A 72,089-nucleotide genomic window follows, 5' to 3' on the forward strand; every position below is an offset into this window, starting at 1 on the left:
TATGATTTTATATGAATTGGCCCTTTCTAAATAAAATTTCCGTGTCTATCACTGCTTTTCATTCTATTGTGTTGCATCGTTTTTAAGTTGTTAATTTAGATTGGACTTGTTGAATTGGGTCATTCCGCCAAACAATTTAAAAAGGTTGAGTTAAACTTTAATTAATCCATTTAAAGATGGGGTCCAGAGGAATCACCCCGCCTAGCCTATGACCCGCATGGGGATCCGCAATGGATTTAGGTTGGCCCACAGATTATGGAAATGCTGAAGCAATCTATGATGCATCTTGAATAATCGTTGATGTCCCATAGTACTTCTCTCGTGGTTATCAAAACTTAGAGTTCACTTGCTGTTCTTTTGCAATATACAATTAGAATTTGAGGCTACTAGATTGGTTTATAACCATTTTAATGGTAAACTTTCTTAACTTTTTTTTGATATATTTTTCTCAATAATAAGTGTTAAATTCATTTACTTCATGAATTGAATATTTTTTCTTTCTTGGATGAGCAACTCATAGGTCAACCAAAATCCGTCGTGAGTTATTTTATTTTATTTTTTGGTAAGCGCGGGCTGACCCATCTAACACGCAACCCACTTTTAGTTGGATTAGGTTAAAAATTTCCGAACATATCATGATGGCAGATCAACCCGCCCTGTCCGTCAATTGGTCGGCCTACTACGAGTCAGCCTATCTCATCATGGATCAACCCATCTAACACCTATTGACCTCCTCTTCCCTCCTCCGAACAATATTCAATTTACTCACTTATCCTCTTCTGATCTCTCGGTATCCTCTCCGACAACATCCTCTCCGATAAACACTGACGACAAATGATAGGATATTGAACAATAGATTGACCTCTCGACTATCACCCAGAATTTAGACACTACCTCATGCTTACTATGTTAGTTTATCTTTGCATTTGAGAGAGTCGAGTTTTTTTCATAGGGGACTAACTGTTAATAATGTAATTTTAAAAAATTTGTGTGAGTTATTAATTTTTATAATTATTTAGTGGCTTTACCAAATGTATTATATTTTCATTAAAAAAATAAAAAAGTTTATTATTTTATAAAACAATTTATTATTTTTATAAAAAACAATTTTATAATTAATTATTTTTTAAAAAGTTATTTAGTATTTTAAAAAAATCTGTTAGATTTTTAGAAAAACTAAAAATAATAATGGTCACGGGATTAAGACACTGCGTATTAATAATAAATTTCCTAAAATATCGGTGACTTTCCTCGCGTAATATCCTCCAAATACGTTAATCTCACTCTCCGTCAGCATCGATAGCCCACGAAAGGATATTATGCAAGAAATTGACTTCTCTACTTTTACCCGTAATTTAGATATCTCTGGCTCACTGCGGATTTACTTTGTCCGTTTATCTTTTTATTCGATAGAGTTTTGTTTTTTCAGTTGTTGAAGAAATAATAATTTAATTTATTAAAAGTTGCCAGAGTTATTATTTTTTATAATTAATTGTTTTTTTTAAAAAAAAATTGTTTAATTTTTTATTAAAATTTATTAGATTTTTATTAAAAAATTAAGATTTTATTAATTTCCCATTTTTATAAAAATATTTTTAATAATTAATTAGAATTTTTAAAAAGTTATTTTGTTTTTTTAAAAGATCTGTTATTTTTTTTAGAAAAATTAGGAAACCGGGTATTTGTAATAAATTTCCTGATCATCGGCGACTTTACTTTTCTATAAATTTCCTGAATCGGCTATACTTTTCTGACACAATTCCCCATCGCCGCTGCCTCTCTCTTCCAAACACCGTTTTCGGCGCCGCCTCTCTCCCCCGAACAACGTTCCGCATCTCCTTCGGACAACTCGGCGCCGCCCTCTCTGCTCCGAACAACGTTCTCGGCGCCGGTATGTAACTTTTTTCACGAAATGTTTTGTTCTTCCAAATTCATGAACTAATTTCGTACCAAAATTATAGAACGAAGGTTAAAACTATCGATCTCCTATCATTCTTTTCCTTTTCTATCTCATTCTTTATCTCTTATCTTTCATAGGCTAATCAAAACCCTAAATCCCATCAGAACGTAAAAATCTCATATAAAAATCTCTCTATTACTATATAGTTTATTGATTTTGTATGGCTGCTTCATATACTGTGTTGTATTGCAGATTGACAGATTTTAGTAATTTGTGGAGCTTAATTCCTATTTGAACGAACCATTATGAAGGTACAATTCTATTTTTTTAACGGACTGTTTTTAATTAACCATTTCCCTTTTTTGGTAAAAGTTTCCAATCCTAACTGACCCTATTCCTACAATTTTAGAGTGATATGGATCTTGATACAATGACCACCATTTTAGAAGCAGAAATGGGCACTGCTGGAGGCTTGTACAATCCTCATAAGGAAAGACCAATTTATAGACCTCCTGAGAGAAAATCTTCTTTAGGTATGAGTTCCAGTTTGTATTGTTTATTTCATTGTCCTTTTCATGCTAGAAGTTAATGGTTGAGAAATTATGTATTCTTTTGCACTAGACGGTGCTTAATAATAACTTAGTGGTGGCACTGTCAACAGGATTGGATGTTCTTGCAAATGCAAAAAGAGAGAAACAGGACACATGCTTTAAAGTTCCTATTCAGCGAAAGGTAATGACCTTCGATTCTATTGACGAAGACGAGAAGATTGGTTCTTTTGGGATTGAGGATTCCGCAGATGATTCATCTCGTGGCACACATGGACATGCTGTCCGGCGGTATCGTGGATCTTTTATTGAGGACAATTCACTTTCTGGTAAAATATCTATCATTTCTCTACCTATCCATCAGAAGACATAGTCCTTTGGATAAAATGTTCTGAAAATGTCAATCACATATAATTTCATATATGGAGTCAATCACGCCCCCACGGGCGGGATCAACCGGTTATGACATGGTATTCTTGCAACATGGGTCGGGAGGTCGAAGGTCTGCGGCAGCAATTGCGATAACATCAATATCTGTCCGTGCTAAACACCTTCGACCGCCATGTCATCGCCGGGCCCGTATTCACCGTGATTTACTCCCTCTCATACTCGTGGGGCAGGGGTGAGGGGGCCGCTGGGCGGCGGGACCCGCCTTTTTGCAACATATATGGAGTCAATCACATATAATTTCATATATCGAAAGATATGGTGATAGAAAGGATCTATTGGTCGATTGGACAATAGTTTTAGATTCTTGTTTTATCTCCATCCCTCATTCCAATTCTGCATCCTTCCCAGATCTAAACTGAGGATGCAATTGGTGGTTGTTAGAGTGAATTGGGAGTAGATTTTGAATAGAAAGTGGATATCAGATTAATTATAAGAAAAAATATTGCTAGGGAAGTCAATATTAGGAGATGGTGATGGTTCTGGAAGCCAGAACTTGTAAGTTTTTTTTTCACATAGTTCACAGTAATGAGAAAATGATCCATTTATCAGCCACTAAATACTTATAAGTCGCTGTGTTTTACTTAAGATGAGAGAATCATATTCCTAGAATTCCTATGTTCACTTTCTTGAGAACTTTGATGGTGCCTTTTACATCCATAATCTATGTTAATACTCACTGTAATACAAACTACAACAGAGTAGGTTTGTGACATATTTATGACATCTTTTATGCCATTTACTATGATTATATATACATTTTCAAGAATTTGGGTGCAATTAAATGACTATCTTATTGAGCACAAGTAACTATTTATCTAGACATCTGTCTATGCTTATAATTTTTTTGAGATATGAAGAGGCTATTTTTTTAATGTTTCAGAGTCTACTATATGCGATGATGGAGGCAGCCAAAATTCTCATTCCCAACGAGAAAATGAGCCTCGAAATCTCAAGGTAAGTTATTTTGCATTAGGTGTTCAAGTATGAATTTATAAGTTGTTGCACATTCATTTGATTGTCTTTTACTAACAAAATGTATACAATATTTGATTGTCTTTTACTATTAAAATGCATGCAATATTGTTACAGTTACTTGAATAGGCATTATTTTCATATTTTGTGATCTAATTTTGTTCCTAATACTCATGGGAAGTTCATCCTTTGTAATGTGTCATGTCTATCACTAATGAACAAATCTAAAGGATGTTGATGACAACTAATCTGAATATTTTAACCAGTACAAATTGATGCTGTACTAGACTATCTAATTAATAGTTAATTTAGTAATTAGATTGGCTTGTTCATCCTTTGCAATTTCTCATGCCTATCACTGACGAGCAAATCAAGGAAAGAGTGGAGTCTCTATAGGATGTCAATGATAAATAATCTGAACATTTTAACTAGCATAAATTGATGCTGTACTAGTTGTAGTTAATTTAGTAATTAGATTGGCTTTTAGATTAACATTTTAATACAGTTCTTGTATCATAAAGTTCCAAAATGCATAATAAGATTTCATTTGATATTTTTGCTTCATGTGCATATAGAAAATTTTACATTGATTATGTAGCTGTGCCCTTTCTGCAAAATAGCCTTTTTGTTTCTTTGTTTTTCTTATCACCAAACATAATCTCTTTATTTTTAATCTCCTCACAGCTTGAAAGTTTGGTCCAATCAATCTGCTAAATATAAACAAACTCCCCAGTTTAAATTCTATGTTTATAGTCCCAAACTGCAATGTAATCTAAAAAATGTGGCATAATGTTATTAGGATGTAATTATGTAAATGCATGCTAGTGTTACAATACATGTATAGCAGAAATAAATCTTGTCAATTGATATTTTAACACAATTTGTGCAGCCTGCATTTCTCACTAGAATGTGTTCCGTGTATTTGTTTACCTTGTTACATTTTCTATTAACTTTTTATGTTTATCTTGCGTGATTTGTGAAGAGTACAACTTTCTCTTGACACTTGTCTATGCTTGTTAATTCCAAAGGTTTCTACATCAAGAAGCATCGATTCTCACAGTCCAGATAATCATGAGAGGCGTGAAAAACAAAAATATCGTAATAGTGAACATCGTATATCCTCGCACTATAACAATTCTAGCAGGAAGCGGAGTCGTTATGATCATACTTCTAGAACTCCTGGTACATTCTATATTGACTTCACTTATGGTTTGCCTGGCACAAATTCTAGTTTTCTTGAACTTTCTTTTGAAGCTATCTCCTGATACTTTCCAGCTAGGTCAGATTGGGATGATAGGAAGTCGGAATGGGATGATACCCCAAGACGAAGTTCTCAGGACACTTATTCATTGTCTAGTAGGCACCGACCTTCTCCATCTCCAATGTTAGCAGGTGCCTCACCTGATGCACGACTTGTGTCTCCATGGCTGGGTACTTCACCTCATTCCACAGGCAAGTGCTGGTGTAGTTTAATTATTTGAACAAAATCTATGTTTAATTTTTTTACTTGTTCCTTGCAAATATTTGCTAATAATTTATCATGTGATCCTATAGCTTCTCCGTGGGACAGCATAGCTCCCTCTCCGACACCGATACGTGCCTCTGGATCTTCCAGAAATTCTGGTTCATATCAAAGAGGGAAGCATCGTCTACATGCTAGTGGTGTAGCAGGTCATGAGGTAGCATTTGGTTCCTATGAATATGTTTGGGCTGAATATTTTTGTGCATCCATTACAATTTCATACTTCAATTATCTATTGTTCTAAACTGGAGATTGCAATCTAATATGACACGACAACATTGAATGAAAAAGAGATTTGCATGCTAGCTGACATGAATTTCTTTTGTATGAAACGAGGAAGGATGCCTACCTAACGAAATGTTGTATACTATAAAAGGCACTATTTTTCAATAGTGACAATTCAACTAGTGGAACAGTCAATTTTCTGAAAAAAAAAATCAAGTTAAGGAATGTTAATTGTATTTGATTGTTGAGAGCTTATTAGAATCTTAAGTGACATATTTTCTGTATAAATTATACTGAATTTTTTTTACTAACTGTATGTTTAATGGCATAATTGGCGTTTTGCCATTATAGTATTAGTAAACTGAATTTGTATATTTCTTATGTAGTCCATGCATGAATAATGCTACCACAAAATATCTGCCACTGAAGAGCACATTAATATACTTGTAATCTTTACTCTTATGACATTATCTTGTTGCATTTGTACCACCTCAATTTAGTGCCACATGATGAGTTGTGGGCTAATAGAGTAGATTTATATTAGATGCGTTAGCTACTATTATCTTGGGTTTAAGTATTTTAGACTAGTGATCAGGCCTGATAAGATATTGAGCTAGTTCAAGTAGGCCATGAGACTAAACCTATGCATGAGGTATTGGAAACCAATGCCTGTTTGATGGTGTAGCCGGCCCACCATTGAGCCTCATATGTTGCCGATTAGGGAGGATTGTGGGTTATGAGTCGAGAATTTGGATCTTGATAGAGACGTCAAGACTTACTGGGAGAGATTGTACCAATCAAATTTAATCCAATACGGTGAGTTATCGGCCAACAGGGAATATTTATTAGATTAGATCAGTTAACAACTATTAACTTTAGCTTAAGTATTTTGGGACAACGGTTGAGTTTGACGAGTTAAGAGGTCCATTTATGTAAGTTGTGTCAATTGTTATCAAAGCTATGTAATTCTAGGCATGGTGAGGTATTGGAATTGACTTTCGATATGATGGTGTAGTCATCATTAGTCCTCACATGTTGTTGATTAGGGAAGATTCTAGGCAATGAGTTGACGGTGATGTAAAAACTTAAGTGAGGAGATAGTGACACCCCAATTTAAGTTCTCACAAGTTATAGGCTAATAGAGGAGATTTATAAGTTTAGATGAGCTAGCTACTATTAACTTAGGGTTAAGTATTTTATGCCAGTTATCAGGCCTGCTAATGTTTCATACGCCTTTTGAAGTTTCATTGATATGTTGAGTTTCAACTATGCAAATTTTCATGTTATGGGCATATGATCTTATAGACTTGAGGCAATCTTCTATTCACCATGGTATCTTCTTGTTCTTCCAATTTGGTTGTTCAGTTTCCTTGCATTTAAGATGAAAATCCAATTGCAGTGCCAATTGCTGCTTATTTTATATGTGAATGTACAAAATTATAGATGCAAGTTGGACTAAGGCCTATATTTTTCCTGTTTTCCTAGTGAACTAAATCATAGTTAAAAATTATCCTATTGAAATAGTAAGATTTTCTGAAACAGTACCCTAGTTAAATATTTTTGACATTTTTGACAAAAGCCTCAGTCACCATTTGCAAAATATTTCAGTATTGCTACTTTTTTCTGAGAATATTGCCCTCCATAGTGAAATCTAGCAACGGTGTTTTCTTTGCTTCTCCCTGTTTCGATTATGCATTCATGCATCCATGCCCACATGCATGGCAGGGAAAAGTATCAATATTTTTCCTTACTATTTTGGCATCAATTCTTCTGGCTGGTTAACCTTTTACTAGTCTACAAATTTTCTCTTTGGAATATTCTGTGATTGCTAACTATTTGCTCAATGACTATCAAGAGTTACTGATGTTTTATTCTTTTTCTGTCAAACTAGGATAATGAAGCTGCAGAGAGCTCGTTGACAACTTTTAAGTCTTATGATATTACTGAGGAAATGCAGCAGGAGATGGATTATGATGCAGATCGTGCATGGTAGTTACTTGACTATGAATTTCGTTCTTTTGTTGAATTAAATTGAATTATTTATATTTGCTGGGTATGCTCGTCTACCTATCAACCAATTAAACCAATTTGTATGATCTCCTACAATAATGTACTGAGAATAAGTTAAGCTTTTAGCCTCTAGAGGTTTGCTATGCATGATAAAATCAGTTGAAATTGTTGTAATCACCTAGGATCAACGGTTGACTTGATTGCTTTTGAATTTATTTAGGTATGATAGAGAAGAGCATAGCACAATGTACGATGCTGATAGCTCATCTTTGTTTGGAGGGGATGATGCTTCTTATCAGAAGAAAGAAGCAACGCTCACAAAGAAATTGGTAAAATTTTCTTTTATTCTTCCTCATTTTTTATGTAGTTGCAGAACAATAAGCTATCAATATACCCAGGATTTTTTAAATTTATCATCTGGATGCGTGGTTGCAATTTGAATCATAGACGGTTTTGTAGTTGAATTACAATATGTTCAGAATTGGTTGTGTAGCAAGTTACTCAGCCACCCAACTAAATATTTACATTCTTCTGGCTATTTGCTTTTATGATTGCTAAACAAGAGGTGGAATTAGAATCCTCTCTCAGAAAATCCTATCAAAATTTGCCAATTTGTGGAAATCATGTGACAAAAAGTTCTGATATTTGCCCACCATACTGATATACTATAATTGCAAACTTGCGGAATTTATCTAGCTTTGAATCCCACTATAGGCATCAAATTTCAGCAAGCCAATTGAATTTGAAATGAGGTTTCATATGAAAATAAATTGAAGATTATTGTTGAAAAGAGGAACAGAAAAAGCATCTTATAGCTGGTTAAACTATAGTTAGGCACTCTGTATGGTTTGTGTCATGAAATTAAGGTGAACCTTGGAAGGTTTCTGCTACAAATTTGATAAAGACCTGGAAGTTGTTGCTAAAATTCTGGGCCGGAATCCATCTTCACCAAATGGAGGCTTTACCCCCATATACATATATACTATCCATGGGCAGGCCACTGGCATTTCCCTTTCTCAAAGGGGTGGGGTGGGGGAAGGGACTGACATGAAGCTTGAGTCACGATATGCCACCAGTATCCACTTTCCTACTTTAAGTGTTTTGCTGATTCGAGCCGTTTTCAAGAATAGGAAAAATTGTTGAATTATTTTTGTCAGTTTGGTATGATGCATAGATCTCTTATAGTCATTGTGTGACATGCTTATATTTTGCTTGATATTATTAGTAGTTGCCTTCTAGATCGAGGAAAAACAAAGTATTGATAAGGTGGATATTGTGTAATCCCTGTATAATTTTCTTGTGGCATCACCTATGTACTAGCCCCTTGGATAAATACCTTTCTGTGTTATCTGTTAGTTTTTACTGTAGAATGGATAAATCCTCAAGGGGAATGGAAAACAAGTACCAGCAGAATTGCTGTGGTTTTATTGGTCACTGTTAGGTTGATACTGTGTAAACTTTCCGTTGCATGACTCTGTTCTAGCCTCTTGGATAACCCCTTTCTGTCTGTGACCATTGCCTTAACCTTCTGTAAATTGGTATTCCTGAATTACACCCAGAGATGTTTACCAATCCTTATATCATGAAGAACCATAAAAATCCTCTCTCTTTTTTTTCCATTTTTTCTTTCAAATTATCCAATTTATTTGACTACCCAGTACATAATATTTGGATTCTTATGTTAATGTATCCTCCACTATGCTATGCTTGTTGTACATTGCTCATCTCTCCTGCACCTAATCTTGCAGACTCGCAAGGATGGAACTTTAATGACTCTTGCTCAAAGTAAGAAATTGTCACAACTAACTGCTGATAATGCTCAATGGGAGGATCGACAGCTATTGAGATCTGGAGCTGTTAGAGGGACAGAGGTTCAGATGGATTTTGACGATGAGGATGAGCGCAAAATCATACTTTTAGTTCATGGTATGCTAAGTTAGATTAATGATATGACTCCTCCTTGATTCTTCATCCATCAGCAAATTTAATGTCTGAATAAAATAATGCTAAGATTGTAGTGCTTTTATCACAAATATTAATTATGGAGTTAGAATTGTGCTTCGCTGAAACATGCTTGCTTATTTGGCGAAAGTGGATGCCAGCCCTCCAATTGACCCACGTTGCATATTAGTTATTGCATAGTGCACTGCACTGATTATAACAGATAAATATGGGTGATCTATCCTTATACTCTTTCATAGTCAGACAAAGTCACGTAGGTTACAATTCTATTATTTTGATATTTGACTGATGTAGTTATTAATATCCCCAAATTAGACATCTTTATGTTAATTTATATAATTATTATAGATAATAATTGATTTGGAATCATGAATATTAACATATTCAGCTCTCTACATTTTAAATTCTTGGTTCCATCATAATACATATTTGTTGATATGAATGGCTGATATTTACGTCTAGGAAATACTTTAGATTACTTATTCTTTATTTTAGAAGTTTTGAGAAATGTATACCGCCAAGTTACATAAATTTAATACAACAACAACCAAGCCGATGTATATATCGAAACCCTATCGGAGCCTTGGTGCAATGGTAAAGTTGCCGCCGTGTGACGTAGGTCATGGGTTCAAATCTTAGAAATAGCCTCCTACAAATCAGGGTAAGGTTGCGTAGAATAAACCCTTCCTTGGGACCCCACATTGGCGGGAGCTTCGTGCGCAGGGCTGCCCTAATTAATTATTTTTGCTCATGAGAAAACTATAATAAGTAAAAGCCACTGTTGATAAAAATCACCGTATCTTGGTCCAAAAAGATTCTTTGTATATCGTCATTATTTCTTGTTGATATTCTCACTTGATTATAATGGAAGGAAATATCACCTTTTTTTAAGAGATATAGGTGCTAAGAGTGGAGACAAGGAATGCTTAAATTAGACGAGGATTTTATATCCATGAGTTAGATTCGACAACCTAGATTGTTTATAGATTAAGCTATTCTCTTAATTGATTTAAGAGCAAGAATGTTGCACCAACAACTAAATCGTTGTCAAATCTACCCTCAACATATATCGTTGTCAAATCTACCCTCAACATATAGCTTGACCCAGAATCAAACCATCTTATGTTTAAGGAAGATCGTAATGTTGTTTCAATTAGATCTAAGTAAGATGACAAATACCTTCACCCTTAAGATGAACCATCTGAGAGGCCTAAGATAGAGGAATAAATTAGCAAAGCATAATATTTTGCTCTTGTATTATAGTTGCAGCCACACTAGATGACACATGAAAGCATGCTGATGTCTTCCATACACTGAAATGTGGGAATAAGCATTGTAAGGTTTTGTTAGAGATGCATAAATCTTTATTGAGGCAATTACGAAGTACAATCGGCATCTGAATCTTACCCTCATTCTCCTATATTTGCCAAAGTGGATCAAATTTCTCTATCAGGCATGGAGAGGTGTTTGGTGCTTATTCTAATGGGAGACTACAATGACAATACTTGATATTACATTTTTGTTATGAATGTTTCTTATAACATTCTTTTTTTATCATGATTGCATGAACTCTCTATCATACATAATGTAAGTGAGATACAGGCCTTTAAACACAGTAAAAGTTATTAAGCTCAAGCTTGTCAGACCTATGCAAACCCAAAAAAGAACTAAAGCCTCAATAAGCCAAAGATGGAAATAGAATCTCAACCTTATTTATCCAATTTTACTGTGAGATTAAAGAACTTTCAAACAATCTCAAAGATTCACTTTCACTTTCTTTAATCCCACTTGAGACCATGAGTGATGTTCAATTATTGTAGGAATATACGAGTGCAAAGTGTAAATTAAATGAATAAACAAGATAAAGAATTGAAAATATCATACTCCCTTTTGCCAACTGACAAATTTAGTTATCACAATTTTATTAATATATTTATTGTCATATATCCCATGGACATGATGATGCATTTGTTAATCCCATAATAGTTAAGCAAATCTTCTTTGTCAGTGATCCTGATCAATTCAGTGCTACCTACCCATAATCATTTTTTAAAATTTTCATTGACAAGAAAATTTGAAACTGCAAAACCTTTTTCTCTATTGTTGCCTATTTGGTTTTATTATCAAGGTACTGTATTGCCAATTAAGAGTTGGTCCAAAAATACTTCTAAAATTTACTTAGCACTCGTACCCTTCTTCTGCAGATACAAAGCCTCCTTTCCTTGATGGAAGAGTAGTCTTCACTAAACAGGCAGAACCAGTAATGCCTATAAAGGATCCAACATCAGACATGGCCATAATCGCACGCAAAGGTTCTGCTCTTGTTAGAGAAATTCATGAGAAACAGAGTATGAATAAATCACGTCAGCGATTTTGGGAGCTGGCTGGATCAAAACTTGGAGAAATTTTAGGGGTCCAGAAGACGGCTGAGCAGGTTGATTTGTGTAATGATAAGCTGTTTTTTCTTGCTGAAATTTATAGAGCTATTCTGCTTGACATGTTTCAAATATACAGATCGATGCTGATACTGCAGTAGTTGGAGAAGAGGGTGAAGTGAATTTTAAGGAGGATGCCAAGTTTGCTAGACATATGAAAGAAAAAGGTGAAGCAGTGAGTGAATTTGCCAAGTCAAAGTCCCTTTCACAACAACGCCAGTATCTTCCAATATATTCTGTGCGTGATGAGCTATTGCAGGTACGAAATTGTCAGATTCACACTGCAAATTTTTGTACTTTATGTCATGTTTTATTATATTTAAAGCTTATATTTCCTTTTTCCTATTAAGTCCAATAGTTGCCTTAAGTTCATTTTCAAGTTATTTCCTTGTTCATTTTACGACACTTTTCATGCTCTCCCTGTAATCCCTATTCCTTTTCTGTAGAATCTGACAATGTTCCTTCCATTGTCCCGTCCCAATTGTTTCCATAGCATTTTATATCTCTGATAAGCACTGAACGTATTCCTCAATGTTGTTCTGTCATGTTCTATAGTGCATCCATGCTATGTTGTTATGGCACTGTTTTCTGATCAATATATCCACTATTTGGTATGCTGTAGTTATTTTTTAATTGTGACATAGTGTTGTAAAGTATGTGCTCTATGCTAGGTTGTTCGTGAAAATCAGGTTATAGTGGTAGTTGGTGAGACTGGTTCGGGAAAGACAACACAATTGACCCAGGTATGATACTCAAGACTATTTTTCATAAAACATCTGCTAGTTTAGTCTGTCTTATATTAAAGATTTCTTGACAGTACTTATATGAAGATGGTTATACAACTGGTGGTATCATTGGTTGCACACAACCAAGGCGAGTGGCAGCAATGAGTGTTGCAAAGCGAGTGAGCGAGGAGATGGAGACAGAGTTGGGTGATAAAGTTGGTTATGCTATAAGATTTGAGGATGTAACTGGCCCAACTACCATAATAAAGGTATGTTAGTTTTGGTGATTAACAGTCAACACTCTGCTAAACTCGTCTCTGGAGTGGAAATTTTGAAAAGTGTCTTGTACTATTATAATGAATTAAATGGCTCCATGATTGCCTTGGAACTGGACATACAGAATATTGTAGAAGTATTCCAAAAACTTAAGTATGTTTAAATTATATTAACTTCAATCTTGTTTGGATTTCCAACCTAATTGGAATGATAGTATTATGCAACATGGTTACTTGCTTGTCAATCATTTTAATGTAGGCTTGTCATAGTATTGAAAGTTCATAATGATTGCGTTGTTATAGAATATTTGAAATATCCCGACCCTAAAGTTATATTTATTGTTGTAACAGTACATGACTGATGGGGTTCTTCTGCGAGAAACACTGAAAGACTCTGATCTTGACAAATACAGGTATGTTTATCTTATTTTTCTACTTTTTATTAAACATCTTACCTACAACTTTTAGAATTCTAGTAGCCCTTAGTCTGTTAATATGAAATTTTTTGGAGTAATATTTTTACATGTTTAGCTTCATCTTCTTTCCATGTTTTTTGGATATTAAAAACATCATTTTCAATAAGTTCACTTATGTTCATTAGTCAACCATAACCAGTTACCTATATGAACCAAGCATACCTATTTACTTATCCATGTAACCATAGTTATTCTCCCTGTTTGTAAATTGTGATGAGTTTTGTGTAGTACTTGTATTCCTTATAAAGTTACAACAAGAAAGCCGAGGAGCTATTTTCTCTTATAGGATATTGGAGAGTGGTAAATTCACCAAAATTGGATGGAAGCAATATAGAGGAAGGTTTCCAAGACTTCTCTTTGCCTCTAGCTTTTTCATTAAAGGAAAAAAAGGAAATGTACAACTGAGAAAAAATTTCTATTTCCTTCTTGGTTTTCTTCCCTTGTAAGAAAGATACCCTTGATGATGAACTAAACCATTAGTTGATCTCAGTTTTTTTAATGTCTATTTGATTGTTTGCTATGTTTAAGTGACTTATTGTACACCACATATTTTCTATTGTGGCTATAAGTAGGGGATATAGCCCAAGATAAGACTTGGTTGCTGGTGTTGTATCGGATATTCTCTAGTGTAGCCACCAATTATGTTAAGTATAGTTTGCTAAAATCTGCTCGACCATACAACAAATTGACTTACCCCAACAATTGGGACTCTTATTCTCCTTGTTATTAGTCTTTATTTGAAAAAAAGATCCTGCTTATTAGAGCTATTCTGAATATTCTTTCAGTACCATGATATTTGCAGCCTAAAGTTTAAATTATGACTTTAATGACTGATATACTTGTCTATTTATGCTTTAATTTTCAGTTCTTTACTTTTGCAAATCTATATTTTAGAAAATGTCTGTTGTACTGTATACAATAAATTCGCCTCCAGGAGTATTACAATTTCAATTTTCTTGTGAATTGCTTCTCTTTTTCAGAGTAATTATCATGGATGAAGCACATGAGAGATCGCTTAGCACTGATGTTCTATTTGGAATACTTAAAAAAGTAGTTGCTAGGCGGCGTGATTTCAAGCTCATTGTCACATCTGCGACTTTGAATGCTCAAAAGTTCTCCAATTTCTTTGGAAGGTATAGTGTTAATTCAACTTGGTATGTACTATCGTTGATGTTTTTTCTCCTAATCTCTGCTTAAAACCTCTTTTATCAGTGTTCCAATTTTCTACATTCCTGGAAGGACCTTTCCGGTGGATATTCAGTTCAGCAAAACACCCTGTGAAGACTATGTTGATGCTGCAGTTAAGCAGGCTATGGCCATACACATCACTAGCCCTCCTGGTGACATCCTCATCTTTATGACAGGGCAGGATGAGATTGAAGCTGCGTGCTATGCTCTTGCTGAACGAATGGAGCAACTCATTTCTTCTGCAAGCAAAGAAGTCCCGAAACTTTTGATATTACCAATCTATTCTCAGTTGCCAGCTGATCTGCAAGCCAAGATATTCCAGAAAGCAGAAGGCAATGCTCGGAAATGCATTGTGGCAACCAACATTGCAGAGACCTCACTTACAGTGGACGGTATCTTCTATGTGATAGATACAGGTTATGGTAAAATGAAGGTCTACAATCCTAGAATGGGTATGGATGCTCTTCAAGTCTTTCCAGTTAGTCGTGCAGCTGCTGACCAACGAGCTGGTCGTGCTGGAAGGACTGGTCCTGGTAAATGCTATCGCTTATTTACTGAATCAGCCTATCAAAATGAAATGCTTCCTAATCCTGTCCCAGAGATCCAGCGAACAAATCTAGGGAATGTAGTCTTGCTGTTGAAATCCTTGAAAATTGAAAATCTTTTGGATTTTGACTTCATGGATCCACCGCCACAAGAAAACATCCTCAATTCTATGTACCAGCTATGGGTTTTGGCTGCCTTGAACAATGTTGGTAGTCTGACTGATATTGGTTGGAAGATGGTTGAATTCCCTTTGGATCCGCCCCTTGCCAAAATGTTATTGATGGGTGAGCAGTTGGAATGCATTAATGAGGTTTTAACAATTGTTTCTATGCTTTCGGTGCCTTCTGTTTTCTTCCGACCAAAGGACCGAGCAGAGGAAAGTGATGCAGCCAGGGAAAAGTTTTTCGTTCCAGAGTCTGACCACTTGACCCTTCTCAATGTATATCAACAATGGAAAGCAAATCAATACCGTGGAGATTGGTGTAATGATCACTTCTTGCATGTAAAGGGTCTTCGAAAGGCAAGGGAAGTCAGATCTCAGTTACTAGACATACTCAAGCAATTGAAGATTCCCTTGACTTCATGCGGATTGGACTGGGACATGATCAGAAAGGCAATCTGTTCTGCATATTTCCACAATTCTGCCAGACTGAAAGGTGTGGGTGAATATGTGAATTGCCGAAATGGTATGCCTTGTCATCTTCATCCCAGCAGTGCCCTCTATGGGCTCGGATACACTCCAGATTATGTGGTTTATCATGAGCTTGTGCTGACTACCAAGGAGTATATGCAATGTGTGACTGCAGTTGAGCCACATTGGCTGGCTGAGTTAGGACCGATGTTTTTCTCTGTAAAAGAGTCTGATACATCTATGCTCGATCACAAGAAGAAACAAAAGGAAGAGAAGACTGCAATGGAGGAGGAAATGGAGAATCTTAGGAAAGAACAGGCTGAAGCTGAGAAATTGAACAAGGAGAAAGAACGAGTAAAGCAAGCTAAGCAGCAGCAACAAGTCGCAATGCCAGGATTGCGGAAAGGCACTTCAACATATATCAGACCCAAGAAAATGGGTTTGTAAATTGCATTTTTATCTTTCTACATCATTTTGTAATCTCTATCAGTGATGCATATGTGCCTTCCTTGTAGATGTTTAGTTATGCCACAATTGTAGATGTTTGTCCATGGTGTTGTACTGTACTTCAACGTCTGATAGTTTATTTTCAATTAATGAAGGCTGATGATACGAAACTGCAGATTTGGTAATTTGTTTCACTGTATTTGCTTGATCTTGCTGAGGATTTCATTGCCCTTGTAAAGTCTGGTCACTGGTCATGAGTTTGTGACACTGTGATGTGAGTTTAGTTTGTTTATATTGGCACAGATAAATGCTAAATCTGAAGAAAAGTTAATATCATTCTCATCAATGTTTAGTTGTTTACTGCGATTGAACTTTATCTGAACAGATTGAGCTCCAATGCAAACCAGTTTTTTGGATGCTAAGAACTTGTTAGGATAATTTTATTACTTATCATAATAAATGACTGAGGAAAATTTCATGCCAACACAAGATTGATGAAAAACACCAACTTCAATTTGGTTGCATATCCACTATTTTTTCCCTTTATTTGGTCATTTTGGTAGTTCATCATTAATATCTTGATTATAATTAATTTGTAGGAGGTTCTCTTTGTTGATTTCCCTGCTTTGTTACTATTTCTTATAAATTTTAACAAAAAATATATATATATAGCGGTTGAAGTTTGATGACGAGTGGGAAAAATTCCTGTCCGACAAATAAAGATAATTCACAAATATATATATAAAAAAGTGTAGTTTCATTTATTCACAAGATGTTATTCTAATTGATCTGACATGAATTAAAATGCTTCCAAACTGACATAATCTCCCTTTTGCGCACAATAGAATTTTGCGTACATCTTAGAAATAACGATTTGCTCTGAAGTTGGAAAATATACATGCAGAGTATTCTGGCTTCTATTTACAATCACTTTACTGATAGCATGAACCTAAAACATTCATAGACATGTTGATGCAGTTGATGTTTGGTTATGGGCCCCGAGGAGAACAATGACGACTGAAACATCATCGTGATACTTCCTCCTGATGCCAGCAGGGATGTTCAGCAATTGATCGAGGTTCATTCCTGAAAAGCGATACGGTATTGAATAATTTCTATGTAACTAAAGGGCAACACTGATATTACACAAGGTCAAAACTTAGCAAACTTATACACAAGATTTGATATACCTGCAATCTGGGCCGCTCTTGAAACAAGCTGCTCCACAAGGAATTTGGCTGGATCACCAGTTGGGTTGTCGAACACATAAGAGGCTACCAGCCTCACAACTTCATCATTACTAAAGAAGTCAAACAAACCATCACTAGCTAATATCACAAAACAATCACCTTCTGAAACTTTGTGGTTTGCAACTGATGGTTCTGTTGATATATAAGGTGGACTGGACAGATTTGGAACTTTAAGTATACCCATTAAAGCATCATTCATCTTTTTCTGCAGATTCACAAAAATAAAATCAGAATGACCCAAACATTTGAGAGCCAATATGGATTGTGGATAATATATAAAATGCACAAAGCACAAATATTTGATCAGTGTTACCATTTTGAGATAACCTACACCAAATGCACGAGTTAATCTCAGTTTTCCTTTAACCTTTCTTCCTATTATTGTCTTTGAATCATCTGGGTGCTCAGACATAAGTCTCATACACTCTTTCTCATTATCAACTGAGTGGCATTCATTTAACTGAACTGCTTGCAAATCATTAACACCATTTCCTTGAGAAGAAGCCAATATAGCGCGACTATCACCAAGGCTGAGTGTATATAAGTATGATCCATGAAGAAGCACAACCAAAACACAAGAACCAATAGAAACTAGATCTGGACGATCATCCATTTCTCGTTCAACCACATGCAAGAAATCATTTTCAGCCTGCGCAAGGGCTTGTTGAAGGCAATCAACTATGCCAAATCTGAATAAATCACGTGAGGGATCATCTTCTAGGTCATGAACAAATCTTTTGTCGTTGAATTGATTGACTGGTAGAGATTGATATCTATGAAGAACGCCGTCTTCTACAAAATGTTGGGGAAAATCATTCGGGAAAAGACAGTCCAAATTCTTAATTTCTTTATGTTTAATTCTTGAGTCCAATGTGTTTAGATATACCATAGTATTCTCATACAAAGTTCCAGCTAGAAAATCAGCTGCATCCCGCCCATTAAAACCATCAAAAACAGCACAGAAAAGGAAGCCATTTTCTTCTGAACATACAGCTTGTACTCTATCTTCCCCTGCTGCTCCACCAGCCATTTGAACTTCCACGGCATTTAAAAAACCTCCATTTATTGGAGCACTCAGTGATTTGAAATGATCTTGTGAAGTCATACTTTCACTTAAACCAGTTGCATTAGTCCTTAACGAAGATGATAAGACATCCAAGCTCAGTAATGATGTTGAAGAAGCCACCTTGTGGAAGGTTCTTGAAGAATCCAAGATAGGTAATATTCCTGTGCCAAGCAAACCATTACCTATATTTGTATTCCCTAAAGTCGCGTTTCCACTTATAGCAGCCCCTGATAAGCAAGCAAATGTACTTTTGCTAGTAGGAAATTCATTAGTTAGGTTCTCTTGTTTAACAGAGCAATGATAACTAAAGTTTACATTAAGTTGTTGATCTGACTGAGCAACTAATCTGCTTAGCATGTTTATTGTTGAATCTAATAAGTTCTCCCTTCGAAGTGAATATCTGTATAAAACCAAAATCACACAACTAATTAATCGAAAGGTTAAACACAATCATGCTTGATTTTCCAAAGCAGTATGTAAGAAGGATAATATTTTCATAGGTGTATATCAAACAGTAAAGGTATGACATTTAGAGATAAATTCCTATCTAAAAAGCAAGTCAATCATCATTATTCTAATATCATGTAATGCAAAATTTCGCTGACCTAAGTATCCATATTTCCATGACAAAAGGTGAGGACTAATGGTCATATTATTGCCTACTAGTTAAAATACATACATTCATGTAATGCCAATAAGAAAGCACATGCAAGGTTTAGGGGATTTGGTAAGTTGCAGATATTCCTGTTGTACTATAGGAGAATTCTTTTTGGAAGAGAATGAATCAACACAATCAACATTTAGATACCAATGGCACCTACTGTTAACTATGAGCTACAATACTATATACAGTATGTAGAAGACTAGCTTTTTTTTATATATATAATTTAGGTGTTCAAGCTTCGACCAACTAATCCTGATGGCTTCCCTCCCGGTTCGCTTACCAGATAAATCCAAAGCACAACTTATGCACACTCAGAGGCGGACCTCTAGAATATTCGTTCCTATTGGGATTTGAACTATAATCCTCTTATTTGTTCCTATGAGTGTTCTACCACAGCACCACTCGGGGGCAAAAGAAATAAAAAACAAACTTTCTTGTGGTTTCAAATCATGTAACTTCCCAAGTAGAAAGAACCAACCATACCACCATAAAGTCCTGTAATCCTAAAATATAATAATAATAATAATAATTATCATTATAATAAAGTGTATGAGGCTTGTGAAGAAAAAAAACATCTCCCAATATATGTTATTTTAAGGCTAGAGATCCTGTGACAATCATTCATCTGATATAAAATCGTCTATAATTCAATATCATCACTATGGGCTCATCAATCGATGTATCTGGAATTAGGATAATAGAAATGCAGGCAGAATTTCACAACTTCTAATTTAGCAGAGAACATTCTAGCACAATATGCACCCACATTACCACTCAAGGCATAAAAAATCTCTTCTATCTCATTATATCGATACTACTGGAGAATGCCAAACACCACAAATACTAACTCTTAAAAAGCATTCGAACTGATAGAACAGTCGCACGCCAAAACCTGGAATCACCACTCGGGAGGAAAGCTCGGAAATTGCCGAGGAACGAAACGGGAAGAACAGAAGCTATAGCCTACCTTCTCCCGACGAAGTCACCGATCGATCGCTCAGCCTGAATCGCGAAGCCAACGGAAGGCAGAATCAGAGACTCCAGCAGCACTGCTTTCCTTTTGCGTGATATTATTAAGGAGAGCAATTAAAACTTAATATATACGCCAAGAGATGGAGGCGTTGCTTACGAAACTGTCTCTCGGACAATGTTTAAGAGTGAAGAAATATAATGAATCTTAACTATTTTGAGACATATTCGCCCTTTTTTTAGTAATTTATAAGCCAACCATTTAAAAGAATTAGTTGCTTAGCAAATTAGTATCTTTCCTCCTTAATTTGAGGAAATAAATTCAATATATTTGATAGCCCAACTTAGATTGTTGCATAGATTTGTTTGTGGTCTAAGGAAAGGAAATTAACATGCAGGAGTTAAATCATGAACGATTATTTATCTTTGGAATAATTATTAACATATAAGAAAGATATTTAACTCGATTTTATCGAGATTCGAATCTCAAATCTCATGATGATAACACCTCATATTTTAATCACTCGATCGGGGACAGAAGGAAAGAAAACATTGTGGCAAAAAGGTGAATACACTCATCCCCCAGCGCTCTCGCCAACTCGTCCCAAGGTCAACACAAAGGAGGTAAATCACGGACGGCTACTAGTTTTTGGAATAGTGACTAGTATATAAGGGAGGTATTTTACCTCGATTTTTATTGAGATTCGAACCCCAAACCCCATTATGACAATACTTCATGCGCTAATCACTATACCCATCCGAGAGAACAAAAAGAAAAGGAAACACGTTGATAGACTTGGACGACCACGAGCCTTTTATTTGGATCCATTTGCATGTTACCTACTATCTCACGATGATAAAAGGTGATTCTTTTGTGAGAAAATTTTAAAAAAAATATTGTGAGCCGAACAAAATTTTTTATCAAAACGGCCACGAGCCTTTCGTTCGGATAGATGTTTTTTGGTAAAAAAAAAACCTTTAATTTTCTTTAATCATAGAGTTTTTTTCAATCTTGACTTTAAGAATGTGATGAATAGGGATTTTAGGCAGGATTTGTGCTTTTATCATAATGTTACTAGCCAAATTGGGAAAAAGAATTCAATTGGTAAAAGATGTTTATGGAATTTTTGAGAGTTGGCATTTGATAATGATTTTTTAAGATCAATTATGCAATCAATTAGTTGGTGCAAGTGAGTTTAAATTTGGCAATACATTGACTAAGAATATATTAACTTGAATGAAAATTTTTAAAATATATTATGAGCCGGCTCAATCTAAGTGAGCTGGATTGACCCATCAGATCGGTCGGTCCGGAGTGGTCGAATTCATTCATTTACTGAACCCAGTATTTAAGCTTAGCAAATATTCATGTCACGTACACTATAAAAAAAATTGTAGGACGAATATTTGGGACGAATATTATTCGTTACAAATTTGCGACCAATTTTGCATCGAAAATCTAATTCGTTGCTAATAAGCAACGAAATTCACAACGAAATATATTCGTCGTAAATTAGCAAGAAATATATTTTTGTTACAGAATTCGTTGCCAATCAGCGTCGAAATATAAATTTCGTTGGAGAATTTATAAAATCTACAACAAAAAAATTTGTTCATCGCAGAAGCCAACATAAACAAAGCAATATTTGCGACAAATATCTGGATTCGTCGCTAATTGGCAACGAATATATATTAGTTTCTAATTACATCGCAAATTTGGGACGAATTTCCGAGTTCGTCCCAATTTTTTTTTTAAAATTATACCTTTAAAATTTGGAATATGACCCTAGAGAGATCGGAATGATACGAAATAAGTTTCTATGAGTTCGTATCATTCTCTTGATCTTACTAATTGGCTCAAACATAATTTTTAACCAATACACTGACGTTTATAAATTTTTTGGAACAAGAATTAAATATTTATTACTCGTTCAGGAAAAAAATTATAAACGTCAGTATCTTGGTTAAAAATTATATTTGATCCCATTAGTAAGATCAGGAGAATGATACAAACCCATAGAAACTTATTTCATGTGATTCAGAGCTCTCTAGGGTCATCTTCTAAGTTTTAAACGTGTAACTTAAAAAAAAAAAATTAAAATTTGGGACGAACTCGGAAATTCGTCCCAAATTTGCGATGAACTTCTGAGTTCGTCCCAAATTTGGTATGAACCCATCGATTTATAAACCCCATCGAATTATTATTATGATTAAAAAATTTTATTATATATTTAAGGCAATCATTGTGATCAGGATATCGATACGAACCCCATAGAAACTTGTTTTATGTGATTCGGAGCTCTCTAGGTCAATCTTCCGCATTTTGGATGTATATATTTTGATTGTTAAAAAAATTAAATTTTGGGATGAACTTGGAAATTCGTCCCAAATTTGGTACTAATTCCAAGTTCATCCGAAATTTTATTTTATTTTAAGTTATACATTTAAAATTGGAAGATGACCTTAGAGAGCTCGGAATGACACAAAATAAGTTTCTATGACTTCGTATCATTCTCCTGATCTTACTAATGGGATCAAATATAATTTTTAACTAATATACTGACGTTTATAATTCTTTTTCCCTGAACGAGTAATAAATATTTTATCTTGTTCCAAAAAATTTATAAACGTCAATGTATTAGTTAAAAATTATGTTTGAGCCCATCAATAAGATCAGGAGAATGATACGAACTCATAGAAACTTGTTTCGTATCATTCTGAACTCTTTAGGGTCATCTTCCAATTTTTAAAAGTATAACTTAAAAAAAAAAATTTGGGATGAGCTTGGAATTCATCCCAAATTTGCACAAGGAAGTTCATCCCAAATTTGGGACAAAGTTTTGAATTCGTCCCAAAATTTAATTTTTTTAAAACTCAAAATAAATGCATCCAAAATGCAGAAGATGAACCTAGAGAACTCTGAATACCATGAAACAAGTTCCTATGGGTTTGTATCAACCTCCTAATCACAATGATGACCTCAAATATTATTTTCCCACAATATATTTAGGTGAGTGATTTTTGGATATCAAAATCACTTTACCATTTTCAAACTTTAACTCTTTTTCACTAAGTCAAACGATTTATAAACCCCACCGAATTATTATTATGATTAAAAAATTTCATTAAATATTTGAGGCAATCATTGTGATCAGGAGATCGATACGAACCTATAGAAACTTGTTTCATGTGATTCGGGGCTCTTTAGATCCATATTCTGTATTTTTGACGTATTTATTTTGATTTTTTTAAAAAATAAATTTTGGGACGAACTTAGAAAATCGTCCCAAATTGTTCACCCCAAATTTAGGACGAATTCTAAGTTCGTTCAAAATTTTAATTTTTTTTTTAAGTTACACGTTTAGAATTGGAAGATGACCTTAGAGAGCTCAGAATGACACAAAATAACTTTTTATGGGTTCGTATCATTCTCCTGATCTTATAATGGGATCAAACATGATTTTTAACCAATATACTAACGTTTATAATTTTTTCCCTGAACAAGTAATAAATATTTAATTCTTATTACAAAAAATTTATAAACATCACTGTATTAATTAAAAATTATGTTTGAGCTCATTAGTAAGATTAGAAGAATGATACGAATCCATAAAAACTTGTTTCGTGTCTTTTCGAGCTCTCTAAGGTCATCTTTTAATTTTTAAATGTATAACTTAAATTTTAGGACGAACTTAGAAATTCATCCCAAATTTGGGATGAATTCGTGATGAATTTAATTTTGTCGCTAAGATCCCTAATATTCCCAATCGCTACCCTGCCCTAATTCTTTATCTCTTCTCCTCTCTTCTAATCTCATTGGCGACGGCGGCGACGCAGGCATCTCCATCCCTTCTGAACACGATCTCTGGCAGGTAAAGTTCATTTTCTCTCCCACCCTTCTCCAGCATTTCGGGCGCACCGCAGCGGCCGCTGCCTTGTCGCGGTGGCTATTCTTGAATCATTTTTTGTTTTCCTATAAACGTTCGAGACGCTGTCCCACTCATCTTTAAAAACACAAAACCTAACTCCCCCCCTTCAACCTGGTCTTCCCACGTTCGAGATGAAACTCAGTCCCACTCATCTTCAAAAACATAAAAACCCTAACACCCCCCTTTAGACCTGCTCTTCCTGATGCTCCTTTCAAACCACGTCGCCTCTTTTGAACCACTTTGCCCCTTTCAAACCACATTGCTTGCTCATCTCGACGCTCAACGTTTCACCAGAGAAGTCCTACTACTCTTCTCGATGCTCAGTGTTTCATTGGAGAAGTCCTACATCACAGATGCTCAACGTTTCATCGACGAAGTCCTACATCACTGATTGACTTCTTCACTTCCACCTGTGTCTTCATAAGTCCAAATCATATCCTTCACAGGCTACTGTGTTCCCGGAAGGTTCTAGGTCAAACTTCAGCTTCACCAACTTCACTGTGTTAGCTCCTTCTTGTTTTGTCATGCCGCATTAGCACATCTATGAGAATGCCGAAGCATACATCATCATCTCCAAAGGTAAAAAATTTTAGAGTATAAGTTTTTTTTTAATTGTTCATTTAGTTCTCATTATAGCTTTATTTATGAAAGTACATTCTTTATATATAACTTTGTTAATACTATCAAGATGAATTGTTAATACTATTTAACTTTGGTACAAAGCTCATTTGATTTTTCTATATCTTACTTTCTACCTAAAATGTATTAAGGATCTCTTAATTTAAATAGGTTATATCATCTCTAACCTACCCCTTATGTGTGCATATACCTCATCGTGTTGTTTTTCATAGTTTCATCAACTTAGTTTAAGTTATCAACAAATTTAATATTTTTTAGATTATATGCTATTTATGTTTACATTCTTTTAAATTTCATAATTGTTATTTATGTTTTAATTTGTTGTATAGAGTTAGTGACTAAATTTAGTTTAACTTTGTTTTACTAAAAATATTTGATTGAATTATACAAAACTTGATTTTTTTTTTTGTTATATGGCAGGAAAGTAGAAGAAATATATTAAGTTCAGTAAGTGAGATACAATTATCAATTTTGGAGGATAAATTATATTGGATGAGCAAGTTAGAACATTTTATAGATTTTTGTTCTGCAACTTCCACAAAAGGAAAGACAAAGGGTCATTCAGGAGTTATACTCTATGAAAATACATCAGTGTTATAAGAAGTAGTTCCTTTGCGTCATTCCTCAGCATACCAAAAATTCATTGTCTTAGGAGATTACTAGTGAACATATTTGAGAATTGGGATTTGGAAGAAGAGACATTCAAATTCTTCAACATGGTTGTGTCCTTCACAACTAAAGATGTTGCATTATTGCTTGGAATCCCAAATAGAGACAGACATGTTGAGTTGGATTCCAATGTTGTTTCTGGTATATTATTCAAAATATTTTTTCCAAGTAAAGAACTAAATCGATCTATATTAGAAAATCTAATGAGGACATATTTTCTCTGAGTCGATTCAGATACAAATATTTTACTTTTTTGTAAATTTTATATTTTGTATCTTTTTTCTTCTGTTTTATTTGCTTCTAGTACATTTAAATTACTTTTAAGAATTATAGATATTGCCGATGATTTCGACAACTTAATAAGTTATAATTGGGTTGAGGCAATATTTACATGACTCCTTAACTCTCAATATTTGGGAATGCTTTTGCATCAAAGACTCTTAGGCATATCCTCTCACTGCCTTATATGAAGGGATTTGCAAGTTTGCTTGCTGTAAGTTTTTATTAATTAGTTAATTTATTCTATAAATATTTAATATTATCTAATTGTTGAATTATGACACATGCTTGGTTTCTTAAGCATGTCCCTATTTAAGTGGCAAACAATATCGTAACACCGAGGATAAGTGGAGATCTACTTATTCTCATAGAAGTAAAATAAAGGCTAAGTTAGCAGGAGTCTTGCCTAGCCATGTAACTATTATGTGTATTTTAACTCATGCTAAATGTTGATGCAATTAGTGTCAATGGTCAAACTCAGGTTTTGATGAATGACAAATAGATTAAAACTAGATGTTATATTTGTTTAACCTATCTATCAAGTGTGTAAGATATGAACTTGATAGGTCTTGAGTACAGAAACACCAGCCTGAAGTCCAGCTAGGTTGATAGTTGGCACGAAGTCTAGATTGGTTGAGATCTGGCAGGAGGAAATCCAGTTGGGTTGACAACTGACTGAAGTCCAGATTGGTTGAGATTTGGCAGGAAGTCCTGGTGGGTCAAGGGACCTAACATCAAGGAAGTTCACAAATGGTAAGTAAAGGTAATCAACTAGAGGAAAGATCCAGTGAGAACGTGTTCTCCGTTTAGGGAACAGTAAGCATCGGTCCGACTTAAGATTTTAGCGAAACTTAAAGTCAGGACCGGACAATTCAAAGTCTGTCAAATATTTTATTACTCTTCTTTTCATATTTTTTGTGTTAATCTTGTGATGCATAAAATCATATAGCTGAAAAAGGGGGCTCTAGGCGCTCATACACAGTCCAGGTGCCCGAAGGTCTGGGCGCCCAGAGTTGGTCTAGGTGCCTGGGAAGGGGCTGAATGGGTGACTAGCGAAGCTAAGGTGGTGCATGCAGATTGGCCAGCCTATGTCACAGTCTGGGCGACTGGACCGGTCCAGCCACCCGAAGAAGGATAAACTTTTAGAGATAGAGTTTTGTTGAGGAACCTCCACGTCAGCAACCCAAGCACCCGGGGGTGGTTCGGCCGCTTGGAGGAGGATAAGTCAGTGATGAATCATGCCCTGTTTGAGGTGCTCGAGGGTGGTCCGAGCGCCTGAAAATGATCTCTAAAAAGGCCTTCGACTAGAGGCTTCTACGCATTATTTGTTACAACTTTTGTTCTTGCGCGTTGCTCCGAGAAGACTCCAACAATACTGAAAGGCTGCTCCAACAACGGACGATCAAGCAATTGTGTTCATACTTCCTTCTTGTCGATAACTTTTTATTTTACAGTTCATGTACTCAAATTTTGTAACTCAATTTTTGAACTGATAGTGATTGTCCAACGAAAGCACTCAACGAGTGTGAGTCTTGAAGTAGGAGTCGTCGAAGGCTTCGAACCAAGTAAAAAATACTTGTATTAGCACTTGCTCTTTCTACTTTCTCTTTTCTGCTGTGTTTATTTTAACTCGTGATTTTAGACAAAGCAATGAACGCTATTCACCCCCCTCCAGTGTCTTTTCGATCCTACAAGTGGTATCAGAGCGAGCTTCGCTCTAAATTGATGCAACCACCAATCAGGTAGGGGGTTATCTTATTTTTTTTCTTTTTAAAGCTCGTTCGGTTTTGAGCTTTTCGATTTAGTTCAAATTGATGCAATCACCTCTTTTAGACAAGTTTTCTCATTGCAAAATACTCTCAATTAGTGCAACACCAATCGAGTATTTTTGTATCACCCATACTACTAATCGAAGACCTAGTCTTGGGATATTTTTTGTTAGTTTGTTTTTATGTGCAAGGTTCTCTTTCTAATGGCCCAAAATTAAGGTTATAGTACTACTCACCCTCCACTCTTTAGCGGAAATGATTTCCCCTACTGGAAGAAAAAAATGGAGGTATACCTGAAGATTGATATCGATCAATGGTTCACTATTCGATGAGGATATAAGGTGCCAGTAGACAAAACAACTAAAATACCTATCTGTTAGTGCAAACCCTAAGAGCCAATTAAGAGTTGATTGTCTTAGGACATATTGTATCATATTTCATTAATAAAAGACAAAGGTTATGATTATTATATTTACTTTAGATTTGTGCTAGATGAATAAGTATAATAATGTCCTAGGGTAGTAGGTTCTAGTCTATAACATATCAATTAGTTGAATTGATAGTAGGAGACGATATATATATACAGTGAAGGGTATGGGATTTTCCTTGTTTGAATTGAGCATCATAACGTGGAATAATGCTCCAGGGTGAGCATTTTATACAGTGAAGGGTATGAGACTTTACTTGTTGGAATGGTTAATTCTCAAGGGTGTGCACTGGATACGATGAAGGGTATGGGACCTTCATTGTAGTGTTGTGAACAACGAGTGAAGTTGTGAACAACAGTGAGTAATTCTTCAGGGGGAGAGTTCTTTTTGACGTGTATCAATAGGGGGAGAATATAGGGTTTAAGTTAGGCTTTCATCACCTAAAGAGGGAGTTTGCCCTCTAGGAAAGGGGGAGAATGAAGAAAACCCTCATTCATACCTTGGCATGAAACGAAGTTTGAGGCTATGGGATTAACCTAACTTAAAGATATTATAAAACATCAAAAAGGGGAAGATTGTTGGTGCAATATTCCCTAGGTCAAGGTTGACTTGGTTGACTAAGCTTGAGAAGGCTCGAGCTTGAGTCTTGATGTTTGAGCTTCGATATTTGACAATACATGAAGACTGATAATACATGGATATTGCAGGTGCAATCGTTCATTTGTGAAGATTATTGGTACAATTCTCTGTTGGTCAAGGTTGGCCAGTTAGATGTGAAGAAGAGTCAAATAGGTCAACACTGACTGGATACTTGACTGAAAAGTCCTGATGAGTGAAGTCAGGCAGTTGGGAAGTCCTGGTGAGTGAAACCAGATAAAAGACCTAGTGAGTGAAGATAGGCAGAGGAGAAGTCTTGGTGAGTTAAGTTAGGCAGTTGGAAAATCCTAGTGAGTGAAGCAAGGTGGAAGTCCTAGTGAGTGAAGCTAGGCAGAGTGAAAGTCCTGGTGAGTGAAGTCAGACAGGGGAAAATCCTGGTGAGTGAAGTCGGGCAGTGGAAAAACCTGGTGAGTAAAGCCAGACATGAGAAAATCCAGATGGGTCAAGGGTGACCGGACATCTGGTGGAAGGAAGTCCAAGTGAGTCATGGAGGATCAGACACTTGGCACGAGATGGTAAGTCCAAGTGGGTCAAGGTTAATCAGACACTTGGCACGAGGAGAAAAAGTCCAGATGGATCAAAAGTTGATCGAACACTTAGCAGTCGTAAGTCCAATAAGGAGTTGGCATGGAACTAGAAAGTTCGGACGTAATGAACTTCCGAAGGCCATAACTTTTGACTCGGATATTGGAATGAGGTGATCTCGGATGTGAAATGAAGTTCATTTCAAGCTCTACGTAGTTTTCTACTTTCCAATCGATTGGTCAATCGATTAGGGGGTTCAATCGATTGATTGACGTGATTTTGTGTAGAAAATATCTGGATCGATTCGTCAATTGATTGGAAGAGTTTCTGAGTGAATACTGAGCTCCTGAATTGATCAGTTGATCGAATGAAACCTCCAATCGATCAGTCGATCGAATGAAACCTCCAATCGATCAGTCGATCGAATGAAACCTCCAATCGATCAGTCGATCGATTGGGAAGCTGGAAATCACGCAATAAAGGCTGAATTGATAGGGCAATCGATTCAAGCGCTTTCCAGAGAGCACAGAGGCACTCTGGATCGATTAATCGATCGATCCAAAGCCTCCCCAATCGATTGAGAGTCATTCAATCGATTGAGATTCGACCGTTGCGCAGGTTATAGCCATTGGCGAGCGATTTTCTTCGCACTTTTTCGACTTTCTTCTTCACGCGAGCACAGCGACGATTTCAGTGATTTCTCCACTCTCACAGCTAGATCTTGAAGGCTCTTGGAGACAAGTGTAGGTACACTTCCAAGGTTCAAGAGGCAACAACAAGCAATAAGTAAGTAAGAAAAAGAAGCTCTTTACTTGTATCTTTTGTATTTTCTTCTTGCGTGAGTTGTATTTGTTGTGTGGCTTTGTACAAGGCTTCTCCGCCTTTGGTAGTTACTGTAAAGGAGTGTTTTCATAGTGGAGAGTGCTTGTGTGTGTGGATCCTTGGATTAGTCACCTCTTCTTGAGGTGGATACCAAGTAAATCCTTGTGTTAGCGTTGTATTTTTATTTCTTGTACATTCTGCTGCATATCATCACCAAGAAGCAAGCTACAAGCGCGTGACGAGCTATTCACCCCCTCCCCCCTCTATCTACATTTCGACCCTAAAAAATTTAACCCTTAGATTTTTTTTTTTTATCCCATTTTTTATAAGATCAAAGGGGGAGAAGGGAAGATTAAGTCTAGGGGGAGGTAGTTTAACCTTTTTAAATTTTTGCACTTTAAATTGTAAATTTATTATTTTAACTTTATGTTGGTTTACCCTAACTTAACTTGGGTTGCTCACATCAAAAGAGAGAGATTGTTGGTACCCCAAGGTTGTTTTGATGTGATCAAACAAGTTAAGTTAAGTCATGTTATGTTTAATCTTGTGTCTAAGTGTGCAGGAACTTAGGATCACAGGGAGTCGAGCAAAAGATGTAGTTAGCGAGAAGTACGACACCGGAGAGAGCCGATGGGCTCGTTGCATCTGAGGGATGAGGTGCTGCGGAAGAGTACGCGGGCGGACAAGAAGGAGGCGTGCGGTGTTTCTGAGGGACGAGAAGCAAGAGCGGAAGCTTGCTCGAGGAGAAGCCCAGAAGTTGGGTTTGGGTGAGCCCTATTTTGGATGGTCAAAATCACCCAAACGAGCGGAGCTGAAGCGAAAGGCCCGGACTGGAAAAAGTCAACATGGTCAGCCCTTGAATGCTCAAAATCAATAGCAATCAGTTTTTCCTTCGTGTCTTTTAAAATTTCCACCAAAACAGAACAACTGTCGTTATTTTTTGCACCAAGCTGTTGAACCTCTTAGATCAATGGAGTGAGAATATTATACCAATGTCTTTCTCCAACACAACCATAATCATCATAGATATTACTCATACTTTGATACCATAATATAATTTATAGGAATCTCAATCACCTTCATTCTTATTAACACATTGATCACATGCCTACATAAAATTCTCCGAAACTCAAATAGACGGCACACACACTTCAATTGGCAATGTAACTCTGTATAATGCACCATAAAGGAAGCTTCTCTTACATGTTCTCCATTCTTTCCCAATATAGTTTCTACTACTTCAAATACTAAAGTTGTCCCTTCTTCTTTCAACAAAGAGGCATCGCAAAACATCAATCCTCTTATTTCATCTTGGAACAACTTAAATAAGTTGTTAGTGTAAGCATTTTGAAATTGTTTTTCAATAGGATGACCAAGAATAACTAGCATGATAGAATTAAAAGAAACAAAACCAAATATTTTTCATTCTCAATCTTCTTCTTCAAAGCACTATCATATTGCTCAACAAATTGCTTCAATGATGTTTTAGAATGAATGTAGTCATCAAAAAAATGCATTCATACTTTCACTTCTTTCAGATGTGGACATACCTGCCCAAAACTTATCTTTAACATATACATGTATCCATCTATTCCATTTTTTTATGCAAAGATTTCAACTAATCATTGTTCTTCAAATTAAACTCCTCAATCATCTTCAACCAATTTTCATCACACTCATCAACTGTAAGCGAGTTATAAACAATGTTCTTCAATTATTTTTTTTATCATTTTGTATTGAGCATGACCACCTAATTTTGCTGGAAGTTTTTTCATGATATGCCAAAGACATAGACGATCATGAGAATTCGGAAATACCTCTTCAATTGCAATTGCCATGGCGCGACATTGGTCTGTGATTATAGCCTTTGGAGTGTTAGATCGTAAAGTTCGCTAGAGGGGGTGAATAGCGATCGTCGAAAATTCATTATCGAGTAAGCAGCGGAAACAGAAAATTAAACATAACGCTAACAAAACCAATTTTACTTGGTTCGGAGCCTTCGTCGACTCCTACTCCAAGGCCCGTATGTGAGAGTGCTTTCGTTGGGCAATCACTAATAATTTACAAAAGTATTACATGATTTAGTACAAAAATTATGAAAAGAATACCAACAACAAGGAAAAAGAAATTGAGTTGCAGATTGTCGGAGGAGCTTCGTAGCGTCGCAAGAACAGTGCGCAACAAAGCAATCGTAGAAGGAAGTTGTGTGTTTTTGCTCTAGGTGAAGGACTCCTTATATAGGTAGCTCCAAGCGCCCGGATCCCTTCCGGGTGCCTAGACCGTGACGTCGGCCCAGCCAATCAGCGTGCTCCACATTGCGATGAGATAAACTTTTGCATTCTGGGTGCCTGGATCTCTTCCAGGCGCCCGGACCCCTTTTTCCAGAAAAGGTTTTTTTCTGCAAGAAAAAGATTAGTCTGAGGCAATAAACATTATACTACCCTGCAAAATAAAAGTTAGCACAAATATAATAAAAATATAGTAGTAATTAGATTCTGTTTCCTCGAGACCAGAATCTAGTCACGATCTCAACTTAGATTTTCAAAATGGACCTAAGTTGGATCGATGACTACAGTTCCCTTAAACGAAGAACACGTCCTCACCAAGTCACTCTCCTCCAGTGACTTACCTTAACTTACCATCCTGCTAGACATCCGGTCAGCCCGTCGACCTGTCTGGACTTTGTGCCAACTATCCGGTCGGCCCGTTGACCTAGCTGGACTTCGTGCCAGATATCCGATCTGCCCATCGACCTATCTAGTCTTCATACCAAATATCCGGTCAGCCCATCGATCTAATTGGATTCTTGCTAGATATCTGATCGTCCTGTTGACCTATCTGGAATTCTCCTGCACACTCAGTTAGATCGTTAGATCACAACAAGCCTAACTTAACTTATTTTGTCATTCATCAAAACCTGAGTTAGACCGTTAGTGCTACCACACCAACATGGAGCACGCCCGAGCATACATGTCAACCAAGATTTGAACAACCATATAAAAGTTGTTGAGTCTTCACTTGATAATAATCCACATCCTAGCAAAATATATTGGCCATGATGATTCACCCTAACAAATGGAGTAAATGGCATGTCATAACTACTAGTCAAATAGGTTTTATCAAAAATCATAACATCAGGAAAGTATTCATACGCAGCCCTACATCTTGCATATGCCCAAAAAATATTTCTTATTTGAGATTCTCCATCTAAATCAAGCACATAAAAAAAGTTTGAGTTCCTACTGTTCATGTGACAAAAATAATTACTCAAAGTTTCAACATCTCCATCCTGTAACTTCAACCTTCTAGCTTCTGAAATATAATTTCTACACTTTCTCTCATCAAATGCTAAATTCTCATAGCCTCCAGCCTCAACTACAAATGATTGAAAACTTTTGCTTAAAGTTATTCTAGCTTGATCATTTAACTCTAATTTTCTCTTTGTAGATGAATCTAATACTTTATTACATCTAAAATGTCGTAACTTTCAGGACTCAGGATATGATTATGATCAAGGCATACACTAGTTATCACAAAGTTCCCATCATTTCGAATAACAACATTAATCTTAGCTTTGTAATTCATCTTAGTAGAAGGTCGAGGGTATAAAATATTTTTTACTTGAGATACTTTATTACCATTTTTGGCACATTCAATAAAGAAATCTTTTTACTTTCCATCATCTTCATTTCTACCACCTAATTTGTAAATACCGAAACCAACATTCTGAGCATAGGAATTATAAAAAGTATGAACTTCTTTAGATAAAAAGTCATTCCAATTTCAGGAAGCTTGACTTCATTTACACTAGATGGAGATGGGTCTTGATCCGTATGGTCATTGTTATCCGTTATCTCATTTAAATCAATTTTTCCTTCTTCCATGACACTTTCTTCACCTACATTTATTAAAAAAAAATGCAGGGCCAAAAATAAATAGAAAACATAGACAGAATCAAAAAATATGAAATAAAGTCAAGAAAAACAAAACAAAGCTAAAAAAAGAATATAAACCTAAATGACCTTCAATGCTTCACCCAGTTCATATAATTTGCAAATAGTAGACTAATTGCAAGCATATAACTATGAGCATGAAGAACATTCAAGCATACAGTAGACTAATTGATTAAAATCAGAAACAAAATTCAACAAAAAAACCCACTCATGAGCATGAACAAAAAAAGAGTATATAGTTGAGCTATTTAGGCTAGAAACCTAGCAATCTATGGATGTATAAACCAAATCCCCTTCAATTTTGTTGTTTTTTTAATAAAGCACGAAATCAATTGTTGAAATCGAATTGGCGAAGTGCATAGATGAAAAGAAAAAAGTGGGTTACCGAAGTTGCGACTGACAAAGTAGTGCCAAGTATGCCCGTACTTGCTATCGAACTCCTTCTTGATGTACTATGCAATGTCTTTCTCCAGCCAATGCTTCTCGAACGCCAGATTTTACACAACGCCACAAAACTTGATGTGCTCCCAGTCTGCTGGTGTTATAACTTGACCCCGTAGCTAGGTCAGGGCTTCGACTCCTTGGAAGGGAGAGGAAAGAAGAAGGAGTTAGGGCAGGGGAGGGAGAAACACAAATGAAGCAAAAAATGCGAACGAAGAAAAAAAACTCAATATTTTTTTAGATGGGCGGGCTTCGCTCCTCTCTTCAAGAAGGGAGGGAAGAAGCGGCTCACTCCTCGCTAGGAGGAAGAGAAAGGAGAATGCGAGGCTGCGACCGAAGAACTTAGGGCACAAAGGGGACGGGCTTCGCTCCTCTCTTTGAGAACGGGAGGGAAGAAGCGACTCGAGAGCTTTTCTGATGAGCTTCGCGAAAGAGGAAGGAGGAGGCGTAGAGTTAGGGCATGAGAGGAGAATCGCAAAGGAGAATCACAAAAGAGGAAGGAGGAGGAGGAGAGTTAGGGCACGAGAGGATCTTTCACAAAAGAGGAAGGAGGAGGAGGAAAGTTAGGGCACGGGTTGTGAAAGAGGAAGCCATGTCCATGATTTTTTTTGTGTGAGGTGGACTGAGGTGGGCGTGGCCACGCAAGGTGCCAACTCAGTCGCAATGAGTTTTCGCTGAGGAGATTCGTTGCGAGAATCATAACTCTTAAATTTTTTATTTTTGCACTCTAAAATCCAACCAATTTTGACCAAAATTAGTTGATTGACTAAACTACATCAAATCAACATGGGGTCATGTCCTATGTGTTCAGGCATGTCTCTTGAACATGAAAATGTCCATTGACATCATTACGATATATTATATTGAGAGCCATAATTTTTTAAACACGATTCAGCTACGAGAAATGAGGTTTGTAGGCTTAATATAAATGAAATGTAGATGGCGATCATTTAAAAACACCATATTTGAGATTCTTGATCCCTCCCCTTTCTTAATATATTAAAATTTTAATTTTTAGAGTCTCTAAAGTCCATCAGCTAGTTTTGACCAAAACTGATTGATGGATCAAACTACATTAGATGGACATAGGGTTAAGTCCTATGTGTTCGGGCTTGTCTCCTGAATATCTAAATGCCCTCTAACATCATTATAATAGATTGTATTGAGAGTAACTATTTTTTGAACATGATTCAACCACCAGAAATGAGGTTTGTAGGCTCAATATAAATGAAATGTAAATGATGATCACTTAATCACACCATATTTGAGATCCTTGATCCCTCCCCTTTCTTAATATATTAAAATTTTAATTTTTACTGTCTCTAAAGTTCATCAGTTGGTTTTGACCAAAATCGGATGATGGACCAAACTATCGGATTGACATGGGGCTAGGTCCTATGTGTTCAGGTTTGTCTCCTGAACGTGAAAATGCCTATTAACATCATTATGATACATCGTATTGAGAGAAATGATTTTTTGAACATGATTCGACCATGAGAAATGAGGGTTGTAGGCTCAATATACATGAAATGTAGACGGTGCTCATTGAAAAACATTATATTTGAGATCCTTGATCCCTCCCGTTTCTTAATATATTAAAAAATTTAATTTTTAGAGTCTCTAAAGTCCATCAGCTAGTTTTGATCAAAATTGATTGATGTACCAAACTACATCGGATAGACATGGGACTATGTGTTCGGGCTTGTCTCCTGAATGTTTAAATGCCCTCTAACATCATTACGATTGATCATATTGAGAGCAATAATTTTTTAAACACAATTCAGCCACGAGAAATGAGGTTTGTAGGCTCAATATAAATGAAATGTAGATGATGATCACTTAACTACACCATATTTGAGATCCTTGACCCCTCCCCTTTCTTAATATATTAAAATTTTAATTTTTACAGTCTCTAAAATCCATCAGCCGATTTTAACCAAAATTTGTTGATGGACCAAACTATATTGGATCAAATGGGGTCAAGTTTTATGTGATCAGACTTGTCTCCTGAATGTCTAAATGCCCTCTAACATCATTACGATACATCGTATTGAGAGTAGTGATTTTTTGAACATGATTCGGCCACGAGAAACGATATCATTTCAATCAGTCATCTGATACTTATATCAATCGAATTAATCAGTGTATCGATTCGACTGGGAAGTTATTAGGAAGGGAACAAAGACGAATTGATTCGACACATATGAAAAATCAATTGACTAGGACAGTTTCTAAAGTAATCAGAGATGAATCGATTCAACTGATATGAAAAATCAATCGATTGGTTCCGTTTCTGAAGTAAACATATATGAATTGATTCGACTAATATGAAATATTAGTCGATTGGTTCCATTTCTGAAGTAAACAAATACGAATCGATTCGACTGATATAAGGATTGAGTCGACTGGCGACGTTCTGACAGAGAAATCAATTCGACTGATATCACCATCGATTCGACAAATGATGTCTCAAGCCCAATAAAAATGATACATCAATGATGATCACTCAAATACACCATATTTGAGATCCTTGATCTCTCCTCATTATTAAGATATTAAATTCATAATTTTTAGAGTTGTTAAGGTCTATCAGCCAGTTTTGATCAAAATTGGTTGATGGACCAAAGGACATCAGATTAGCATAGGACTAGTTCCTATATTCTCAGACTAATGCCCTAAATGTATCCATGCCTCAAACAACATTACAATACACCATATCGAGAGCAACGATTTTATGAACACTACTTTATAACTTTCAATTTTTATACAATACTTTACACAATCCAATACAAAAATAATTTAGAACAACAACAAAATAATTTTACAAAATCCAATAACAATCCATTAGATTGTCCAAGTGGTGAATGTCTATCATCCATTTTTCAGACATTGCATCAAAAATATTCTAATTGCACATACCAACCCTCACAATTTATCTTTACATAAACAACATTATATTGAGATATTTAAATGCATTTAGCAAAATATACACATGAATATATTTAGCAAAATACACTTATATGTCCATTCATTACATTGATAAGCTTGTGTGTCAAATACATACAAAAGTTGAGCATTATCACAAAAGAACATCAATACATGTATCAACTTGCTAGAGGCATTTTACACATTCTTTTATTATGATCCAATTGTTTGCACCTACTACAATTGTTTATAAACTTTCCCGTGTGCTTGGACGGGATCCTCGCCTTCTTCCCTCTTTCAAGTTGCACAAGGCAATTAGTGGTAAAACAATACATTCTTGTCCGCCTATTGGCCAATATTGTTTACTTCTACATGGATAGATACGATCCATGTAAGCACTTTTCCAAGTTTCAAATAAAAAATAATGCTGACAATACTTATACAGATCCATGTTCATGTATAAACACACTGTCATAACGTGTGAGCAAGGAAGCCCTGAAATCTAAAACTCATCGCAATCACATTTACAAAACTCCATGCCAACTATATAGGATGATGATGAAGTTTGTACCTCTATTTCTATTCTGGTATGTGGATAAACCGTAAAGTACCCAATTTGTTGTCTCCTAGTGTCAATCTCCTTCATAGCTAATGATGTCACTACTCATGCAGAATTAGCCACTTACTCCCTACATTATAAAATCATTGAGCAACCTTTCTCCTTGTGTTGTTTATCAGTACTATAATTGGGAGTTCTCGAGTCTTCTTAAACAATGCATTCATGCTTTCGGAATAATTTGTTGTCAACATTGAGTACCTTCTACCAAGGAAATGTGCATTTGCCCATTTTGTAGGTTATATATTTTGAAGCCTTTATAAACATCTACATGTGTTTCTGACATAGTCTGCATGATTTGATCAGATTATGAAATTGTATTTGCTCTAGATGCAACCTAAAACAATCCTAATCAAGGTCTATCATGAGTATCTATAACCATATTACAAGATAGGTGATGACAACATAATCCATGGTAAGCAGTAGGGTAAACTTTACTTATTGTATATAATATTTCATGATGTCTATCCAATATAATTGTCATATTTGATGAATCAATTGTAAGGAATATCTTTAAATGATTTAAAATCACTCCCATATAGAGTCACACTCAACCTCAGCAATTGCAAAGCCAACTAGAAGCAAATTTCCATTACCATCTACTGTTGTGACCATTAATAATACACCAAGATACTTGCCCCTTAGGTGTGTTGCATCAAGTCCAATTAATTTACAAAAATATGTTCAAAAAACTCTTCCACATACACTAAAAGTCCAAAAACAACGTTCAAATTTATCACCATTTCTTTTAAATGCAACATATGTATATGGGTCTCTATATTTTAACTCACAAAATAGTTATAGGATTGAAAAAAATTTAGATATCTCGATAATTGCATGATATTGTCTATTTTAGACCTAAACTCTCATGGTTTTGCTCTTGGACTCTACCCAAAAGGCCTCATACCAATATTTTCAATGTGGGACTATGTTTACAACCTTGCAACCGCCCCCCCCCTCAAACGTCTGATCCTCGACCTACCAGGTCTTCCTGTCCCTCGGTCCACTCGACCTACTAGGACTTCGGCGGTTAAACCTTTTGGCAGTCTGAGCTCTAATACCAATTGTAGGATCGAAAAGAATTTAGATATCTCCATAATTGCATGATATTGTCCACTTTGGGCCTAAGCCCTCATAGTTTTGCTGTTGGGCTCTACCCAAAAGGCCTCATGCCAATGGAGATATCGTTCTCTTATAAACCCATGATCTTTCCCATGTGTTTTTAATGTGGGACTATGTTTGCAACCTTGCAACCCCAACAATAGTCTAGGAAGATCACCATAATCCTTATCAAAATCACCTACTACCTTATTTATAGCTTTTACACGTGCATAGTATGCCTTTTGATATGATATATTCACTCCAAATCATGATTTCATCTCATTCTAAATATTTATGGGTTTATAGTCTTCTAATGCCAAAAAATGACTTTCAATCTGATAAGCTATAAATGAAGATGTGCATGAAAGATGATCAGCTATTGCCATGCTAAGACTGCACTGATGACGCTCTAATTTTTGTAATCATGAACTCAATATCTCCCCTTGCAATAATTATCCATGTGCAATTTTCTTCATCACATATTGCTTTAACTATATTCTTCCCGATGTCCTTTATTTTATATGTGAAGCGTCTGTTTATAGCATATTTAGCAAGTGCATCTTTAAACTATTTTTACGTTGCATATACCTGCAATAAGAATTTATATATATTTATGTTAGTACTATTGAAATTGAGTTAAGTTGACATTATGAAAATTTAAAAAAAAAAATGTTACCTGACCAACCCAAAATTCCTCAACAGAATCATCTACTTCTTCCATTAGCAATGGAACAAGCCTTGTGTTCATTTCATATGCATCTTTAACTAATGGAAATTGCTTTTCAAGTTCGCTATATTCGTTAAAGTTGACTGACTCATCTAATAATATTGCATATCATTTGCTAAGAATTCATCCTCGGAGACATCCCTTTCAATTTCCTCTATCATTCTATTGTCATTATTTTCTTGTTCAGTTCACGTATCTTCAAAGAGTTCTTCCAATATTATATTCGTATGTACTGGGTCATTCTCAATACTAGGAGCTTATTTATTCAAATTTAAGTTGTAATTAATAATCTCTCCAATATTAACTATAATACTAGAGGAAGTTGAAGGTGTCATATTGCCAATACTTATATTTATATATATTTGGAATAACACTTACATTTGAGTTCTCTGATTGTGATTCCATAGTTTGCATCATAACTGAGACCGCTTGAAATTAGATCATTCCTTCATTGATACAATAAAAAAAAATAATCATATTATGAATAACAAATTGTATTAACATTGTAAATTTTTTAAAAACAAATAGTCGAACGAACGAAGGAAATGGAAAGATAATAATATTAGCTTTATTATACTACCTTTTGGGGATTTTCCTTTTTAGAAAGAATTAACTTTTAGAATAAAAAAATACTGCGTTTTAGATCCATAAGATAAATGTTAACCCTAATAAGAAAAAAAATATTTATAAAATTTGTAATGTTAATCTTCCTACAAATTTATAAACTAAATAGTGAAAGAACATCTAAAACCTAGTGGAAGAAAACATACATGTCTTTAATCAAAGTAAAAAAGCTTCGGCCAAATAGAGTGGTTTTAGATATCATTAGTGCTTTTGGAATTTTTCTGAATTGCTTGATTTTTGGAGCAGTGAGTCGATATCGGGAGTTTTAGAGCTGACCGGATAGTAATCGACATCAAATCAAATCTCACACTTCAAATTTAAGGATGTTTCGTTCGGCCATAAAATTTGAGCAATGGCCGACAAAAGAACAGAGCTGAGTTTCGACCCACCAGTAAAGTCAGAGCTGGAGAGTTGCAAACAACCGAAAATATTTCGGTTAGGACATCAGTAGTCGGGAGGGGATGTTTGTTCGTCTTCGTTGAGTTGTCATTGAAAATCGTAGGAAACATGCTTTATATGGTCAAAAATAAAGGTGCATCGTAGACGGTCATAATAAGGTTTAAGTTTCCTCTCCGCCTTTTTTAAGGAACAAGCCACACCGTTGCCGGAAGACAATTTTGCTTTGGACGGACACCGGGAAGAAAATGAGCATGGTTTGGATACACATATTTGTTCGGAAGGACGTCACTGCCACGAGGAATACGTGGAAGGGTAATATCAGCATAACATACATAATTTAATCAGTTATAAAGTACCCTACTTGAAAATGAGTATTTGATAAACTTAATTATGGGTTCGGTAAAAACCTAATGCAATCTATCTTATTTATTATTATTATTATTAATTTAATTAATTGGGCGAAGGCCGACTGCGATCTATAACCGAATCATGGATGCTTCGCGACCTTTTGTTCCTCCCACCGCCGCCGTTTCTCCGTCCCATGTCTCTCCTCCCCCGCCTCCGCATAGGCGTCCCCTTTACGTTCGGCCGTAGCCGCCGCGCTCTCACCATCCTTGCCACCGCCGCCTGGCAGGGAGCAGCCACTTGGACCCCGGCGCCCATCAGCCTCGTCGCGCCTGCCGACGCTGACGCCTCCCTCTTCCACGTCGCGGTCGACGTCTCCGACTCCCCCGATCTCGCCTTCTCCTTCACTGCCCCGGGCCAGTACCTCCAGCTCCGCGTTCCTGACGCTAAAAAGCCTGTCTTTCTCGCCATCGCGTCACCGCCCTACTTTGCCATCTCTCGTGGCGAGTTCCAGTTTCTCGTTAAGAGGTTCCCCGGGTCCACCGCCGATCTTTTATGTGGACTTGAGAGGGGCGATGTCGTCGAGCTGAGTGAAGTCATGGGTAGGGGATTTCCAATAGAGCGCATCTCATCCCCTGACGCCTTCCCCACCGTCCTCATATTTGCCACCGGATCTGGAATTAGGTAGGCCTCCATGTTGTAATTATGATCACTCTTTTTTTTATCTGTATAAATTTGATGTAATTTTCTTGAGACGCTGATGTTTGAGGTGAAAATCCTTTGTCCGCGAATCTGTTTTTTTAGACAAAAGCCGGATTTGCTTGTATTGGTACATTTCCTTGCCCAAATTTTGGTACCAAAATAGAACAAAAGCCTCGTTTGTGCAATATCCAACATAATTGGTCTCAACAACTAAATTGTTTAATTTTTTTTGCTGCAAAAGAGGGCCATTTTCCTTTGCTGGCTGTGTGACCATACGGTTAATTTATTTAATTCTGTCAAGATCCTGGAGAATAAAAATATATTTCTTTTATTATCATTTTAGTTGACATAGTTCTTATTGAAGTTGTAAATAGATTCCTGAATCCTGGTTATTTGAGTCTTGAGGAGCTTCTTGTTTTGCTGTTTACTGAATAACTATACTAGTGAAGATAATGTTGACTGGAGACAGACAACTGCTACTGAAGTTGAACTAGTTTTGTCTGTGAGTTTCACTAGAGTAATGTCAATGAATAATGAAATTGAAGCACTTAGGTCAAATGAAGCTACTTTGGGTCTATGTTAATTGGATTTTCATATATTCCCAACTTAATTTAGATGGAATAGACTGAGCACTCATTTCAATTGACTACTAATTTGTGCTTCTTAGGCCAACATTTGATTCCTTCAATCAGTCAAAGCATCAGATCCATGATCTTTGGTGTTCCTATTTTACAAAGATTTGTTTTCCGGGTAGCACCATCTCTCTCTAAGTTTTCTTGTTATTCTTGTTATTTTCACAATTAGTATTTGCTTCATACTAGCAAATAAAAGGAAAACTAATCATCTCTCCCTTTATTCTACTTACAAGCAAATAGGCTTTTCAGTTTCAATAGATCATTTGTTTGTGTGATAGAGGATGTCAAGTTTAACTATCTTATCTTATGAGGCCTCGCAGAATCGATTGTCATACTACTTCATTATAATGATTACGACACAAAATGATCCAACATGACATGAGTATGATGACATCAACACTCTGTTATGTAAATTTGTATTTTTAGAAAATTTAACTAATTTTCTTTAAATTGAATTTGATCATTTTTATTATCTACATTATACAAATTACTTTTTGTAGAAATTTTAACTTATCATGTGTTGCTTTGCCTCGGTCAATATTGAAACGAAATAACAGTACATGATCATAACACAATAATATAAGTTGTTAGCCTTAATTATTCTCACATTTTTTTTTCTTATTTGTTATTTTTCAACGAGCTGAAGATATCATTCATAGTATAAAGGTTAGATGCGTAAAATAGAAAGGAAAATGTCAGGTGCAATTGACCAAATGTTTTTCTGGTTGCTTGGTGTATTCCTTCTCTAGGACGGACAGTGAACCTTCCTTGGTGGGTGCAATGGTTATATTCACCCAAATTAGTAGGTAAAAAGTGTTGGCTAGACATATAAAAATTTAACATTCTTTTTTAAAAAAAGTGAGATTAGTGGGAGATAAAATAGAAATGTCATAATTCCAAGTGGTTAGTAGATGACAGAATATTATAAGAATAAATTATGTTGCCATAAGATAAGAGAAAATAGATTTCATAGTTTGATAAGATGAATCAATTATATTTTAGAGTTGTAGGTATTCAGGAGTCAAACTCTCCTCATTATTATAAAATATATATGTGTGTGTGTGTGATTATTTTCTCATTACGAAGTTCTTTACTTTATTTGTTCAATCATTATCTTGATAAGGATTTTCACACCCATCAGAAACAATTCTGGTGGACAGTAAAAGTTGCCACCTTTGTCTGTAGAAATCTGCATAGATGCTATAATATGTTACCATTTTATGTCAATAATTTAGCAAGTTTGAATTGTTTGTTGATGTCTTTATCTTATTTGAACCATTGGTGACAGTCCCATCCGTTCGCTTATCGAGTCATGTTTCAATACAAATGAAAGATCAGATGTGAGACTTTACTATGGCATTAGAAACCTTCAGAGGATGGCTTATCAGGTCTGAATTATGAGTTCCATTGTTCAACCTAGGCTTCTCTTATTGAAGAAATTGAATATGATTCTTTTTTTGCTTTTCTATAGGACAGGTTCAAGGATTGGGAATCAAGTGGAGTTAAAATAATACCTGTTTTATCACAACCCGATGAAAGATGGAGTGGTGAAAGAGGATATGTACAGGTAACTCGTAGAACCTATTAGTTTATTCTTGATCAATTATTTACTTTGTGCCAACATTTTCTTGTGACATTTTGCAGGCAGCTTTTTCAAGAGATAAAAGGATACTAAATCCTTTGTCAACTGGTGCTGTACTTTGTGGGCACAGACAAATGGCAGAGGTATGATTTTCTGAGATACTATCAGATTCATAGGCAAAATGATCCTAATAATTGTTAATTGTGTGTGAATATGATTGATGTAATTATAATGGGGTTGGTGTTGCAAGTTTATTTACAGGGGAAGGTGTCAAATCTATGGGAGGTGGATGAATTTCTTATTATATATTTTTGTATTGATTTTATGCATCAATGTTTTATTCATTTATAATTTAATTGAATAATTTCCTATTTTCATTACATCATATTATTTTTAAAAAAAAAAATTATGTTGATTCAGCTATAAATACTTTATAAATGCACAGTATAGAAATTTCCTTTTTTAAATGAATTGATTGGTCTTTGTTTCATCCACTTGTCTTTTGAAATATTACTTGACAGATTTTTAGCTAGTTCATACCAAGAAATAGGCTGCTTAGTGCAATTGTTTCTACCCAATTTTAGGATTCCATCACATGGAGTGTCAACAGATTTATTTGTCGTGCAGTTTTTCTTAATGTAATTTGACATTTAACCATTCAATTTAGGCCAAGCTTAAGATAAGGATGTTCTCTTGGATAAATTTAAGATGCTTAATGACATCAGACTTGCGGTCAAAGCTTGAGATATGATGCGAGACCTGTATTCTTACTTAAAGATTCTTGACTTCATTAAAGAAATTAAATTGTCTAGAATACACATTCAATGCTGGACCTGTTTACTTAAAGATTATATTGTCTATGGATAATGTGTTATCAATGCTATCTGATATACTAGATGAAGCCGAGCTTCTGAACAAACTTCCTTTCAACTAATGCCTTTACTTCAAGCTTTTCTTGATTACTTTTCTATACAAAACACAGGTCAGAACTTGATGTCTCTGCATACATTTGTTCTTTATGTAGGATGTTACATCGGAGCTCGTCGCTAGTGGTGTATCAAACGAAAAAATCTTGATGAACATCTAACCTCTTTCTTTTTTGTTGTTGTAGCGTAAGCATGATCAACTGTATTCTTTTGATATCAGATGCTGTGATCGTCTGATTGAACATGAGAGGAAAATAAGTTATTACAATTTTTCCCACCTCATTACATGTATCAAATCGATCGGTTCCTCATTGCTGGGGGCATGTACTGAATGATTATAGAAGTTTCTTTTGTCAATCATAATCTGTCAGCTCGGGAAAAAATAAGACATTCTTGTGCAAGGATGAATGATAATATTGAATTTCCACTACAGTTTATTACACCCATATTGTTGATTTAATTAATACCAACTCAATTTTGAAAATTATCAAATGCCGTTCTACATTCTTCGCACTTTACACTGGACAGTGTTTTTTTTTTTACTAAATTCTATGTATAAATATGTTCTTAATTATATCTAATCTTATTTGGTTTATAATATATAAATATGAAGTAATTATATTTTATAAAATTAACATAAAAAATGAGAACATCGTAATCAGGATCTTTTTGAAACAGCTGTGGATTAGCTGAACTTTATATAAACTAAAACTCGAACCAAATTACCCATTCCTCTCCTCGCTAACTACCTACTTAAAAGCTGCTCTACCCAAAATTTCTCTGATCAGATTATGCTCTCTAATCATTAGTACTGTGCTGCCAACTTGCTGCCAGAGCCTACCTACAGCAAATCTTCGGACTACAATAAATTTAACACACCCATTCAAATCAATTGCCTAAAGGATTCCCCCTAATCATTAAGCTAACTTCTCTTCTTTCTTGCCAACCCAACAACCACTGCCCACTGTTCAACTCATATCCAATTCTGCAAATCAAGAGAGAGAGAGAGAGAGAGAGAGAGATCTATTTTAAATTGTATTCAGGAACTGTAATCCCCCAGTTGCAAATCCCTGCAGCCAAAAATGCAACGGTTTTAAATTGTTTTTTTTCATCTCTTTGTTTCCATGCATGACCTAATCCCATGTGCAGCCTCTGTTAGTTTTATTCGTATATCAAGAGCGACCCCTTGACAAATTCCTAGAGCTTGCGCTTTTTAAAGCCCCCCGTCGCCTTCCACTTCACCAGCATCCTCCAAGTTGGACGTCCTCGTCGCGGGGGCCATGGGGAACGCCGCGTGCGCGCACTACTCCGCCTCGGCCAAGGTCATCAACGGCGCCGGAGAGATCGAGGAGTACGTCGGCCGCCGCCCGGTGCGGGCCGGCGAGGTCATGGTGGAGCACCCGGGGCAGTTTGTGTGCGACGCCGGGCGCCTCGGCGTGGGGTACCGGGTTCCGGGGCTGGCGGCGGACGAGGAGCTCGAAAGGCGGCGCCTTTACTTCTTGCTGCCGATGGACATGCTTTTCTCGTTGCTGACAGAGGAGGAGATGGAGGCGCTGGCAAGCCGGGCGGCGGCGGCGAAGAGCTACTTCGGGCGGAGGATTTTTCCGGCGTTGAGTGATTTCAGCTTGGTACGGGATGAAGTAAAGCAGGTCAGGAATGAGCCGGCGATGAGGAAGCGAACGGCGCGGCAACGGTCGTGGACACCGGCGTTGGAAACCATTGAAGAGGTTCCCTGAACCATTTAAGCCAACCTTTTTTTGTGTGCTTAATTTGTACATCTCTTCCCTTCTTTTCCTGCATGGATTCTGCTCTAACATCTTTGATTGACTAAATCTGAATAATTTGAAGGCTTCATTGTTGCCTGTGGGCTTTATGTAACATGAAAATTCTTATAAAGATCTCCACTTTTTGTTCGGGATGCAATCGAACTGATACTGTGCAATAACTTGTGAAACTTTATTCAAAATATAAATCCTTTTTAGAATATCAAATGCATCTTTCACCAGCTACCGCGAATCATTCAGACACTGCTTTCTCCATTAGATTGAACATACACTTACCAAATTCCCTGTAAACAAGTACAAACGTGAGTATCCGACAGGCAGTTTCTTCTCTCTACAGAAGCAGCAGCGCAAATTACCAGTTGGCGGCTGCAAGCAAGAGGAAAAGCCCTTATTGCTCTAACCATTACAAAGAGTAGCAAAAGCAATCCAGCAACTCTCAGCACCATTATCTTTTATTTCGTTAAGCACAGAAGCTAGCCAGCACAAGTATTTTGGAAATCATGCGCAAATTTGGCCTAGTTCTGAGCTAGATTGATATTGGCAGAATTCTTCATTTGATTCAGATAAAACCAGCTCAATCTATAATCCTGAAAGCCGATGAGATGAAAAGTTAAGGATGTGGTGCTCTTGTTGATCGTCTATAGATTTCGCTCGAACCTGCAACATAAATTACGTCAATGCATAGTCAGGGAAGGAGTCCCCGGTATTGGCCCTCCGACACTCAAGTCAGTCACCGGTGATGAAGTAGAAAGCGGAGCAGCAAGAAGACTGTAACACAAACAATGAATATTACATATTGCGCATACCTCGGCCGATACTTGGCCTCCCCTTTATATAAAGCTCCTGTAGCGTGCGTGCACGCTCCCCCAGGCGAACATGTTTCTCAAAATTTTCTTTGAAAAAACTTATCAGTAAAGTGTCCTGACACAATACCTTAACGAGCCAAGTATATCTCTGACGTGATAGTGGAAGCTTCCGCCGTACGATCTTCCTGTTGCCCATGTCGACCGTCAGCGACACTAACTCCCAAAAGGATATCGCTGCATAACACAAGGGTCTACTGCTAGGCCGAGCAGAGTAGCCGTTCGCCCGAGACATTGTTGTTACCTGTGTATCACCCGCTCGGCCGGGACTTCGTCGTGTCCACTCAGCCGTAGTGCCACTACGCTTGTGTCACATCCGCTCGATCGAAGATCCACGATGTCAATGTCGAGTCCTGCTGCATGGCCGAGCAGACTAGCTGCTCGGGCTGTCTTCTGCATATTGTTTCCTCCTCCATTCGACATTCAATACTTCGTTGAGCGTCGGTCCTCTCGATCAGGGTGTGATCGTCCGACCAGCCAATGATGTCTGAGTGTTGACCGGTTCGCCTGACCGGTCAATGATGTCTGAGCACTGACCTGTTCGTCCGACCAGTCGATGATGTTTAGCGTTGACCGTAGTCTTGACTTTGATCTCCATCATGATAGCTATCCTCCATAGGATGAGATCCCTTCTTACCATCACATCAAGAAGTAAGGTACATACAATACGACACGACGGTTTCAAGTTGAAGTATGGTTTTCATTAAATAAGACACAAATATTCTATTCATTGTTAGCTTGTTCATGTCAAGCCCTTTTTTTAAGCAATAATTTCTTTTATAAAGATGAACTGAATGCAATATGAAGTTTTGGTGGGGCATTGCTGTTCTGGTTTTTAGAAAAATAAATCTGTAGGTTTTAACCAACTACAAAGAAAGATTTTGATGGTTGACTGACTTATTTGGAATTGACTAAATTTTGCTCATATATTGATTTCTCCCCACCTAATCAGACTTAATTCATGTTCTAAGATCAATTTGTACTGAACTAATTCGTCAATCGATACATATGATTTTTTAACCAAATTAAACTTTTAGGATTCTTCTAATTTATTGATCGAAGAGTTCTGCCGTTTCCTCTGTTTCTCTTCCACTAAACCAAAAACAAAAACAGAAAAACACTACACAAGACAGAAGATTTAGCGAATCAAATAATAATCGATTATGTCGAGGTTGACAGAGATTCCTTCCAACACGTTACACGCACTCAATGCATCGAGAACAACAGCAGCAGAAACAACGCCGCCGCCGGCGGCATGCTCAGCCCGGCCACCGCCACGGTCGCCAGCCCGACGCTGGGCCGAGCGTTCATCAACGCCGCCTGCGCCATCCCCATAAACTCCGACACGTCCGATCCATATCTCTTGTAGTAGCGTCGCTCCCACTCCATCCAATCCCCCGGGGCCTCGTTAACTCTGTCGCTGTAGTTCTCCGCCATCCTCCTTTCGTGAATCCTCCTCCGCAGAGTCACCATGTTCCCGTCCACGAGCCTGCTGCCGCCGTCATCGTTCTTGAGAGCGCAAACCGAGAATCTCTTTCGCTGGAAGTGGGAGCGACCGTGAGAGCCGGAGAGGCATGCAGTGAGTGGAGAAGACGACGAAGGCAGAAGATGCATACGCCATGTATGAGGGTTTGATGGTTAAGGAAGCAACTAATGAAGCGTATTTATAATGGTGGCCGGAGGAATGCAGATGCTTAAGGAGAAAGTAATCAATGAAGGAAGCGATCGAGCAAATGGAGTTACGTTGAAGGATGCAATCTCAGTACCGATAGCGGTCAATTCCACGTTGCTGCTCTTCGAGTAGTGCAGGGTATCATGTCAATTTTTCAATTATTATATTTAAAATTTAAGATAAACAATTTATTTTATTAAATTTAAATAATTATTTTTTACAATATATTAATTATCCTAAAATTTTACTTTTTTTTATTATTTTCTTCTCTTCCTTCTATTTTATTATTATATTTATGAAATGAATTAAAGGAAAAAAATTAAAAAGAATGAGTGGAACCAGAAAGATTAAAAAGAAATATTATTTTAATTTTAGGATAAAGGTTTTACTCCTTAAATTTAAATAATCATTATTCATCAAATCTAAATTTAGGTAATAGATAGGGTAATTAATGCAAAGATTTTTTAACTATTCTATCCAAAATTTAAGGTAAAATCTTTAGATATGATGTTGATATAAATGCTCTAAACTAGAACAAATCAACATTACATTGGTGTTGGTTGCTGGTTTGCGTATATCAGCATCATATTCATATTGGTCTTTAAAGATCAGCACTAATAGTAGTACGAATCAGCGCAAATCAGTATCACATTGGTACATGTCTTTAAAAATCAACACCAATAGTGATACAAACCAACACAAATCAACACAACATTGGTACTAGTGTTTAAAGATCAACACCAATAGTAGTGCAAATCAGCACAAATCAGTACCACGTTGGTGCTAGTTTGCGTAAATCAACACCACGTTGATGTTAGTCTTTAAAGATCAACACCAACAGTGGTGCAAACCAGCACAAATCAGCATCACGCTGATATTGATTTGTGCAAACTAGCACCATCGTGGTGCTGATTTTTAAATATCAACACCAACAGTAGTGCAAACCAGCGCAAAACAGCACCACGTTGATACTAGTTTGCATAAATTAGCACCATGTTAGTGATGGTCTTTAAAGATCAGCACTAATAATGGTGCAAACTAGCATAAATCAGCACCACATTGATATTAGTTTGCACAAACTAGCACAAACGTGGTGTTAGTCTTTAAATATCAGCACCAACAGTGGTGCAAACAGCGTAAATCAGCACCACGTTGGTGCTAGTTTGCGCAAATTAACACCATGTTGGTGCTAGTCAACAGTGGTGCAAACTAACGTAAATTAACACCGCATTAGTGTTGATTTGTGTAAATCAACACCAACAGTGATGTAAATCAGTGCCACGTTGATGTTAGTATTTAAAGATCATCACTAACAGTGGTGCAAACCAGCACAAATAAGCACCACGTTGGTACTAATTTACGTAAATCAACACCACATTAGTGCTGATTTACATAAATCAGTACCACGTTAGTGCATAAATCAATACCACATTGGTGTTAGTCTTGAAAGATCAACATCAACAGTGGTGCAAACCAGTGCAAATCAACACCACATTGATGTTGGGTGTCGGTTTGCACTGGTTTACACCACTGTTGGTGCTGGTCTTTAGTGCTGATCTTTAAAAACTAGCACCAACATGATGCCAGTTTGTAAAAATCAACACCAAAGTGTTGGTGTTGATTTTCATGTTGGTGTTGGTTTGTAGAAACTAACACCAACGTGCATGCAAGAGAGAGAAAAAAATTACATGTAGATGAGAAAGAAAAATAAAAAAATTAATTTTGGCTGCGTTAAACCATCCATGTTGGATGTTGTCCATTGTCGCTCAAGATAAGTCACCCAAGATATCATCTCTCTCTCTCTCTCTCTCTCTCTCTCTCTCTCTATATATATATATATATATATATCAGGGTCGGCCCTGGAGGAGGGCGGCACTCGGCGATGGTCCTGGGCCCATAATTTGATAGGGCCCAATTTTTTTTTTTTTTAGTATTATGTATTACAGCCATGTAATTGGAGCTTTGAATAGTTGGGCTCAAATTCATATTTCAGAATCTTTTGATATTGTCTTTTACTTTTATATATTTAGGCATGTAATTGGGGTCTTGAGTAGTTGAGGCCCAAATTTATTTTGGACCTTTTTTTTTCCGCCTCGGGCCTCATATATATATATATATATATATATATATATATATATATATATATACTCACTCTGTGAGCGGAATGTGTAATTTTTTTATTTTTAAAAAAATTATTTAGCTTAAATATTATAACCCTAATCTTAAATTTTAAACCCTAACTCTAAAAAAAATAAAGAAAAAAAATATACATGATGTACATAAGAAGACAAGGTGAGCACCATATGATAATTAAGTAAGAAAATCCTATACCACTATTTTTAATGGGCTCCGTTGGAATTGTTTAGTTGTGTATTTTTAATGGTTGGGGTTGTTTAGAGTTCGTAGGGTTTTTAATAAAACCAGTCTTTTTTTGGATGTTTGTTGAGTCAGAGTGTTTTTAAAGTTGGTTTGGCTATTTGGCATTGTTTTGAGATGTTTTTTAGATTTTCGAGGAACTAGATCAATAGAGAGGATATCTTTTTCTTTTATACTAATACTTTGTTTATTTCCAGTGAGCCTCACATGTAAATGACCTCACAGTTAAACCATTGTTCTAACTATTTTTCAAAAAATTTAGACTAGTAGTTTTCCTTACTTAGTCTGCGCAGGACTTATCCCATAAAAATATTGTTTATTCCAGGATACATGACATCCTAAGAAGGGATGTGAGGTTATGAGATTGTCAGATATGGTTCCTTAGATGTCCCCTACTGACATGTGGCACTGGATAATGGAGAGACAACCAATAGTCGTCGAATCTAGTCTCCTCGCTTACTCCTATTACGATGATGTTTATTTCTACGTGGAGAGGCTCTCTTGATGACTATATAGACACTGACGAAGGTAACGATAAGGGGATTCCGATTTCTCTTCAACTCTAACAGATTCAACTCTTTTTCTCCATCTTTGTTCTTGGACACATCACCTCAAACAAATCCTAACTTGAGCATCGGAGTGACCCCAGAATCCATCCCCCAGCTAGTCTAACTCTCTCTTTTGTTGGTGCGGTTAGCACTAACGATTTAACCCAGGTTTTGATGAATGACAAATCAGGTTAAATTAGTTTGTTGTTGTCTAACACTCTGATCGAGTGTGCAGGAAAAGTCCAAACAGGTCGACGGACTGACCAGATGTCTGGCACGAAGCCCAGCTAGGTCGACGGGCTGACCGGATAACTGGCGAGAAGTCCAGACGGGTCGAAGGGCTGACCGGACGTCTGGCAGGTAAGTAAGGTAAGTCACTGGAGGAGAGTGATTGCGAGGACACGTTCCCGGGAAGGGAACATTAGGCGTCGATCCGGCTTAGATCCATTTCGGATATCTAAGTCGAGATCGTGACTAGATTCCGGTCTCGGAAAGACGGAATCTAAGTCATACTTTTTCTGTTAATTCATACCTTATAAATTGTGCTAACAATCTGTGTTGCAGGATATATTTTGCCTCGGACTAACCTTGTTTTGCAGGAGAAGGAATCTCTGGAAAAAGGTGGTCCGGGCGCCCGGAGGCAAGTTTTATCCTCTGCGTCGCCTCGCCACGTGGAACATCCTGACTGGACTTGCCACGTGGCACCAGGGTGCCCGGAAGGGATCCAGGCGCCCGGAGCAGCATATAAAAGAAGCCCCAGGGGTGGAGCTTCTCAACAATCATCTCAGAATTCCCAGATTGCTTTGCTGCTCTATGCTCCAGCGACGCTAACAAAGCTCCGACAACGCGCCCTTGCTCTTTAAGCTTTCTTTTCTGTCGGTATAGCTTTGTGTTTTGTTTCATTAGCATTTCTTCCACTCTTTTTGTAATCACATTCGAATTGCTAGTGATTGCCCAACGAAAGTGGTCAAGGACCACGGGCCTTCGAGTAGGAGTCGTCACAGGCTCCGAACGAAGTAAAATCAATTGTGTTCATTTACTTTTCCGCTGCGTACTTTTACACTCGAGTTTTCGAATCGATATTCACCCCCCCTCTATCGAACGATCACGGTCCTACAAGTAGTATCTGTTGATACAGTCTGACCTGGATGTTGTTTTGATGTTGACACTGATTTAAGTTTCAATCAGATATTGAATTAACTCAGACAAATCAGGGTTGACTTGGTTGACCTGATTAATCTGATTGGGAAAAGTCCGAGCAAGGAGCTTGGCACGGGAGAAGTCCTGGTGAGTGAAGCCAGGCAATTGGAGAAGTCCTGGTGAGTGAAGCCAGGCAATTGGAGAAGTCCTGGTGAGTGAAGCCAGGCAATTGGAAAGTCCTGGTGAGTGAAACCAGGCAATTGGAAAGTCCTGGTGAGTGAAACCAGGCAATTGGAAAGTCCTGGTGAGTGAAGCCAGGCAAGGGAAAATCCAGATGGATCAAGGGTGATCGGACATCTGGTATTGGGAAGTCCAAGTATGGAAACTTGGCATGTATAGTCGGAGAAGAGCTCGGTAGCTCGGTCTCTGGACTGTCAGGATTAAGGGTAGCAAGCTTGGAAGCTTGCCTCTTAAATCACAGCCTTGGATCGGTCTGATGACCGATCCAGTGGCACAAGTGGCACGGGTGATCGGTCGGCAGACCGATCCATGACACTAAGTGTGCCCTGATCGGTCTACGGACCGATCAGTAAACACTCAGTAGCATACTGTGTTGTTACTGATCGGTCCGCCGACCGATCAGTGAGAACTCAGTAGCATACTGCGCTACTGTATCGATACTGACCGGTCTGAGGACCGATCAGGTTAGTTCCTGATCGGTCCGCAGACCGATCAGTAACGATCGAAAAAGAGACTTGAGATCGATCAGTAACGATCGAAAAAGAGATTTGAACGTATGGATCGGTCTGCAGACCGATCCATATTATAGTCTGTTTTGCATGCACTTTCTCTGATTCTTTCTGATTCAAAGTTGCTTTTGCCTAAATATTTCTAACCATCTGCTGCAAGATTTTGAGGTGCAGGTTACTGGTAATTTGCAATTGGTTGATTTCAAATTGAGCTTCATTAGTAGAGGATACCAGAGAGACTTTTGCTATGTTCCACTGTAAACCTGTTAAAGCAGCAAAGTCGTGGCTGCGATCTGGCGGTGATCTGGCATCGATCAGCTCAACTCATGGTGATTGGGTGGAGCTCAGAGACACCAGTGAAGACCAGAATTCCATTGGTGTGAGCTCAGATGATCAGATGAGAAAGAAGCGTGATTGGCGATGCTATGGCTGGATGCAGAGATTTGCTGCAGTTTGGCAGGGATCCGTTGCGGGCGAAAGGCAGAGATGGCAGAGACATAAAAGGCTGGTTGAAGAGAGGGTTAAGAAGAAGTTCTTGGGGAAGAAAAAGAAACACTCTCTGTCGATCAGTGCAAAAGCTTTGACGCTCGGGGCTGAGAAGCGGCTGTCTCGACTTGCTCTCTGTTTCACTGACCTTCGCGTGACTGTAAGCTTAATTTTCATTCTCCTAAGTCACCAAGCTCAGTAAGTCTTGTGCTATATTCTACATACCTGTTGAGATTTTGTTGAGAGGTCACTCCACCGAGAAGGAGAAAGTTCATAGCCGGGTGTTCACCGGGGTTGATCTACCGAAGATCGGCTTGTCCACCTTACGGACACCGAGGAGTAGGGGCAAGTTATCCCCGAACCTCGTAAACACTTGAGTCACTGTGGTTTGCTTTGTTTCTTCTCTTATTCTTATTCTGTTCTTAACTTGTTTTCCGCTGCGCTAACCACTCGTGTGAGTTTTATCTTTAAGTTTTAGCTTTTGAAGAGGCTATTCACCCCCCTCTAGTCATCCAAGATCCTAACAAGTGGTATCAGAGCTTGGAGCTCTTCATCCGGCTTAACAACCTAAGAGCAAAGAGATGGCCATGAGGGAAGGTTTTAGCACAAATCGACCACCTTACTTTGAAGGGGCAGATTTCCAGTACTGGAAGGGACGCATGGAGTATTACCTAAAGACGGACATTGCCATGTGGTTCTCAGTCAAGGAAGGCTACACACCACCAAGAGATGAGGAAGGTAAGGAGCTCGAATCGTCAAGGTGGTCTACCGAACAACTCCGCAAAGCACAAGCCGATGCCAAGGCCATGGTCACCTTGCAATGTGGAATCGCCAAGGACCAACTAGTCAAGGTAGGTCCTTTTACTAGTGCAAGAGATCTATGGAACAAGCTCATTGAGCTTCAAGAAGGGACTCGGGACTCTCGAATTGCCAAGAGAGACTTGTTCCTCAACCAACTCCAGAACCTCACCATGAAGGAAAATGAGAATGTAAGTGAACTTCATGGTAGGTTTAAAGAGATCATTAACGGTCTCCATTCCATAGATGAAAATGTAGAAAACCGCGATCTTGTAAGGTATGCACTTAAAGCTTTTCCTAGGAATGCCTTGTGGTCATCTATGGTAGATGCCTACAAGGTATCCAAGGATCTTTCAATTGTCAAGTTAGATGAATTTTTCTGTGAAATGGAATTACATGAACTTGCTAACAAAGGCCAAAAGGAGAAAGGTATTGCTCTTGTTGCAGGAGAAAGGAGCAAGGATGGGAGAAGAAAGAAGGAAAAGAAGAAAGAAAAGGAGATCTCCTCATCCACCTCTTCCTCCGAGTCCGATGACGAAGGCGAATCATCGTCATCAAGCGAAATGGCGAATTTCGTGAGGAGGATCATGAGAAGAAGCCGAAGATACAAAGGTAAACCTAATGATCCGAACATTGATAAATCTAACGTTACGTGCTATGAATGTAGTAAGAAAGGGCACTACCGAAGTGAGTGTCCTAAGCTCAAGAAGGAAGAACGAGCCAAGAAGAAGGAAGAACGAGCCAAGAAGAAAGAAGAAAGAAGCAAAAAGAAGAAGGCCCTTAAGGCCACTTGGGATGAGTCATCTTCAAGCTCATCCGAGGAAGAAGAGAAGAAGGAGAAGAGCACTCGCCATTTAGCACTCATGGCAAGGGAGGACTCCGGAAGCGATGGCAACTCAAGTGATGCTTCAAACGCGGCCTCATCATCCTCGGATGATGAAGAGGTAACCTCTTCTCATGTAGAAAAATGTTATAAGACTATTACTCATTTATCTACATTGCTTAAAAAGTCGAAAACAGAAAATAAATTGTTAAAAGAAGAAGTAGAAATGCTAAAGGCTCTTAGGGAAGATGAGGTTGATGACCTCCATCTAGAGCTTCTTGAAGATGAGAACAAGGCTTTGAAGAGTGAGGTTGAGAAGCTCAAGAAAATGCTTGAGAAATTCTCAACTAGCTCTAAGACATTAGACATGATCTTAAATGCCCAAAGGGCAGTCTACAACAAAGCCGGGATAGGTTATCAACCCAAAGAATCGAGTTTTATCTCATTAGTGTCTAGGACCCAATACCATAGATCAAATGATTCTAGGGTTCATGGAACTAGGAAGGGTATGACCAAAGCATGGGTTCCTAGGTCACTTCTTGTAGATGCATTAGGTCCCAAGATTTGGGTACCTAAAACATCTATCTTTCGTATCTTGTAGGCATTGATCGAGGGGGAGCACCTATCAACTTGGTTTGTTGATAGTGGATGCTCCAAGCACATGACCGGGGACAAATCTCTATTTGCTTCTCTTCAAAACAAAAGTAGAGGTAATGTGTCCTTTGGTAACAATGGTAGTCTTAAGGTAATAGGAGTTGGAGACATTCATATATCCGAATGTCTTCATATCAAGAATGTCCTTCTAGTCAAGGGAATGACTTTTAATCTCCTAAGTGTCAGTCAATTGTGTGATACGGGTTACACAATTGAATTTCATTCAAGTCAATGTTTGGTTAAAAACATTGACACACTTGACACAGTACTAGTAGGCACAAGGGTAGACAATATTTATCAAGTATCATTTAAAAGTGCTACTAATGCTTTGATTAAGTGTTTCATGTCAAAAGAAGAAGAGTCTTGGCTATGGCATAGAAGGTTGGCACATGTAAACATGAAGAACATCCGGAAGCTAGCAAACAAAGGATTAGTGCGAGGCTTACCAAGCATCAAATATCAAAAGAACAAACTATGTGATGCATGTCAAAAGGGTAAGCAAACAAAAGCGGTTCATAAAGGTAAAAGCATTGTAAGTACTTCTACTCCGTTAGACTTATTGCACATGGACCTATTTGATTGCAGTAGTGTAATATCTTTGAATGGAAGTAGATATTGTCTTGTGATTATTGATGATTTCACTAGATATACTTGGACCTTCTTTTTGAAACATAAGGACCAAACCATAGATATTTTCATTTCTTTTTGTAGAAGAACGGAAAATGAAAAATCAACCACAATTAAAACCATCAGGAGTGATCATGGTGGTGAATTCCAAAACCATAGGTTTTTAGAGTTTTGTCAAGAGAAGGGTTATAGACATGAGTTCTCTACTCCGAGGACCCCACAGCAAAATGGGGTTGTGGAGAGAAAGAACCGAGTCCTACAGGAAGCTGCACGAAGCATGCTCAATGAGTACTCTTTGCCGAGCTACTTATGGGCCGAAGCTGTGAGTACAACTTGCTATGTGCAAAATCGAGTCCTAATACACAGATTCTTAGGAAAGACCCCTCATGAACTTTGGTTTGGGAAACCACCTACAATTAAACATCTTAGGGTGTTTGGTTGTAAGGTGTTTATCTTAAACACAAAGGATCATCTTGGGAAGTTCACGGCTAAGGCTGATGAAGGGATACTGGTCGGGTATTCACTCACCAGCAAAGCCTATCGAGTCTACAACAGTAGGACTAAATTGATTGAAGAGTCCTCTGATGTAGCTTTTGAAGAAATCCCTAATTTAAATGATCAATCAAGGGATGTAGAACAAATTCAATTCAAACTTAGAAGGCTAAGTTTGAATGACCAAAACATCGAAAGAGTCGAAATTGACTCTGATAATGATGAGCAAGGACAACAAAGAACTCAGGTGGATCCATTGCCTGATATTGAGTCCTTGTCTGTGCCAAGTGAGACCACTCATGAGGCACCATCAGCACCAAGGCAGTCTAGGTTAGACACTAGTCACCCCCAAGACCAGATTGTGGGAGACATCCATCAAGGGGTTAGGACTAGGTCATTCTTTAGAAATGAGTCCAATGAGGTCGCTTTGATCTCAGAAATTGAACCTAGATTAATTGATGAGGCATTGCATGATCCTGAGTGGATCATAGCTATGCAAGACGAATTAGGTCAATTTGAAAGGAGCCAAGTATGGGACTTGGTTCCCAGACCTAAGAAGACCACCATTATTGGAACCAAATGGGTTTTCAAGAACAAATTGAACCAAAAGGGAGATGTAGTTAGAAACAAGGCAAGACTTGTAGCCAAGGGCTATAGTCAAGTTGAAGGCCTTGATTATGATGAGACATATGCTCCAGTGGCCCGATTAGAGTCCATTCGCTTAATGCTAGCTTTTGCTGCACATAGAGGTTTCAAGCTCTATCAAATGGATGTAAAATCGGCCTTCTTAAATGGTCTCATTAAGGAAGAAGTTTATGTTGAACAACCACCGGGATTTGTGAATACCGAATCTCCAAATCACGTGTACAAGCTCAAGAAAGCACTTTATGGGCTTAAACAAGCACCACGAGCTTGGTACGAAAGGTTGTCAACATATCTACTAGAGAAGGGCTTTGTTAGAGGACAAATAGACCCAACACTATTTCTACGTAGAGATGGTGAAAATATTTTTGTAGCCCAAGTATATGTCGATGACATAATTTGTGGCTCAAACAACAAGGGCTATTTAAATGAGTTCATCACTCACATGGAGAGTGAGTTTGAGATGAGTCTAGTGGGAGAATTGACTTTCTTCCTTGGACTCGAAATCAAACAAACTAGAGATGGTATTTATGTCCATCAAGCAAAATACACTCAAGAGATGCTCAGAAAATTCAATATGAGTGACTCTAAGGAAGTGTCCACTCCAATGGCGACAAACACTCGCCTTGACAATGATGAGAGTGGAAAACCAGTTGATCTAACGCAATATAGAAGCATGATCGGTAGTCTTCTATATCTCACAGCCAGTAGACCCGATATACTTTTTGCTGTGGGCATGTGCGCTAGGTATCAAGTCTGTGCAAAGGAATCTCATTTAATTGCAGTTAAAAGAATTTTGAGATATCTTAAGGGCACAATAAGAGTAGGTCTTTGGTATCCTCGTACTGAGTCTTTTGACTTGATAGGTTATACCGATTCCGATTATGCTGGGTGCAAATTGGATCGGAAAAGTACGAGTGGGGGTTGCCAATTTTTAGGGTCATCTTTAGTTAGTTGGTCAAGTCGGAAGCAACATTGTGTTGCTCTCTCCACGACCGAGGCTGAATATATTGCCATGGGAGAGAGTGTATCACAATTGTTGTGGATGATACACACCCTAGAGGATTATGGACTTTCTTATAAGGGTGTACAAGTGCTATGTGACAACATTAGCACGATCAACCTAACTAAAAATCCAGTCCATCATTCGAGGACTAAACACATTGAAGTGCGTCATCACTTCATAAGAGATCACGTAGCTAGGGGTGACATTGCACTCACATATGTTGAGTCAAAGTCAAACCTAGCTGATATTTTTACCAAACCCATTCCGGAGAATGAATTTAGTCATTTAAGGAGGGAGTTGGGAATGTGTTTGGCTCCTTAGGTCATTAGAACTTTACCATGATCAATAAGGACTATTAAAATGACAAGAGTAATTGGGACAAAAATTTGGGCAACTTGGGAACATCTCACATACACTATAAGGTTTAACAAAATGTTTTTGTTTGCTAGAAATGGGGTGAGATGCTAGGATCAACCAAATTATTCAAAATGTATCATGCATCCCTTGAATAATTAGGTTGAAGAGACATTAATTGAGTTTGGGGAACACCATTACACAATTCATGTGTATTTGGTTCCTAGATCTTACTCATATATTCCAACCAAGGAATCTTGGTTGGACATTTGCCTAGAAATTCTCTAATCATGGTTGATGGTTGATGTGTTGATTGGTATTGTTGCTTGGTTCATGTCATGACCTTGATTGATAAAACGCTAGGTTATTAAAGGAAATAATAACAAATTGGATATATTTTGACAAACTTGAAACTAAACATAACAAGAATCAAGAATTTCAGCTTTCATGCCTTGATTGCAAATTAGGACAAGTTGTCTATTTTGACAAACTTGAAACTTGTCTGAAATCTCAGTGTTTGTAGTCGAATATGAAAGTCTCAAATTATAAACAAATTCACACCATAAGAGCCCATCGTTAGGACATAGTTATGATTGTAGATTCTCAGGGTTCTAGATATTGAGTTTGACAGTTTTACTGGAGAAACTTCTACGACCTATCAAACATATCTAAGGATTTCGGTTACTGAAATCACTGAAAATTTCAGTATCAGACACTGATCGGGCTACAGCCCGATCAGGAGAAGATGGATCGGTCGACAGACCGATCCAAAAACTTCCCAACCTTACTGTCTGTAATCTGATCGGTCCAGGGACCGATCAGGGTATGTTTGTGCGGCTCACTGATCGGTCCAGGGACCGATCAGGATAATCTGATACGCATAGGGTTCTTCTGATCGGTCCATAGACCGATCAGTGGTTCCATTGGTTAAGTCTGTAACTTGGGCTTACTGATCGATCTCTGATCGGTCTACGGACCGATCAGGTAGTTCCCTGATCGGTCCGAGGATCGATCAGCTTCGCACTCCCTGATCGGTCTACTGACCGATCAGGAGGTTCCCTGATCGGTCTGGTGACCGATCTGTGGGCTTCCGAAACCTTCTGATCGGACAACCGTCCGATCTTTTCTTCACTGTACACCCATCTTAACCCTTAAAACCCCCGATTCTTCTTTCCCTCATTCACACGAACCCTAGCCGACTCTTCCCACCAGTTCACTCCTTCTCTTCTCTTTGCACGCCGAAGCTCCAGCACTCGCCCTATACTAAGGTTCAAATGGCACCAAGGTAACTTCTTACCTTTCTAGAATTTGGCAGCATTATGTTTCTCACTGAATTTGTTGTTTTGTTGTCTCGGTTCTTAATTGTCGGTGGCTCCGGTGCTCCCCATTTCACCCCATTGTGTCCCCTTAGGAAGAAACCCACTGATGGTGAGGGAACCTCTAAGGAACCAACCAAGACATCCAAATCCAAAACTCCTGCTGCTTCTTCCCGACCCCAACCGGCTAGTTCCAGTAGATTCCCAAACCGCCGGACTGAGGAAGCTTTTCAACAAAGGACATTCAAATTACTCCCTTGTAGGTCCGTGGATAGAAAATTCATGGACGAATTTTGCCCACAAGTGTCCGAAATCTTAGCATACTACAAACTCGATACTCTAATCTACTTGGAACGGGATATCAACTATGACTTGGTCTCTGAGTTCTATAATAACCTTCATGAGACTAATGATCAAGGTTTTAAAATAAGAGTTGCTAGGCGGACTCTTGATTTCAGTATCTCATCTTTCTTTGAGTATCTCGATTGTCGGAGGTGTTCCGGTGATGTCTTTTCGATATTTCCTGACTTACCAGAAGAGTTACCTCCACCGTTTGATATCTCATCTGACGAAATCTATGAGTACTTCTTCAGACAGCCTAGACTAGGGCTAGATGAGCTAGATGTTGACTTCCCTACTTTTGCAGCCTTGAGATTATCTCCTCAAGACTACATTCTTTTTAAAATTGTCACGAACTGCCTTCTACCTATCACATCTAAACCACTATCTGAGATCCGACCATATCATTGTCTTATGCTTTATGGTTTGCGTCGGCGTCTCGATTTTGATATCATGTCAAGCATCTACTCCTCGATCATATCATATTCTCAGCCTAGCGGCTTCACTATTTATATGCCTTATGGGCATATAATTACTGATTGGCTTGAGACCCTTCAGGTTGATGTCTCTAAGGGTAGAATAATCAAAATGATCAGGCAGGATTGCCGACTTGGGAAACGAGCATTTTCCAAGTCTGGAATCATAGGGCGAAATGGGGAGGTTCAGTGGAAGGATGGGAGAGCTTTAGGTGAGTTACCACGACAGGTTGCAGCTGCTCCTCCTGCTGACATTGGCGAGGCGGACCCTGATCTGCGCTGGCAGATCGCGGAGTTGGAGGACCGATTTGATCGCCATGAGGAGATGGTGGCTGCTGAGTTCGTTGGTCTACGTCTCCACATTGACCGACGCTTTGAGACCCTACAGAGACATCAGCTGGCTACTCATCAGGCGTTTATGGGATGGATGGCCAGCCACCCACCACCTCAGCCTTCTACAGACGATCCATCTTCAGGCAGCGGCGTGCCCCCTCAGGGATTCTCTTATCCTGTTGCTGATGACACTGCTCCTCATGATGAGGATGCGAGTTGATTTTGATTATGTGATTGATTGTTGATTGTGCTACTTTGTTCTAGATACGATGTTGATTGCCTGTCCTGGATGGTTGCTATTTTAGACATTATGTTTATTTTCATGCGTTTTGTACTCCTATGATATCTTTTTCATGCTATGTATATGACATTGCTTGAGTTCTATCATATCTTACTTCTTTTTGTGGATTATGATATGGGTTTAAGGGGGAGGTGTTTGTCAGTCCTCATATTTTTTTTTATATATATATACCTTTTCGGTGTTTGACAAAGGGGGAGAGAGTATTTGAAGTTTAGAGACGAATTGTAAACTCAATATGAAAAAGGGGGAGAAGATATTTGAGATATATCCGTCTTAGGGGGAGGTCCCGATTTCCCTAAAATTATGGATATGAAAGCATTTCTGATCTAAACTTAAATCGTGTTGTCAAACAACAAAAAGGGGGAGATTGTTGATACAGGATGTTGTTTTGATGTTGACACTGATTTAAGTTTCAATCAGATATTGAATTAACTCAGACAAATCAGGGTTGACTTGGTTGACCTGATTAATCTGATTGGGAAAAGTCCGAGCAAGGAGCTTGGCACGGGAGAAGTCCTGGTGAGTGAAGCCAGGCAATTGGAGAAGTCCTGGTGAGTGAAGCCAGGCAATTGGAGAAGTCCTGGTGAGTGAAGCCAGGCAATTGGAAAGTCCTGGTGAGTGAAGCCAGGCAATTGGAAAGTCCTGGTGAGTGAAACCAGACAATTGGAAAGTCCTGGTGAGTGAAACCAGGGAATTGGAAAGTCCTGGTGAGTGAAGCCAGGCAAGGGAAAATCCAGATGGATCAAGGGTGATCGGACATCTGGTATTGGGAAGTCCAAGTATGGAAACTTGGCATGTATAGTCGGAGAAGAGCTCGGTAGCTCGGTCTCTGGACTGTCAGGATTAAGGGTAGCAAGCTTGGAAGCTTGCCTCTTAAATCACAGCCTTGGATCGGTCTGATGACCGATCCAGTGGCACAAGTGGCACTGGTGATCGGTCGGCAGACCGATCCATGACACTAAGTGTGTCCTGATCGGTCTACGGACCGATCAGTAAACACTCAGTAGCATACTGTGTTGTTACTGATCGGTCCGCCGACCGATCAGTAAGAACTCAGTAGCATATATGCTACTGTATCGATACTGACCGGTCTCGGGACCGGTCAGATTGATGCCTGATCGGTCCGGAGACCGATCAGGCTTGTGCGCGCGACACCTGATCGGTCTGAGGACCGATCAGGTTAGTTCCTGATCGGTCCGCAGACCGATCAGTAACGATCGAAAAAGAGATTTGAACGTATGGATCGGTCTGCAGACCGATCCATACTATAGTCTGTTTTGCATGCACTTTCTCTGATTCTTTCTGATTCAAAGTTGCTTTTGCCTAAATATTTCTAACCATCTGCTGCAAGATTTTGAGGTGCAGGTTACTGGTAATTTGCAATTGGTTGATTTCAAATTGAGCTTCATTAGTAGAGGATACCAGAGAGACTTTTGCTATGTTCCACTGTAAACCTGTTAAAGCAACAAAGTCGTGGCTGCGATCTGGCGGTGATCTGGCATCGATCAGCTCAACTCATGGTGATTGGGTGGAGCTCAGAGACACCAGTGAAGACCAGAATTCCATTGGTGTGAGCTCAGATGATCAGATGAGAAAGAAGCGTGATTGGCGATGCTATGGCTGGATGCAGAGATTTGCTGCAGTTTGGCAGGGATCCGTTGCGGGCGAAAGGCAGAGATGGCAGAGACATAAAAGGCTGGTTGAAGAGAGGGTTAAGAAGAAGTTCTTGGGGAAGAAAAAAAAACACTCTCTGTCGATCAGTGCAAAAGCTTTGACGCGGCTGTCTCGACTTGCTCTCTGTTTCACTGACCTTCGCGTGACTGTAAGCTTAATTTTCATTCTCCTAAGTCACCAAGCTCAGTAAGTCTTGTGCTATATTCTACATACCTGTTGAGATTTTGTTGAGAGGTCACTCCACCGAGAAGGAGAAAGTTCATAGCCGGGTGTTCACCGGGGTTGATCTACCGAAGATCGGCTTGTCCACCTTACGGACACCGAGGAGTAGGGGCAAGTTATCCCCGAACCTCGTAAACACTTGAGTCACTGTGGTTTGCTTTGTTTCTTCTCTTATTCTTATTCTGTTCTTAACTTGTTTTCCGCTGCGCTAACCACTCGTGTGAGTTTTATCTTTAAGTTTTAGCTTTTGAAGAGGCTATTCACCCCCCTCTAGCCATCCAAGATCCTAACAGTATCAGAGCAGGTACCGCTCTGATTTGGTGCAACCACCAGTCAGGCAAAGAGGGGTGTTTTTTTTTAAAGAAAAATAGATATCGTTCGTCTTTAAAATAAAACCTTACGCCTTTCATTTTTTCCCTCCAAAACCGTTTTTGAAAAACACATCATTATCTTTTCACCGTTGCTTAGTATTGATAAAATATTATATTTTCAAAATTTTGGAATAATATATTTTTTTTATTAATATTTTATTATTTTTCGAAATTAGTGCAATATTATATTCTTTCTCCAGCACTGCTAATCCAAGACCAAGTCTTGGGATTTTTTGTTTGTTTCTCTTGTCGGGAAATTATGACTCTTCTAGAAGGACGGAACCCCTGCGAACCACCACCATACGATCATGAAGACTACAACTACTGGAAGCGATTAATGGAATGCTTTTTAGGAAGCGTAGACATCGATTATATGCTAATTTTGAGGAAACCTTCTCAAAACTAGGAACTGAACAAAAAGGTAAGTAACATTATTTGTAATGTTTTACCTAACAATATTTTGTGCAGATTAGAAAAGTACAAGAATGCATATGAGTTGTGGACCCAGTTGATCAAGCTTCACGAGACGCCGATGGAGCTAGAAGATCAAGTTAAAATCAAATATGGACTCGAGTCAAATCCAACGGAGAAGCCTACTGAATTAGGGATTGCGCTCAAGGTTAGTAATATTTACCAAAATACCCCTGCTAATAGTAGTTTAAATAATCAGCATGATGATAAGTATGAAATTAGTCCAAGTATGGTGCATGATAATCTAGATTTAAATTCAAAATCACAAAATAATCTAGACTCTGATCAAGTCAATCAGGACTCTGATCAATTTGACATCAAACTTGACTTGGTCAAACAAAACAATGACCAAATCAATTCAAATAATTTAATTAATTCAGAAAATTTAAAATTAGGTGAGCATTTAAACATAAATAAGTCAAACATTAAAATAAATTTGAATTTAAATGCTAAAAATGAGAAAATGGATAAAATCAATAAATACCTTGATAAAATATTTAATAATCAAGATAAAATCAGTTTAGAAAATGCTATCCAAAATCAAGATAATTTAATTAATAAAAAATTAAACCTTAAAGATAAAACTAATCTAATAAATTCAATTAACCATATCAATTTAAAAGGTAAAGAAAATATAATGATAAAATCAAACAGTTTGATAAAATCAAAACTGAATTTAACAAACTTAAAATTAAATGTTAAAGATAACATATTAAACAAAAATAATATGGAAATTTCAAAATTAACAATTAATAAAAAGCTAAAAGATAAACCGTTAAGAAAATATAATTCAAACAGTTTAGTTAATTCAAATTTAAAAATAAATAAAAACTTAAACTTTAAAAATAAGCTATTAAAGAAAGATAATTCAATTAACCCAATAAAATTGAAATTGAAAGAAAATTCAAATATTAAATACACTCTCTTAAAGAAAGATAATTTGACCAATTTAATTAATTCAAAATTAAAAACTTAAATTTAAATTACAAACTAAACATTAAAACTTAACTAAAACCAACTCTAATTATACAAAAATCTTAAATTAATGGGCAATAATTCAGGGGGAGGCTCCAGAATAGCTGGCACCTCCAAAACTAACCTACCCGACGGGGTAACCCTAACCAACCTACCCGACAGGGTAATTAGGACTAATTAAAGAGGGTTCAAGTTTAACTTGAATCATGGTACTGGTTAAGTTTTTTGATGATAGTACGTTGGGGAAGCTTGGGCATCGCATGTCTAGAAAGATATGGCTTCAATCTGGTGCATTTGGCTAAGTGGAACCGACCGAAGCTACCTTTAAATGGATCCTAACTAGTTAGACCAAGGTTTAGTACTAAGCTCCGTGGATAGAACTATTCGGAAAACCTCGAAAGGTTGGTTACTTCTAATGACGTCCAAGTGACTCACCAAGCTTAGAAGTTTATCCGAAAAATACCTATTTGTTGAGACCAAAGCTAAACCTGAATCTAACACAAGTTAAACCAAACTCTGTAATAAAATCTAATTCATCTCACAAAATTATAGGATTCCCTGATTGATAATCTAGATCGGGTGATATGAATAAAGATTAAATTAATTTTCAAACTAAATTAAAATTAATTAAAAATAAAATTCGAATTTCAAATTACTTAAAATTAAATTTTGAATTTCAAATTAAAATTAAATTTCAAATTTCAAATTTCAAATTAAATTAAAATTAATTAAAATTAAAATTTGAATTTCAAATTAAAATTAAATTTCAAATTTCAAATTAAATTAAAATTAATTAAAATTAAAATTTGAATTTAAAATTAAAATTAAATTTCGAATTTAAAATTAAATTAAATTAAATTAAAATTAATTTTTTTTTAACTTAAAAATTTATTTTAAAAATTAAACTTAATTTTTTAAAAAAATTTATTTTAAAAATTAAACTTATTTTTTTTAACTTAAAAATTTATTTTAACCTAAAAATTATTTTAACTTAAAAATTTATAATTTTAACTTAAAATTTTATTTTAACCTAACAATTCTTTAAAAAAAAAATTATTTAAAAAAAAAAACTTTTATAAAATCATTTTAAAAAATTATTTTAAACTTTTAAAAATTCTTTTAAAAAATATTTTAAAAAAAACTATTTTAAAAATTCATTAAAAACTATTTTAAAAATTATTTAAAAACTATTTTAAAAATTCTTTAAAAATTATTTTAAAAATTCTTTAAAAATTATTTTAAAAATTCTTTAAAAACTATTTTAAAAATTCTTTAAAAATTATTTGAAATTCTTTAAAAACTATTTTAAAAATTCTTTAAAAAATTATTTTTAAAATTCTTTAAAAATTATTTTAAAAATTCTTTAAAAACTATTTTTTAAAAATTATTTGAAAAATTCTTTAAAAACTATTTTAAAAATTCTTTAAAAACTATTTATAAAATTCTTTAAAAATTATTTGAAAAATTCTTTAAAAACTATTTTAAAAATTCTTTAAAAACTATTTTTAAAATTCTTTAAAAACTATTTTAAAAATTCTTTAAAAACTATTTTTAAAATTCTTTAAAAATTATTTGAAAAATTCTTTAAAAACTATTTTAAAAATTCTTTAAAAACTATTTTAAAAATTATTTTAAAAATTCTTTAAAAACTATTTTAAAAAATTCTTTAAAAACTATTTTTAAAATTCTTTAAAAATTATTTTAAAAATTATTTAAAAAAAAACTATTTTAAAAATTATGTATCATTTTGAAAAATTCTTCTTATTTTTTCACTATAATGAAATTTTGTTAACTTAAATAAATTATTTCTATATATTATTTTCACTTTAAAAATTATTATTTTGACTTTAAACTCATTTTTAATCTTAAACATCATTTTAATCTTAAAATTAATTTTTAATTTAACTTAACTAAAAATTAAATCTTAAATTAAAACTTAAATGTTGAAATTACAATTAAAATTAAAAATTTTAACTTAAACTTAAAATTAAACTTAAACTTAAATTAACCACTAATATTAATTTAAATCTAAAATCAAAACTGAATCAAGCATATATTAATTGACATAAAATATATTATAAAAATCAGTTTAAATTCCTTTTAAATGCTGTTTTAGAAATCCCTTTAAAAAAAATTAATAATAATAATTATAACTAACACTTTCATTGACCAACTCAATCAAGTAATATGAAATTTAAATTATTTCATTAAGTATTAAATTATTAAATCAAGTAAAAACTAATCAATAAATTATTGATAATGCTTAACTGTTATTGAATTAATAAAATCTTATTTTATTTAACCTTAAATTAAAGTTAAGCACCTGAATGTAAAATTAATTAATAATTGATTAATCAAATTCAAATAAACAGTTATACCAAGGATACAGAGATAATAATATATGTATTACTAAATTAGACAAATGTGTTAGGGCTTTGAAATTTAACACAACCAAACCTTAGTATTAAAGGGGAGATATTAAATTAAGGGGAGTAACCAATTCAGGGGGAGGTTCAATTTTTTTAAATCCCCTAGAAAAATTAATAAATAAGGAGGATTAATAAATTAAAGGAATATCAAATTCAGGGGGAGGTTTATTTTTTAATTATCTCCTTAAGCGTTATTTTTTAATCTTCTCTTTAAAATCTCTCTAGAAAATTCTACCTCATTTAAAAAAAAAAAATTACTTTGAATATTTTTAGCAAATATTTTCAAAATTTTATGTTAGGTTCAGGGGGAGGAATTAATTAAAATTTTCCCTTTATTTAAAATATTTTAAAATTTGTGTTTGAAAAATGTTTTCTTAAAAATTTCTTAAAACTATTTTTGAAAACTAACTCTTATAAAACTAAGTTGTTTTTAAGAATTGGGCTTTACTTTTTATTGAAAATTGATTTTGAAAATTAGACTATCTACACTTGAAATTTAAAAATCTAGTTCTTAAAATTTGATTTTACTTAATTTTGACAATTTGATTTGAAAGTTAAATTTTACAAAAATTAGTTTTAAAAAAAAAATTGCTTTGTTATTGAAAATTATGGAAATTTAAAACTTGATCTTGAAATTTAGAACTTATACACTTATGCTTGAAAATTAGACTATCTACACTTAGCTATTTTTCTAAAAGCTAAAAGATAATACTTTAAACAAGTTTTCAAAAGTTTAAACTCCCCCAGATTAACTTGACATTATTTCTTACTTTGTCTGAAATCTATGTGTATGTTTACTTAATCCATGCTTATTTTTTATGAATGCCAAAGGGGGAGGGTTAGGTGGTTAAGTTAGCTAAACCAATTTGAAAATACAAACTAACTTTAAAACCACATAAATGCATGTTGTTTCTTGCATATGTTTTCACTAACTTAACCAGGTTGTCATTCCATCAAAAATGGGGAGATTGTTGGTGCGGTTAGCACTAACGATTTAACCTAGGTTTTGATGAATGACGAATCAGGTTAAGTTAGTTTGTTGTTGTCTAACACTCTGATCGAGTGTGCAGGAAAAGTCCAGACAGGTCGACGGGCTGACCAGATGTCTGGCACGAAGCCCAGCTAGGTCGACGGGCTGACTGGATAGCTGGCAAGAAGTCCAAGCGGGTCGACGGGCTGACCGGACGCTTGGCAAGAAGTCCAGTTAGGTCGACGGGCTGACCGAATAGCTGGCGAGAAGTCCAGACGGGTCGAAGGGCTGACCGGACGTCTGGCAGGTAAGTAAGGTAAGTCACTGGAGGGGAGTGATTGCGAGGACGCGTTCCCGGGAAGGGAACATTAGGCGTCGATCCGGCTTAGATCCATTTCGGATATCTAAGTCGAGATCGTGACTAGATTCCGGTCTCGGAAAGACGGAATCTAAGTCATACTTTTTCTGTTAATTCATACCTTATAAATTGTGCTAACAATCTGTGTTGCAGGATATATTTTGCCTCGGACTAACCTTGTTTTGCAGGAGAATGAATATCTGGAAAAAGGTGGTCCGGGCGCCCGGAGGCAAGTTTTATCCTCTGCGTCGCCTCGCCACGTGGAACATCCTGACTAGACTTGCCACGTGGCACCAAGGCGCCTGGAAGGGATCCAGGCGCCCGGAGCAGCATATAAAAGAAGCCCCAGGGGTGGAGCTTCTCAACAATCATCTCAGAATTCCCAGATTGCTTTGCTGCTCTGTGCTCCAGCGACGCTAACAAAGCTCCGACAACGCGCCCTTGCTCTTTAAGCTTTCTTTTCTGTCGGTATAGCTTTGTGTTTTGTTTCATTAGCATTTCTTCCACTCTTTTTGTAATCACATTCGAATTGCTAGTGATTGCCCAACGAAAGTGGTCAAGGACCACGGGCCTTCGAGTAGGAGTCGTCACAGGCTCCGAACGAAGTAAAATCAATTGTGTTCATTTACTTTTCCGCTGCGTACTTTTACACTCGAGTTTTCGAATCGATATTCACCCCCCTTCTATCGAATGATCACGGTCCTACATCTTTAAGTGCATCTCATGTCTTTCTATCCCCTTCATCGATGGTCTATGAAGTGTGGGCACGTCAGTGAGTTCGTTAATTGGTGGTTTGACCATCCACGATATTTGGTCGGAACATAGATATAATTTTTTTGATAACCAGATATGCAACTTTTATGATTCGATTAATCTTAAAAATGACCAAATCAATTGACTAAAATTTTCTATTAACTATCAAAATAAACCAATAAGTATAAATGAGTCCTAACAGATAACCTAGTCTCGCAAGGTTTTTCAAACTTCCCGTTTATAAGGTACCCTAGACCATGTTTAAACCCTCGTTACCTAGGAATCTGTCTAATTTCTTAGCATCCATAGCCGGGGACATTATATAGGTTAGTTATGAGAAAAAGTGAAATGGAATAAATAATTACAAGGAAAAAAGTATTGAAATGACAGAAGTTAGTATTGAATCCCTCTCTTGTGGATAAATATATATATTTCTTGAGAAAAAACTATTTGGATCAAAATTTTGAAGATATAAAAAAATATTACTTAATTTGCTAAAAAAAATAAAGGACATAAGTAGCACTCCTGATTATAATTTTTTTTTAAAAAAAATCCTTTTATCAAAAGTATTTTAAATAGTTTTTTAAACAATATATTCGATGTGATTAGTAGGAAAATCATAATTTTGTAAAATAAAAAATAATCACAATAAAAAATTATAATGTTATAAAATACTTAACAATATATAAAAAATAATCATATCCATAAAAACAAAAATATAAATTTAGATCTACATAATATTTTTTTAACATTTATAAAATATTTAACTAATAAAAAATTGATTTAGACCATAAAAATATTATATATATATATATATAATTTTATTAAGAATTTGTCCCCTTTATTAACTTTTGTAAAGTCCAAAATGAAATTATGTTAATATTCTTTTTTTTCACATCGAAAATAATTTCAAAATTTATTAATAATTTTTACAAATATATCAATAAAAAATTTAAAGTTCGAAACTTAGCTAAATTTGAGTTCGAGGCTCGACTGTGATGTATTATTAGAAATTGTTCTCGTTAATCAATCAAGAATCTAGAGTTCGAGATTCAACTGCGACGTATTATTGAGAATTTTTCTCATTAATCAATTAGAAATTTAGAATTCTCAATATTGCGAGCAGAGAAATT

General features: G+C 36.6%; 5 protein-coding genes across 5 annotated transcripts; 3 read left to right on the forward strand and 2 right to left on the reverse strand.

The window, feature by feature from the left end:
• The first annotated feature begins 1,723 nt into the window (after positions 1-1,723).
• LOC122022590 (pre-mRNA-splicing factor ATP-dependent RNA helicase DEAH7-like) lies at positions 1,724-16,497 on the forward strand. The gene is made up of 18 exons (XM_042580627.1): positions 1,724-1,891; positions 2,153-2,211; positions 2,310-2,433; positions 2,562-2,777; positions 3,779-3,852; positions 4,899-5,052; positions 5,146-5,322; positions 5,425-5,549; positions 7,509-7,606; positions 7,848-7,956; positions 9,376-9,553; positions 11,794-12,023; positions 12,104-12,283; positions 12,696-12,767; positions 12,842-13,018; positions 13,376-13,437; positions 14,481-14,633; positions 14,713-16,497. The coding sequence occupies exons 2-18, from the start codon at positions 2,206-2,208 to the stop codon at positions 16,310-16,312; spliced, it is 3,735 nt and encodes a 1,244-aa protein (XP_042436561.1). The 5' UTR covers positions 1,724-1,891; positions 2,153-2,205; the 3' UTR covers positions 16,313-16,497.
• A 650-nt stretch (positions 16,498-17,147) lies between these two features.
• On the reverse strand, positions 17,148-20,364 carry LOC122025189 (probable protein phosphatase 2C 40). Its single transcript, XM_042583960.1, has 4 exons — positions 20,260-20,364; positions 17,876-18,789; positions 17,503-17,767; positions 17,148-17,398 (listed from the first exon to the last, which is right to left on the reverse strand). Exons 2-4 carry the CDS (start codon positions 18,665-18,667, stop codon positions 17,271-17,273), a joined length of 1,185 nt encoding a protein of 394 aa, XP_042439894.1. The 5' UTR covers positions 18,668-18,789; positions 20,260-20,364; the 3' UTR covers positions 17,148-17,270.
• A 20,862-nt stretch (positions 20,365-41,226) lies between these two features.
• Positions 41,227-45,311, forward strand: LOC122025491 (fruit protein pKIWI502-like). Its single transcript, XM_042584302.1, has 5 exons — positions 41,227-41,793; positions 43,735-43,834; positions 43,918-44,013; positions 44,091-44,171; positions 45,053-45,311. Exons 1-5 carry the CDS (start codon positions 41,258-41,260, stop codon positions 45,113-45,115), a joined length of 876 nt encoding a protein of 291 aa, XP_042440236.1. The 5' UTR covers positions 41,227-41,257; the 3' UTR covers positions 45,116-45,311.
• Positions 45,312-46,234: 923 nt separating this feature from the next.
• On the forward strand, positions 46,235-46,690 carry LOC122025191. Its single transcript, XM_042583962.1, has one exon. The coding sequence runs from the start codon at positions 46,235-46,237 to the stop codon at positions 46,688-46,690; it is 456 nt and encodes a 151-aa protein (XP_042439896.1).
• A 2,055-nt stretch (positions 46,691-48,745) lies between these two features.
• LOC122022419 lies at positions 48,746-49,215 on the reverse strand. Its single transcript, XM_042580409.1, has one exon. It carries the CDS (start codon positions 49,213-49,215, stop codon positions 48,808-48,810), a length of 408 nt encoding a protein of 135 aa, XP_042436343.1. The 3' UTR covers positions 48,746-48,807.
• Positions 49,216-72,089: the final 22,874 nt, after the last annotated feature.

Source organism: Zingiber officinale, chromosome 9B (assembly GCF_018446385.1).
Source record: "Zingiber officinale cultivar Zhangliang chromosome 9B, Zo_v1.1, whole genome shotgun sequence".
In the NCBI taxonomy this organism is placed as follows: Eukaryota; Viridiplantae; Streptophyta; class Magnoliopsida; order Zingiberales; family Zingiberaceae; genus Zingiber; species Zingiber officinale.

What these genes read in the sequence shown, in the direction of transcription:
- LOC122022419 (XM_042580409.1), bottom strand. Translation starts at nt 49,215, where the DNA reads ATGCATCTTCTGCCTTCGTCGTCTTCTCCACTCACTGCATGCCTCTCC.
- LOC122025191 (XM_042583962.1), top strand. Translation starts at nt 46,235, where the DNA reads ATGGGGAACGCCGCGTGCGCGCACTACTCCGCCTCGGCCAAGGTCATC.
- LOC122025189 (XM_042583960.1), bottom strand. Translation starts at nt 18,667, where the DNA reads ATGACTTCACAAGATCATTTCAAATCACTGAGTGCTCCAATAAATGGA. An exon ending in GTGTAGGTTATCTCAAAATG is followed by an intron (nt 17,768 to 17,875) that starts GTAACACTGATC and finishes GTGAATCTGCAG; the next exon opens with AAAAAGATGAATGATGCTTT. An exon ending in AAGAGCGGCCCAGATTGCAG is followed by an intron (nt 17,399 to 17,502) that starts GTATATCAAATC and finishes ATCGCTTTTCAG; the next exon opens with GAATGAACCTCGATCAATTG.
- LOC122025491 (XM_042584302.1), top strand. Translation starts at nt 41,258, where the DNA reads ATGCTTCGCGACCTTTTGTTCCTCCCACCGCCGCCGTTTCTCCGTCCC. An exon ending in GCCACCGGATCTGGAATTAG is followed by an intron (nt 41,794 to 43,734) that starts GTAGGCCTCCAT and finishes CATTGGTGACAG; the next exon opens with TCCCATCCGTTCGCTTATCG. An exon ending in GTGAAAGAGGATATGTACAG is followed by an intron (nt 44,014 to 44,090) that starts GTAACTCGTAGA and finishes GACATTTTGCAG; the next exon opens with GCAGCTTTTTCAAGAGATAA.
- LOC122022590 (XM_042580627.1), top strand. An exon ending in TGAGGACAATTCACTTTCTG is followed by an intron (nt 2,778 to 3,778) that starts GTAAAATATCTA and finishes TTAATGTTTCAG; the next exon opens with AGTCTACTATATGCGATGAT. An exon ending in AATCATACTTTTAGTTCATG is followed by an intron (nt 9,554 to 11,793) that starts GTATGCTAAGTT and finishes CTTCTTCTGCAG; the next exon opens with ATACAAAGCCTCCTTTCCTT.